Source organism: Prosopis cineraria, unplaced genomic scaffold, assembly GCF_029017545.1.
Source record: "Prosopis cineraria cultivar Desert tree isolate PC_DT_omini unplaced genomic scaffold, ASM2901754v1 PC6, whole genome shotgun sequence".
NCBI classification, from domain to species: Eukaryota; Viridiplantae; Streptophyta; class Magnoliopsida; order Fabales; family Fabaceae; genus Prosopis; species Prosopis cineraria.
Window position 1 is genome coordinate 21,369,151 of NW_026555337.1, and position 63,896 is coordinate 21,433,046.

General features: G+C 29.3%; 1 protein-coding gene and 2 long non-coding RNA genes across 3 annotated transcripts; 1 reads left to right on the plus strand and 2 right to left on the minus strand.

Moving 5' to 3' along the window:
- Nucleotides 1-39,111: 39,111 nt before the first annotated feature.
- Nucleotides 39,112-39,661, minus strand: LOC129312678 (uncharacterized). Its single transcript, XR_008593669.1, has 3 exons — nucleotides 39,627-39,661; nucleotides 39,442-39,541; nucleotides 39,112-39,352 (listed from the first exon to the last, which is right to left on the minus strand). It is a non-coding gene; the product is annotated as an uncharacterized LOC129312678 (long non-coding RNA).
- Nucleotides 39,662-39,972: 311 nt separating this feature from the next.
- LOC129312677 (uncharacterized) lies at nucleotides 39,973-41,630 on the minus strand. The gene is made up of 4 exons (XR_008593668.1): nucleotides 41,504-41,630; nucleotides 41,163-41,420; nucleotides 40,510-41,079; nucleotides 39,973-40,128 (listed from the first exon to the last, which is right to left on the minus strand). It is a non-coding gene; the product is annotated as an uncharacterized LOC129312677 (long non-coding RNA).
- A 10,174-nt stretch (nucleotides 41,631-51,804) lies between these two features.
- On the plus strand, nucleotides 51,805-60,526 carry LOC129313985 (receptor kinase-like protein Xa21). The gene is made up of 4 exons (XM_054957367.1): nucleotides 51,805-52,533; nucleotides 53,568-53,711; nucleotides 56,133-56,204; nucleotides 60,513-60,526. The coding sequence occupies exons 1-4, from the start codon at nucleotides 51,828-51,830 to the stop codon at nucleotides 60,524-60,526; spliced, it is 936 nt and encodes a 311-aa protein (XP_054813342.1). The 5' UTR covers nucleotides 51,805-51,827.
- Nucleotides 60,527-63,896: the final 3,370 nt, after the last annotated feature.

The window sequence follows — 63,896 nt, forward strand, 5'->3', positions numbered from 1 at the left end:
TGAGGGAAAAAAATAATGAGGGCCCAGAATAATTGAAAGTTTATCAATACATAACTGAATTGCTAAACCTGGACTTATGCATAAATGAACCTTAAGTTGCTATGGGCCGTCACTGCTTTCCCCCCCTCTAGAGGCCCTCACTGCCATTCTCCCTTTTTATTTGCTGGACCCATGATCTTGTCAGACACTGTATCTAGGTATATAGGATGCAATTTGATGGAGTTTTCCTCCCTCCGAGAGTCATAGGTTCAATTAACTTGTTTCTTCTTTCCTTGGACTAATATACATGGTCCCATTACAGTATTCACATATAAAGTATAAGCTAAGTATACAAAATAAAGATTTGGAAAAAAAAAAAAGAAGTGAATATTCTTGAACACAAGAGATGATAATAACATTACCTCATGGAATAAATATAAACATCTCAGGAAGGTAAGAATTCAAAGAAGATTAAAATGATCTTCTGAGAAAATTATCAATGCTAAAATAAGATCATATCCCATGCAGGATGAATATCACCAGAAACTAATCTTTGAAAAAAGTCCACATATATGAGTTATGCATTATTCTAGAAATTTAAGGCCTTCAACCGAAATTACTACTAATCACTAGAGATATATGAAAAATAATGAAATAAATAAATGGACCTATCATAAGATTAAATAAAAAACAACATATGGAAGTGTTTTCATTAACAAACACTCCCGATTAACATATGAGAGCGATTTCCTTCATGTGACAATATTTATTTATTTACGTAGGTGATTATAGATAGCTAAGAGGGAGTGAAGAGTTGCAATCATATTAATAACTTTTCGCCAAAAAAAAAAATAAAATAAAATACAGTGCAATAAAATCTAATATATAATTAATGACCTAAAACGGTAAAACCTTAGGAAATATGTAAGAATTAAATCACTGCCATAGTAATAAGAATAGAGCAATGAGATTTAGGAACAGAACAATGAAAACAAAGATGTTTCCTTGAGTAATTCTGCTCAAATTCACTTCACCACAATCTTATCAATTATGTATTGAAGCAACAGAATCTCTACATTAATTAGTTGTATATATTATGCTAGTTTTTTATGACAGTGCAATCTTGGTTTTCCTCTGAGCATTTGCATTGATATTGCCAAGCGAATTACATTTAGAGGACTGGAGATAGGATAAAACTACAAATATATGAAGGAAGGAAGAAGATTACTAATTTACAATCTTAAAAAATAGTGTAGCCTGAACTGATACTTGGTTTACAATAGTTGATGAGAAAAGTTCTTATGATGTTTTAGGTGTTACAATAGCTACCAGAACTTCATGAATTTAATCATAATTAATTTTATAATATTTGATTATTAATTACGTTTTATTTTAATTTGTGATTATAGATGTGTATTTATTTACTTCAATTTGAATATTAAGTCATGAATGATGGAAATATATTAATACAAGTTTCTTTTTGTTGATAATATTTTAATTAATGTACCATTAAAACTAAAAGGATATAATTTAATTATAACTGTTTCAATTATTTTGGTCTTTCAGTTTGTTTTTTAACAAAGGACTACACCTTGGGCCTTTTTTGGGTTTCACAACATATGGTGTTTAGTTCAATTAGTGGGTGGTCTTGCTTACCTAATCTTCAATTTGGACTTATATGCAAATCAACATCTACAAATCTCATATTACCAAAAAAAAAATCTACAAATCATATGAAGATAAAATTCCAAATATTTATTTATTTAATGGAAGCTATACATAGACTTAAAACGAAATCCCCATGAGTGATGCTAGAGCTTTCTATTCGATTGCCTAGAAACCTTCACATAAAGCTGAACCACTTCTTTGACAAAACTTCCAAAGGTCTTTTCTTTCTCCATTTGGGTATTAGTAATCTCAAGGTGTTATTCAAATAAGGTTTTAAGCTCATTATTGCAAATTAAAAATTATTGAACCATTTGATATAGATATACCCTTAGGACTCTTTTCTTTACCACATCATGAAAATTGTTCTCTATTCTTCTTTTCTATTGGCAACTTTTCCAAGAAAAAAACATATTAGATGGCCTTACAGATAAATGTCTATTTTTCCCCAAACATTGAAGATCTCTGAATAATGCTAAGAATAGGTTCACATGATGCTTAAAGGTTTCAGGGTGGGAGATCATATCTGGAAGAGTTTCATGGAGCCCTTAGAATATATATCTATGAATTGTTAAAGCAAAGAATGAGATTTAAGACACAGAGCAATGAGAATGAAGATGCTCCCTTGTTAAAAGAGTCTACAATTAAATCAAAACTTTCACACATCTCTCATGTTTATACTCACATCAAGTAAAATTAAGGTTAGATGTCCATCAAAGACAAGAAAAAAAAATTGTTTTGAAAAGGTTCTAAAAACTAATTATAGTAGCAACACAACAAATTCCTTTGGCATCTTTTGTCCTCTAGCATATATGTTCCTTTGAACCATGGAGGATTCTAGATGAATGAATCTAATCAACATGGAATATTTCAAAATGCATTATTATCTTTCGAGAAAGCAAGAGGGAGATATAATTGATTGAGGAATGTTTTAGTATCAAGCAGTGTGTTTAGTGATTTGCAATCCTAATCATGGACTGAAAATATGAAATTGATAAAATGAGGAAACTTTGATTCCTATGGGTTATGTTTTTGGGTTAAGGTTCATTTTTACCCCTCAATTTTTTTCAAGGAGCATTGGACACCCTATACTAGTAAGTTGCAATTTTTCTCTCAACCTTTTTTTTTAGAAGAAAAAAATTGAATGATGCAATATTTTGGAAGAAGACTGGTAGTCGACAAAAAAATTACAGAGAAGAACTAAAAAAAAATTTAAGGAACTAAATCAATATTAATTTTCTTGTAAGGTCAATATTTGTTAGTAATAACATTCAAATTATTAAACATTAAAATATTTACTATTTTAATAATATTTATTAAATTTATTTTAACAAGACTTTAGTTACAAAACGCTCCTTTAAAAAGAGCTCAGGGGCAAACTAGCACCAAAAGACATTGTTAGAATGTTGCTATTACATGTGGGCCCCACGCACATGCCGCGTTAATAAAAAATAGAAAAGTTAACAGATGTTTTACAAAAGGGGTTTCTTACTCCTTAAAAATATTGTTCAAGGAAAATTTCCCTACTTATTAGTACAAGGTACCCAACGTTCCTTGTAAAAAGATCAAGGGTAAAAATACCATTTGTTGATATGATATGTCCTTAAAATCTGACCTCTCTCACCCAAAACTCACTTGCTTAACTTGACATATAGCTTTTGATCTTGTAAAAATCTTAGGACAGTCCTTAAATGCCTAATGTATGTTGCTCTTCATATCTAGAGTAGATTAGTGTATCGTCAATAAAACTACCATAAACTAATCTAAGAAAGGTCGAAAGATGTGGTTCATATAGTTCATGAAAACCGCAAGCATATTCAACTTGAACGGCAGAACCAAGAATTCATAATGGCCATATCAAGACCTGAAAGCTATCTTTGCCACATCCTTCTCACTAACCCTCAGCTGGTGGTATCTTGAATGAAGATCAATCTTAGAGAAAGCTGAAGTACTAACCAACTGATCTAAGAGATCATCGATGTGAGGTAGTGGATACTTGTTCTTCATTGTAACCTCAGTCAATTGCCTGTAATCGATACACAATCTCAAATTATCATCCTTCTTTTGTACAAATAAGATAAGGGGCCCCCAAAGAGAAAAACTTAGTCTAATAAATCCCTTGTCTAATAGCTTCTCAAGTTGCTTCTTCAATTCAACTAGTTCTAAAGGAGCCATTTTGTATGGAGCCTTCTATCACACTTCGATACAAAGGGTATGATTAGCATGAAATATAAGGTGAACTCATATTCTATACGCCTTGATTAACCAAAAATTAGGCTAAAATATTAATACATGTAAGTTATATATATATATATATATAATATAACAATAAAGTTTGTAAGTTTTTAAATATTTTGTAAAAATTTCAACAGAGTCTCCCCTATAATTTAAATCTCACAAAATTTTCACAATAATAAAACTTGTCAACAAACCAGTAAGGGGACTAGCTCCATTCTAGTAATTTACATAATAACAAAACTATCTATGATATATGTGGAACACTAACTTACAATTCATAAAATACAGTAAAAGGTTTCACTAAAAAGGATAAGCACCAGGTGCTTTTTCTTTCCAAAATGTATTGGGTGCTTCAATGATCCACAGGAGGCACAGGACCAACTACAATATCTGAGACTAAAGAAATTTCTAGTGAGTAGTGTTTCGATCAAAATTATAATTTTATTGAAATTTTAAAGATAATAACTAATAAATCTAATTTAAAATGACTTAATGAAATGATGAAATATATACTCAATCTAACAATAAATAACAAGTTATCTCAATAATATAATTGTGAGATTAAACAATGCTATTAAAATCACATAAATGTTTAAAAATTTGTAAAATTCATAAAATATAAGCATTTTCAATAATAGTGCAATTCAATAAAATACTTTTAAAAAATTAACAAAAAATGATAAATTTAAATTTAAATTTAGGAGGGCTTAATCAAAACGAATAATGAGCGTGGACACATAGTCCACGAGGGTAAATAACAATCAAGCATGGACATACAGTCCATGAGAGTAAATAACTAACAAGCGCAGCTAGAAGCCACGAAACAAGCATGGCATAAGCCATAAAATAAGCATGAGTATAATGCTCATGAATATCCATCCCTCCATTTTACGTACGTTGGCCTGCACACGAGGCTAGCACCTCCTACAAACACCCTGCTAGCTAAGTATACCATGACACAATAAGGGCTAACGCAACTGCTGTTAGCATCCAGCATTTTGAACTCACTCCTCATTAAAATCAAGCTGTATTGAGGAAAAAGAAATAGTTTCAAAGTTTTCACTAGTAAATACTGTCTAACTAATATTTTCTATTATCCAAATATATTATCATTTCCTCTATACATGAATTATTGCAATAAAAATTTTATATCAATGTAGAATTAAATAATTAAGCTACTTATGAGAAATAATACGATCTGTTGTATATCTGTTTTAATCATTTTTTATCGACAATATAAATCCTTAGTAAAATCAACATGTGTTCATAAATAAAACAATTTTTAGAACAAGATAAACAAGAATATTTGTACAATTTATAAAGAAATAAAAGTAAAATTTAAATAAAGGGATTTTATAGAATTCTATCAAAAATTGATCTAGAACGAAGAGTTGAATTTCATGGAGATGATAGAGATGAAGAGGGAGGGCCCCATTCTAGTGGTATGAAAGTGTAGAGAGAAGGTCTCAATAAATAAATACTCCCTCCAATTTCATATATAAGTCACTTTCTAAAAAGAGTTAATAGTTTTTTTTTATAAGTCACTTTGTATCCAAAGATGGTTCATCAATGACATCCATCTAATTTTATCTTTTTGCAGTTTTCTATGGGTAGATTAATATTTAAGAGTTTAAATATGAGACATAACATTTTTTTTAACTATGATGCATTTAATAAGAGTAAACATGAGAATGTCTCTCTCTTTTTCAAATAAGGTGAATAATTTAACTATCTCTCATTAATTTTAATAAGATAATTAGATGTAACTTATTTAAAATTAAATTATTTGAAAAAAATAAGTCAATCAATATGTATTTTTCTTAAAATAAAAATACTAAACTTTAGTCATAACTTTACCATGGTAAATATTATATCATTATAAAATTGAAAAAGGTTATGTAGGTTGAAGCATATAAGCTATAATGCCCTCACTAATATTACTATACAACCTTCCACACAATTTACCGATCAATTTCAAATTATTTATTTTGAAAACTTTGGGATCCCATATAAAACATTTCTAAAATTATTTCATAAATTACTCGAATTATAAAAACCTTACACAATGGAAGCAGTATGTAATAGTGCATCAAAGAACAAGAAAACATGTGTGGATACATGCACTATGGAGCATGCACTTGATTCTACTATCACTTAGTAGTTTCTGGTGCGAACTTCAGATGTGTGTCATTTTCGCATCCGATTGAGATGGTTCAAGAGCCCACATGAAGTTTGTTTCAAAATCTAACTAATGACACTGGTTACATTTAAATTTGATATCCCATTTGAAAATTGGACACTCAAGTGCATGTTAACCATTTTAAGTCAAAATTTGTCACTTAAGCATCTCCAATCAAAATCAAAAGTCATTGGCCACTTCTAGAGCCCTGACCACGTCCAAAAGGATAATACACACCTAATTGACTAATCATATAAACAATATAACATGCATACACACAATTGGCTAGTAAATTGTCCATTACACATAACTTAGGCAACATTTTGACATTTTCATTTAACTCTTATCTAAGGCTAAATTTCCACATAAATATCGAGCATACCTCATATCCACACATATTCACATTCATCCACTAGCCCACTCTATCATTTTACATTCACACATATACACAAGTCTACGGAAACAAAAAATACCAAATACAATATTCACAACCTTATGCACATGTACTCAATTCCTATGACAACTTATACACAAGCTTATAATTAATAATATACAAATTCATTACATCAATTTTTATAAAAAGGTTTTAGTGAGAGGTGTCAACTCAGCCTATGCCTTTTTCCTTTGCACCACCACTACTAGAACTTAAAAAATGTAATAACCATGAGTGAGATAAAAATCTCAGCAATCAATATAGTTTATTTATTACCTATTACCATAGATAACCATGCCAAAGTAATAAAACTAGAATAACACCAATTTTATCTCAAAGTATGTAGGAATTTCCTCTTTTCAAAGCATTTTTCACATAAATACAAAATGGCATGATCATCTAGTCACCGAACCTCTAAGGCTTCCTGAAACAAAACCATAGACTCTACTGGATCAATCACTCATTCACCCAAGCACACTTTTGGTGATAGACACACTAGGCCAAAGGTAATCTATCCGACTTATGGACTATGGTTTTCCACTTTACACATAGATGATAGAGGCATCGTTAACTCCTAACCACACCCTAACGGGTGCTAGAGAATGGCTAGACTACCTAGATGGTCTATGGTAACAGTCCTATAATATGCTGTAGTGGATTACCTATGGTACTAGCCCATATAATGTCACACCGAATGTCCAATGGTGCTAGCTCGACCATATGAATTTTTCACTCCTATCTCCATGCACACACAACTCCACATGTCTTAAGTAAACTCTCATCCTCTATGATCATGCTTTTTCTCATAAGTTTCACTACCCATTCACATTTTTGCATTATACATTTTTATACATAAAGCACGTGCGCGCACACTCACACACATCAATTGAAACTAATAACCTTTCAAATTTCATTACACAAATTGATTTTCATGCTAAAATTATTTACAATGTCAAATCATGCATAAAACTTATAAAATAACAAATTCACCATTTTATATTTACTTCTACACAGTTATAATATTTAATAAACTTAATAAACTATATGGTTACCTCAACCCTTCTATTTAATAGAAAGGGTTACCCATGTCCCATAATCCTATTCAAGTTCCTCTTGCCATCCAACTCATAGTATTCAAGAATCTACACAAAATTGGCAAACCAAAGTCAATCTTACCATTGGCAAATGTTATTAGAAAACCCTGCCAGCCAATCTAACAAAGGAGACTAGCTTCATACCAACATATTATATATCAACAAAATAAAACTAGGACTTAATTACAGTATACATGGAGTGCCAAACTAAAATTTTCCTAATAGAAAATATATTTACATTCAAACCAACCAATGTATGCTTTCATTGTTTCAAAAAGTAATAGAGCCCCTCAATGTTCAGTCGGAGGTGCAAGGTCAAGTACAATATTTGAGATCAAAGAAAATTTTTTAGTGAGTAACATCTCAACTTATAGTTGAAGGAAACAATGAAAAATATATCAATGAATCAATTATAAATTTACTAAAATAATCAGTTGATAATATTAATGTAAACACACACCTCATATTTATCAACATCAATAACTAAGTAAATGCATAATCAATGAACATATAAATCCTAATAAAAGTTATTAGAAGTTCAAATTTCCTTTCCTTCTACTTTTTTTAATAAAATTCTATACATACTTAAACATTTTGGGATATATATATATATATATATCATTCAATATAAAATTTATATATAGTAAAAATAGCAATTGCCTTTTAGAGATCAAATTTAAAGAAAACTAGTTTCAAAATTCCTTCTTTAACGAGACTTAATTAAAATAACTAACAAGCGTGGACACACAGTCTATGAGGGTAAGTCACCAACAAGTGTGGCTTAAAACCATGAAATAATCAAGCTTGGTTAGAAACCATGAAATAAGCACAGGCATGAAGCCCACAAAATAAGTGTGAGTACGATGCTCACGAATATCCATCCTCTCGTTCCATGTGCATTGACCTGTATACGGGATTAGCACCTCCTACAAGCACCTTGCTAACTAGGTGTACCATGGCACGTCAAGAGCTAATAGAACTACCGTTAGCATCCAGCATTCTGAACTTAGTCCCCTTAATCAAAATCAAGCATATATGGATTCCAAATAAGATTCAACTATCAACTTTCCTTTTCAATATTTTTTTCACGAATCATCGTAAAAACATATTTCCAAATCAAATATAAAATTTAAACAATAGAATTATTTTGAATAAATAATGGAATTATTGCTTGTTAAATTTCAATAGCATAACTTCTTGATAAAATAGGATAATTTCAATAATAAATCAATTGAACAAAATAAGTAGAGAGGACTATATAAATCATAAAAAGAATAATAGCAAAGACTTTAAATAAAGTATTAAATAAAAACATTTTAAGAAAATTTAATTGGGACGCACTCACGCACCTGGGGGGTTTTCAAGGATTCTAAAGCTTGTTTTTCTTAACTTTTTACTTTAATTCTAGTGATGCCCTTAATTTCTTGACAAATAAATCATAATCTTAAAATCATTTATTAAGTAATTTCCAAGTCAAATCTAAGAACGGGCACTTTAATTTAAAACTAACCACCATAATTGTAATGACCTAGAAAAATAAAATAAAAATAAACACATAATAATTTGTTTAGAGTGTATTTTATTTCTGTTTGGAGCAATTATGACAACAATGAGTGTTGGCATAGTGGAAGTGCATGCATAAGTCATCCATTGGGTCCAGAGTTAGAATCTGCTGAAACAAAACGGGAGTTGATTTTTATGACTTTAGCTTTGTGAAATTACCAATATACCCCTCCCATATCAGATTTATTTTTCTTTCTTCTCTTCCTTATTTCCATCTCGGTTTGACAGAGGGGCAGGGAGAGAATGTTCTGAAACTCGTGCGATTTGGTCTTCGTTCTTCTGCCAATTCCGATCTCTTCTCTTCATCATTCACTCTTTGCTGTTGCTGATGAGAGAGCTGAGATGCTGTGCATTTTTGTTGCTGGTTCACCAATTTACAGCTCGTGTTTGCTCTGTTTCTTGTTCTTGACCATATTTCTTCCTCCATTTTTTCTATTCGTTGATGATGAAGCAAGTAAAGAGTTGATTTGAGGTTGTAAGAGAACTAATTTATGGGTTGGAGGTTGGAATTTTGTTGTCTTCTTCTTCCCCTGTTCAGTCGTAGGTTCTGCTCTTTTCTTCCCTACGCATGCGTCATCGACTCCCTAAGGTGAGAAGCTTCACTCTCTTTCTATTGTTGTGTGCGTGTAGTTTTGGAGGGGAATGGTGAAGCAAAGCTGAAAAAAAAGAAGAAATCTTCTGCCAGCCGTGAATGATATAGATTTCTTGTTCTTCTTTTCTGTCATTGTTGTTGGTTGCTGAGTTGAAATCTTCGAACCCCTTAATTTTTCGGTCAGCCGTTGGGAGTGTTGAGCTGTATAGTGTTTTAGTTCTCATCATTTTTCAAAGTTGGTTCTGTCTTGCTTCCTTCTTATACTATGATTTTGATGGCTGTGGGTGCAAGGTGGTGATGGAGACTCATGGTTTAGATAAGTTTCATATTGTATCTCTTCTTCCTCTAGTTTTTGGCATGCTCATCCTTGAAAGGGTATGAGATCTGAACTTTTGCTTCTTTGTTTCTGCTATATTGTATCTCTTCTTCCTCTAGTTTTTGGCATGCTCATCCTTGAAAGGGTATGAGATCTGAACTTTTGCTTCTTTGTTTCTGCTATGTGGCCGAGAATTTAGGGAATGTTGCTGAGATTGATAAAATAAAATCAATTCTTTTCCTATTGTTAGGTGCTGATTGGAAGTGTGAATTGGGAATTTTATTTATTCTAGGCTTGAAGATGGAAATTTGCTTGAAAGAAATACCTTATATTTATTTATTTAGACATGAGAAAAAATTTTAAATGAATGAGTTGTGGTGTATGGTGCTGTTATAATGCATTTTCTTGATGGTGTTGGGTTGTTGGTTTCAAGTCTAAATGGAACACTATTGTATAGATTGATACAATGTCATTATGGGAATTTTTAGGTGCTTCCAAGATGCTTGTGTAATTGTTAGAATGAAAGTGGAAGAGAAGAGCTTAAATGGGACACTTGGAGATTAGTGCTTATGAGAGGTTTGTTAAAATGCTTGTTAAAAGAATTGAACTTGATTTTGAAATTTCATTGATTTTTGTAGAAAGTAGAGTTAGCTTAGATGTTATTAATTTATAAACTTGACTTGAAAGTTGCAAAGAACATTTGACTATGAAATTAATAATACGTGCTTACTGGAATGCTTGGATCGATAGTTTGATGAGAAAATATTTAAATGCTAGATTTTTTTTTAGGGGATTGGAAAGAATGTATTTAGTATCTTGACAAAATGCTAATGAAGAACATCTTTTAAACAAAGCTTTGGTTTTAAAGTTTCAAATGTATTATAGTTGATTATCGATGAGAATGTTGAAATGGAATTATTGTACTGGCTGAGAGTTAAATAAAATTTTAATATGATTTATAAGGTGTTTGGAAGAGAAGAAGTTTGATTAAAGTTGAGAGGAGAAATTTGAATTCTAGAGAAATTTTAGGTAAGTGGATAGCGTTCCAACTAATTTATCAATTAATTTTTCTTGTTAATATTTATTTTGTTACTTTGATTATTTTAATAATAATTATGTTGATTAGTGGATATCTTGTTAATTAAATTTCTTCATTTTTAAGTTTTAAGATGGGGGTGAAAAACAATTCATCATAGCATATGAATGTTTTACCCCTTATGAGATATACTTTCAAGATTAATAAAATTTCTTTTTATTAGCATTGGTAATTTTGATTATTCAACAAATACGAGCATAAACATTGGATATGAAATTCTATTCTGGCAAGTTTTAATGTTGAAAAGTATTCATGTGAGTTTGATTTTGAGAATGAGAACTGTATGTTGAAAGTGATGATTTTCTTGCATGTTTCAAAATAGTTTTAAAAAGGGACTTTATACAGAACACTGGTTGCTAACGGTAGTTCCGTTAGCCCTTGGCGCGCCATGGTACACTTAGCTAGCAGGTTGTTCATAGGAGGTGCTAGCCCCGTACGATGGCCAACGCATATGGAACGGAGGGATGGTTATTCATGAGCATCGTATTCACGTTTGTTTTGTGGCTTCAAGCCGCGTTTGCTTAGCATTACCCTCGTTGATTGTGTATCCACATTTGTTTCTTGGCTTCGGTTGCGTTTGGTTATTTACCTTAGTGGACTATGTGTCCACGTTTGTTTTCGTGGCACAAGCCGCATATCCTCATAGACTTTGTGTCCACTGTTGTTAATTGTTCTGATATGTCCTCATAATTATAAATCCAATTATTTGACGATATATATTTCATTGGTTTTTATATGGTAATTTGCATGTAAAAAGATTTATTTCATTTATGTGTTTTCTTGAAATCAAGTGATATTATCATTTATCATGATAGTTCAATAATTTAAGATTTTATTTGAAATTTTATAGAGCCATTTTATTATGAAGTTTATTAAATTTTTATCGAAATTGTTGTCTCTTTAACTTACATAACTATTTCAAACTTTTTATTTTATTTATGTTCTATTATTTATTATTGAGACGTTATTCACTAAAAATTTATTTTAATCTCAGATTCATTAGTTGTCGCAGATCCTACTACTAACCTCTGGAGGGCATATAACTAGTCTGGGTGGAATTTTGCCTAGTATTATTATTATTATCATCATCATTATTGTAAATACTTGAATTCATATGTTATTTTAAAAGTAAGGTTAGGTGCTTCACGTTGCTTATAGCTAGGTTTACATTTTGATAGATGTTTTTTGCTAGCTGGAAGGAGTTAAACTCCTGAATGATACCATATTTTTATGTAAAATATTGTGTTGTATAAGTTTTGGAAGATCCTATTTACAAGGAAGGTTTCGTCAAAATTTCTACGAAAATATTGAAACTTTTATTATAATGATTTTTTTTATCATGTTATAATTTTCAATACAAATTCAGTTATATTTTAAAATGAAAAGATTTCTCAATCTAAGGCTTGAGGGATGTGTGATATGGTTCATATCCTATGCCGGTCACCCTCTGATTATGAGCGTGACAATAATATTATGTTCAAATGTAATTTCTTAGATCTTTTACATCAACAATACAAACTTTTAACCTAAAATATGAATTTCTCCTTTCCTATCTACAAACCCAAATTTAACTATATCAATTAACCAACCTTACCCTTCCCTTAAACATCCAAACAAACATCTTGGGAGCATTTCCATTTCCTCACTACATAATCAATTCCCATCCTTTCCCACTTCATATCATTGTTTAATTCTTATATCAAACTTTCATACACTACTTAAGCATTGTTAAGAATACAAAACGTCTTAAACAAAATCCTAATTAACCATTTAAATTACATTTGGCAAGAAACTAAAATCAACCACAAAAATTCTTAAGGTTTTCAATAGGTATTACATTTACACATGCTCCTTCAAGATAAACATGGACATTTAACAACATTCACTATCTAGATTCTTCTCTTAGACATTTTTATAAACACCTTGAGACATTCTTCATCAACTAAATTATAAAACCAGCATTCAAGCTTCCAACGACATCAAATATTTAATTCTAAACCCAAAGTTCAGCTCAACAACAAGATAAAGAAACGCCCAGGATAAACAAAACACCACCTCAATTTTTCAAAAAGTCATGACAGCAATAATAAGGAGCAGAGACGCATCATTCGGCCTGGAGAGGAAGAAGAAAGGACCATCGACTTACCACAAACTAAAATACAGTGACAACATTCACTCATCAGCTTACGGATGACATCAAAGGGGAGGAGAAAGGATTCGTCCCTGCTGTTCAAACAAGAAGGAGAAGGAGCAGAAAATCAACAACTCGAAAAAGAAAAAAATGACTTCAGCTCACCATACACGAGCCCGCAATGTCCAGCAACTGAGGAAGAAAAATGGAAGCTGAACGTGCATACGCTGCTGCTGTGAACCTAGAACAAATTGGAGCAGAGAACAGTGACCTCAACTCTCCCAATAGCAGAGACGCAGCAGTGACGATAGACGCAAACTGACAGTGAGAAACTGAAATTGATGAGAAGAACCAGAGGAGTGGGCCGACAATGAAGAGCTAGAAGAGGGCAATGGTGGTGAAGAATTAGAGGGGTCTATGTCGGCGAACAGAAGGAAAGAAATGAGATGAATAAATTCTTTGTTTCGCGAGTCTGACCGACAAAGAAGAAGAAGTGAAATTTGAATAAAAACCCATGGGAAAAATTACAAGAAATGGCACAAGAAAATATTACAACGAATGAGACAAAATTTTTCCATAATTAAAAATGAAATCAAGTTTTTGTTTTCCTTAGTAAAATTCAAAATTTAGATCTTTAAAAAAGTTACCAACATAAGTTCTAGTAAACCACCACCCTCCACTTGCTATAAAATTAATTTAAATAAAATATTAATTGGGAGACAAATTTAATTTAATTTAATTTAAAATTTAGGGTCATTACAACTTTTCTCTCCACGTCTAACCTCTCTTCACTTGATCTCCCTTCTATTTTCACGCTTAGACATGCTCTACTTAAACAAGTTTATGCACCATGAGCCGTAGTAGCTCGTGGCATACTGAGAAAAATTCTCACTATGCTCACATGCTCTGCATCAAGACCTCATTCTTTCAGTCATATCTATTCATATAACATTCCAATGAGTCAATACAATATTCTACTATCCAAGGCACTAATCTTATATAAAACTACAAATTCATTCTGCAATTAGTAATTAATGTAGGGTTAGAAATTCGGGATATTACATAAGCCCAAAAAGAAAAGACTATAAAAATATGCTACAAGGACCAAAAAGTCCAAATATTTGGACATAAGTTCCAAATATAGGTATAAAACTTGCAAAGGACCATGGTCTTTGATCGACAATATATTTTTAGATAAAACAAAAAAAAAAATCTTAATTTTTCCTGCATTGATCTGTTGAAGCCATTTAGGAATCTTTAATAATCTATACTTGGTATGAGTGTAGAAAAAAGGAAAGGTATTATTAATGATATCTTATAACTCAATGGTATCTTAAATTGGAATATTAGATTTAAAAAAATTTCTATCAAAATAATATAATATAATATATAAAATATATATAATGAAATATCTAACAAAATTATTTAAGCTTTTTGAGTCCTTATACCCAGTTTTCTCAAAAGACTACAAAGGAGAACAAAGACACACAAGCGAAATAATCAACACAATGACAGTATTCACTCAGAGTTAGTGGAAAAAAGACAAATACACCTCACATTGCAGTTTCCAATAAATGGAGAATGAGACTAATATGGAAGAGGAAGATGAAGAAAGTAACAAAAAGCAGGTTCTTCAACCACGTTCCAATAATTCAACTTGCTTTTCCTTCAACCTACGTCTAACATCAATGAGTATGGAAGGATAAGAACTAAATGTGAAAGAGAATACGAAAAATGAAGTTTTAGGTTGCAGACGGATGTGCATGTTGTAATGGATCTCAGCTACATCTTCTTGAAAAGAGATCTTGAATGTTTACGTATAGACTTTTGGAATTCATTATTTTTTATATTTTTTTAGTTTTAAACAATGTTACTTTTAATTTATTTTTTATATTTTTTTAGTTTTAAACAATGTTACTTTTAATTGAAGTCATTTTCTAGGGTAAGTCTTTAATATAAATTAAGACAATGTCAGTGCACCTAAAATTACTTTCAATAATATAAATATACACAAATTAATTGGAACTAAAGAGAAGCTTTGGGAAAAATTAATAAGATAGAAAAATTTAATTTCAGTATAGGAATCACAAAGGCAATTATAAGAATGTGCCTAGCTAATTCCTACAATTTTCACTTCGTCCAGCAACGTATCTTGGTTGGTGTTTACGGAAGTTTTTGCTTTTATTTTGATTCTTTTATATTTTAAACTAATTATCAAATACTTATTTATTTAATAAAACAATTATTGTTATATTTATCGTTACCAAATGTTTCTGTAATGTTTGTTTTATCATTTGCTTTTGTAGTTCATTGTGGTTTTTATCAAATTTTCCAAAAACTTTTCCTTTCTCCCTTGGGTATTAGTACCCTAAACTCTACTATGAAGGTTGTAAATAATCTCATCATCACCAAAAACGGTCATTTTTTTAACATTACATAGGACTTTTCTTTTCTTTTTATTTTATTTTTTAAAAGCAGATGATGAATTATAATAGTTGATATATTTTATATTTGTGCTATAGCCCAATGGTGTATGCCTTTCAAGGCGGCTAGTCCAGTAGTCCTATGTTATATACTTTGTTTAAAGGTTCAACAGATTGTACGTTGATGACCCTCATGGTTGCAATTCATCTCATCATTGCCAAAAATTTAAAAAAAAAAGAAATAGTCATCTTTTGGCCTTTTCCTTTCCCTTTTTTTTTATTTTATTTTCTAAAGCAATTGATGAATTATAAATGGTCAACATACATGTGCTATAATTCAATAGTCAAGGCCCATTATTAGAGTGGCTAGTACAATGGCTACGTGTATCCCTCCCTAGTGTAAGCATTCAACAATTGGCACAATGTAATATAAAGAGAGTGGAATCCAAGTTGGCTAATTGGAAAATATCTGGGGTTTCCTATTTCCAACCCAAGAAAACCAACAGAGGTTTAAGTATATAATATAGGGAGAATTACACTGAAATTTCATCCAAAGAAATTAATTACTACAAAGTCCATTGACAATTGAACTAAGGAGATTGATGACACATTATTACAAGGCCCAATGACAACTGAACTAAGAGTCAATATCCTTAGTTCAGTTGTCACTGGATCTTATAGTAATGTGTCGTCAATCTCTTTAGTTCAGTTGTTAATGGACCTTGTAGTAATTAATTTTCTTGTATGAGATTTCAGTGTAATTCTCCCTATAATATAAAGAGTGAAATCCAAGTTGGCTAATGAAACGCTAATCGCCTATCTACAAAGGGAGAGAAACTCTTGCAAAATCAATTTTAACCATTATATATTTGTCCAATGCAGGTTGCTAAATTATCTCTTAGCATGTGTAGTGCAGCAGAAAAATTACAAAGAGATTTTATCTGGCGAAGCAATTATGGCAGGAGACAATATCATCTTGTCAAATGGGACTGTATTAAGGATTCTGTAATTTAATCTCCCTCAACAAGGCCTGTGGTACAAAGCTTGCTTGGAATCTTATTTCTTGTTCAAAAGGCCTTTGGGATGAGGTGTTGTAGCAAAAATATGTTACATGATGAACAAAATCTCCTAATAGTTAATAAAGGTGACTCACCTCTATGGCATTTCATTTGTGAGCAGAGGGAGATTGTGGAAAGGGGAACCAGACATATTAGAAATGGTAATTCTGTCAACTTTTTTGATGATATTTGGCTCCTACAAGGGAGGAAAATTAAAGACTTTTGCGCAATGCCATCAACACCTAAAGTAGTAGAGTGGGTGAAGTATGGCACATGGAACTTTCCAAGGCTTGTGGGGGTCATCAATAACATGGTTTTGCAGCATTTGATTGCGACATTGCCACTAGCCCAATTCCTAGGGGAGGATTTAATGGCATGGAATTCAAGCCCCATGGGCAAGTAAGTTCACATTAAGGACTGCGTATGAGATGATTGAAAACATTGATAATGCCCAGTATAGCCCAATTTATAAGCTAATTTGAGAATGGTGAGGGGTGGAAACAATTAGATTTGTATGTGGATTTCTTTCCATCAACTAGTGTATGGAGGAGTCAATGAGCACAAAATGGGAAGGAAGATATTTTTCATATTCTTGGAGACTGCCATTTTGCAAAACAAATCTAGTGTTAACTTGTTCATCTACATTACCGTTTTGGAATTCTTCTCCGCATCACTTCATGAATGGTTTTCTTTGAATCTGAAAAGAAAATTGTGCTCCTATTTCTTTGCTACTTGGGATTTAGTTTGGGGAGTAACATTATGGGAGTTATGGAATTGGAGGAACGAATTCATTTTCAAACTAAACTTCCAAAAACCAATCCCACTTCTATTATTACCAATGCACGGAAACATTTTGTGGTGGATTCTGCTTTTGATTCTTGTGATGAAGAACATAGTGTCATCAAAAGCTGGTCCGCACCTCCAGCACAATGGTATAAATTTAATGTTGATGGGGCAATGTCAGGTGTTGATAACAAAGCTATCTATGGTGGTTTATTAGGTGATGCAAAGGGTGAATGGATAGTAGGTGTAATGACCCTAAAAAAAAACTCGTAATTAATATTTTATTTAAATTAGTTTTATAGTTAGTGAAAAGTAGTAATTTATTGAAAATTATGCTTGTAAATTTTCTTGAAAGTCCAGAGTTTGAATTCTACAGAGCAAAAGTTTGGTTTTATTTTGTTTTAAATTATGAGAAAATTTTGTGCCCTTTTTTGTAATTTTCCTTACACTCTTTCTTGTAATTTTTCCATTTTTTCTTTAGATCAGATTTTATTTTTGTTTGAAAAGAAAACAGAGCATCTGTGTCCCCCCCCCCCCCCCCCGGGCGCCACTGACAGTGTGCTCCTCTTCTCTACACTGCCAGATTTTTCCTCTCACAGTAAGACTTCTCTCCTCCCATCAGCCTTCTCTCCTCTTCTCGCTGAAGCTGTGCCGCCATTAGGAGTTTATTTTTCATTGAAACTATAAGGTCCTCAAGTTTATTTTTCCCTTCCTCCATTTTTACTAGTCGCAGCTATAACTATTCTAGTTTGTATATGAATAACGGGAACGATAGGCTTGTATATTATCAAATGTTATGTCACATAAGATTTTCCTTAAAAGAGATTTTGAATATCCAAGTCTAAATTGTTTTCTAAATTCATTATTTTTATATTTTTCATCTTTAAACAACTTGATTTTAATTGAAGTCTTTGTTCAGGGTAAATCTTTAATATAGATTAAGATAATGTAAGTGAACCTAATGTTGTTTTCAATAATATAAACATAGACAAATTAATTGGGATAGAAAATGCATTGGAAAAAAAAATGGTGAGATAGAAAAACATAATTTCAATATGGTAATCACAGGTACAATCATTAGAATAAAACATTTAAATATTTATCATATTTTAGTTAGGAATTAATATTAGATATATACTCTTACCAATTGAGATAGAATCCAGCCTTTATCATTTGAGAAAATAGGTCTGGGGAAAGAGTTTTTTTCTCTCTAACTTATGAGGCTTTCCTCATTTTCTTTCTTTTCTTGCCCTCCTTGGTTGTCTTGTGGTCTCTTTCATCCTGCTTCACTGACCTTTCCTTTCTTCTTTTTGGGCTTTCCTACGCATCTTCATGGATTCATTTAAGGATTATAGTGTCACGCCCCAAAAATAAAAGGTGACCAACACAGGCACGAATCATTTCACACCTTCCCGTAAGCCTCAAAATGAAAATGCAATCCATTTTTTTTAAAGAATCAATCAGATTATGTGAAAATTCTAATAGCTCGATACGAATTGTGATAAGAAAATTTTAACATTTTTGTAAAAATTTTGGCAGAGCCTTCCTTGTAAATAGGATCTCCTGAAAATTATACAACAAATTTTTTTTACAGATTATAGTATAAATTAGGAGCGTAGCTCCTTCCATCTAGCAACCAGTATACAAATCAAAATAAAATCTATCAACAATCAAAATATATAAGGTTTAAATATTGGCATCAAAATAACAGTACCAAACAAAAAATTCCACCCTATATAGCTGTATTGCCCTTTCAAAGGTAGGTGGGATCAACGTCAGCTAGTAAATTTGAGACCAAAATAAATTTTTCTAGTAAATATCATTCCCGGAGTAAAATTTAAAATAATCAAAATAATAAACTCAAATAATAATGTAAACTAGTAAAAAAATGATAATTCATCATAATAAACTTATAATTCTGTAAATCATGATCATAACCGTAAAATGAGAATAAATTGAAAGTAGTTTATTTTATCGTGCTTAAAGAAAAAAATTTATTCATAAACAAATCAAAGTGATATAATTGTTAACCAAAACCATGGAAACTTCAAAAACACATATTAGTCAACATTTAGAATTTTGAGAACTCAACAAAATAGATAATAAACATGGACACACAGTCTACGAGGCCAAATAACAAAACGTAGCTTATGCCACAAAAACAAACGTAGATACACAGTCCACAAGGTAACTAACCAAATGCAATCGAAGCTATGAAAACAAATGTGGTCACATAGTCCACGAGGGTAATAATAACTAAACGTGGCTTAGACCACGAAATTAAACACAGGTACAAATCTCATGAATATCAAACGTGAGAATAAAGCCCACCAAACAAATTCGCTAGTTTTTAATTACAGTGATGGGCTAACAGAATTGTTGTTAGTAGCAGTGTTCTATTAGAGTCCTCTAAAATCACATTTCAAACATGCGAGAAAATAATCATTTCTGAAATACAATTTATATTTTCAATATCTGACTCGCATGAATCATTTTAAATTCCAATCTAATACTAGTCAAAACTATTATGTCATAAAAACTATTCAAGATTGCGTTAATTGAATAGCCAGACATTTCCAGAGTTTAATAAACAAAATAATTTCATAACTCTTCAAAATATATTTATTTAGAAAATAAATGCACATATCATCATCAAACTATCCTTCATCAATGTTCCATAATTTCCAAAACTAATGTAATTCATAAGAGTAAAATATTTTAATAAAAGTCTATGACAATAAAATAAATTAAAGGGAATGCTATTTACTTACTTGTTGCAATTTCAAATCTCCAAAATATTCTTTCTTCAGTTTCTATCAGGATTCTCTTCTTCCACATGTCCTATAAAGACATAAAATTTCATGGTTACATTTCTTTGAAGTGTACAAGTTCATTCATAATTCAATATCTTCCATATTCATACTTCTCCTACTAGACACTCTTTCGAACACTTTATGGTTATAATTTTCCCAAGCTTAGACTAATCTTTCCACTCTAGAATTATCCAAAAAAAGAAGAAGGAAGAGTTTAAAAGATTTGATAAGTATAAGGGTAGTTTGGTAATTTCTGAAAGCAAGAAAATAAAAAAAAAAATCTCCTCCTTTTTGCCTCAGCCATATTCGAACCTTAGACGTATGGGGAGAATGTTTGCTCAATTGCCACTACAACAACTTTCCTTCTTGACATATATATATATCCCAAGAATTAATACAATTATTATTAAAACACAAACTTATATATTTATTTATTACATTATATACATATATATATATATCTTTGCTAGGGTTATTACATATAGATTCATGGATCAAGATTATTGATGTCTTACTCATTATCTCTTCGCTAAAGTTCATGACTCTAGGAGATTTCGTCCTTCAAAATTTCAGGCTTACATCCCAAGCAGGTTTTGGGATCTAAGAGACGAAGTTCAAGTCATTCAATCTTCTTATAACTGTTTCTCATTATTCTTCAGATGTATGTTTGATTTAATCTTCAGGCGGAATGGTGGTCCATGGGTTTTCAATGGAAGTTTGGTAATTTTACAAAGATCGAAGCAGTGCCAGTGATGGGCACAGAAAAATTCATCAGGGAGCAATATTTAAACTAAACATACATATGGTATAATTTATTAAAAAGCCCAAATATTTGGACACAAGTTCTAAATGAAGAAATAAAACTTACAGGGAACCATGTTGAAGTCATCTATAATTCTTCAATAATCTATATTCTGAATGAATGCAAATAAAGGAACGGTATTTTGATATTTTTACTGAAAAAATATTATCCCTCAAGAATCAAAGTCCCTTGCAAACTTTATTTAAGTATTTGTACTTATGCCCAAATATTTAAATTTTTTGTTCTTGTGGCCAATTGTCCTAAAAGACTACACAAGAAAACAAAGATCCACGTGAAAAGACAACACAATAATGACATCGGGTTCATTTGGATGTCCTCATGAAAAATTGGTTATAAATAAATTGATTAATATGATTAATTCAATATAAATGAATATGTTATATGGTATAATTTATTAAGATTAACCATAACTGGAAAGTATAATTGAAAAGCATAAATAAAAATCAAGTAAATCCATGATTTTGTAAAAAAATATTCACTCAGGTTCCGTGGAAGAAGAGAAATACACTTCACATTGCTGTTTCCAATAAATTGACGAAGAAATTAACAAGGAAGACAAATAGCAAGAAAGTACCAAAAAGCAGGTTCTTTAACCACAATCTAATAATTCAACTTGTCTTCATCAATGAGTATGGAAGGATAAGAACTAAATACGAGAAAGAATATGAAAAATGAAGAAAAATAAAGTGTTAGGCAATAGAGGGATGTCTGTGCTGTAATGCATCTCAGCTACTTCTTGAACTTAGAAGAGATCTTGAACGTCCAAGTCGAGATGTTTTTAATACATTTTTATATTTTTTTTTTAGCTTTAAACAATGTTACTTTTAATTAAAATCATTTTCTAGGGTAAGTATTTAATATAAATTAAGACAATTTAAGTTCACCTAAAGTTACTTTCAATAATACAAATATACACAAATTAATTGGAATGAAAGAAAAGTTTAGGGAAAAATTAATAAGATAGAAAAATGTAATGTTAGTATAGGAATCACAAATACAGTTACAAGAATGTGCCTAGCTAGATAATTCCTACAATTTTCACTTGATCCAGCGAGGTATCTTGATCGGTGTTTACAGAAGTTTTGCTTCTATTTTGATTCTTCTATATTTTTAACTAATTATCAAATAATTATTTCTTTATTAAAACAATTATTGTTATTTTTATCATTGCCAAACGTTTTTGTAATGTTTGTTTTATCCTATGCCTCTATAATTCATTGTGTTTTTATCACATTTTCCAAAAACTTTTTCTTTCTTTCTCCCTTGAGTATTAGTACCCTCAGCCCTAGCCTGAAGGTTGTAATCAATCTCATCATTGCCAAAAACTCCCATTTTTTAACATATATAGGACTTTTCTTTTCTTTTAATTTTATTTTTTAAAAGCAAATTAAATGATAAATTATAAAATTGTGAACATATTTTATATTCATGCTATAGCCCAATGGTCTAGGCCTTTCAAAGTAGTTAGTCTAGTAACTTTGTGTTATGTACCTTGTTTAAATCACTACAAAAAAAAAACTTTTGGTTGCTAAAGATTTTTAGTGGTGATTTTTCGCCGCTAAAGGATCACTACCAAAAATCTTGTCACTAATAGTTTTTGGTTTGCCATGTGTGCACCACATCATGCTACATCACTTGACAACTTGTGCCATGTCACGCCACGTCACCACCACGTGTCACATCACATATTCATGGTAAAATATGCTCTAAGTTAGGATTTGAGCTATTGACCTGCACCTTCCAAGCCTTAAGTCCTTTTTTTTTTTTGCCAGTTCAATTGAAATGCACTTACAGTTATTATATACAAAATTAAATATGTATTATTTAACTACATACATATATCAAATAATATATTATTAAAAATATATACATAAATATTTTATTTTGTTTCATTTATTAATATGTTAAAATAATTTTTGAGTATATATATATATACTATTTTTTAACAAAATTATTTTGTTAGGAAAATGAACTTAAAATGAAATGATTTTTAAGTATTAAATAATTTTCTTATAAACATTTTCACCAATTTTTAAATTTTATTTTTATTTTTAAATAAAAATAATTAATTATATAATTTATTTATAAGTATGTATTATATTAGTTTATATTAAATATCTTTTACCTTTTTCTATAATTTTCTCAAAAGTTAATAAATAAATTATTAAACTTTTATCTTCTCCAAGTTAAATACCTCCCCTTCTTTTATTTAAAATAAATTTTATTTAAAACTTTTCAATTATCTTAAAAAATATTTTAATAAAAAAATTATTTTAATCATATAAATTTTGTTAATAGTCATTTTGAACAATTTTTTTTATTATATTTAAGATAGGAAATGGGTGGATATGTAATAAACTAAAAGTAGATGCTAAAGAAAAAAAAAATTTCGCATTAAAACTTAAATAAATATTTCATAATTAAAATAGAAGAAATATTGTCTTTGATCGATCTAAATTAGTTTAGACTTTTATTGAAGTCTTTTTAACATAGCCAATCTAAAGATAATTGAGAATAATTCCCAATAACTTTACAATTTAAAATAAATAAACTTTAATAAGTTTATACATAATTTCATCCATAATTTAAAAAACTGTCAATTATTCTCCACCTATTTTATTTGTTGCTTATCTTAAATAACTGTTAAATATGAAGCATCTTATTTTAAATAATCATGTGGCAGTGAAAAGTAGAGCTTAACAAACAGATTAGAGACCATGTGTATACCAAGCCAAGTATCAAGTGCGCTACGTGTCAAGTAGCCTGCCATGCTATTTACATCTTACAATATCTATAAAACTTTTTACATTCTAATGCTATTTATGTATATGTATGTAAGTAAGTAAGTATTTATATATAACTTTAACATTTCAATATTATTTATTTATAATTCTATATATAAATACCTTTAGTAGCAACAAATTTTGCTGCCAAAAGTAATTATATAAATTAATTTTTATAAAAAAAATTCAATTGTTGAAATATTTTTTTTATGAAAATACTTTTGGTTGTGACAAACTATGGCCATGAAAAGTAATTGTCTAAATTATTTTTAATTTCTTAATTTTTTTATGAAAATACTTTTGGTGGTGATAGTTTGTCACTGCTAAAAGTAATTACATAAATTATTTTAATTTTTAATTTTTTATGAAAATAATAAAAAATAATTACATATATAATTTTTAGTTTTTAATTATTTTTTTATAAAAATACTTTTCACGGCGACAAAATGTTGCCGATAAAAGTAATTTCACTGTCACCATTAAAAAGTAATTACATTAATTATTTTAGCATTTTTAATTATTTTTTTAAGAAAATATTTTTGGCAACTGTGTTTGGCACTACCGAAAGTAATTACATAAATAATTTTTATTTTTTATTATTTTTTACAAAAATACTTTTGGAGAAGACTATTTGTTACCACTAGAAGTGATTACATAAATTATTTTTAAGTGATTACATAAATTATTTTTAATTTTTTATTATTTTTTATGAAAATACTTTTGCCAGCAACAATTTATCACCACTAAAAAGTAATTTTATAAATTATTTTAATTGTTTTATGAAAATACTTTTGGGGACGACGGATTGTCGCTGCCAAAAGTAATTACATAAATTATTTTTAATTTTTTAATTATTTTTGGCTAAAATATACTTTTACTCCTCTAACTTTATCTAAGGTTTTAATTTAATTATTTAATTTTATAAAATATTTTTAGTCCTTTAAACCTAACATCATTAGTTTTAAATTATTATTTTTTGTGTTAATCAATGTTATTTTATAGAATTAAACTTAATATGTCAATATTTGAAAATATTTGTCAATATTTAAAAGTTTAATATAAAAATTTGTTGAAATAAAATTAACATTACTAGGGCTGAAGGACTAAAAAGACATTTTATAATATTAAGGGACTAAAATAAAATATTGTATAAAGTTAAAAGACTAAATATATAGTAAATACTTTTGACAATGACAATTTATCGTTGCTAAAAGTGATTTTTAGCAACAACAATTAAAAATCGCACCTAAAAGGTGGCCTTTGGCTATAGCATTTAAAAGTCACTGTTAAAAATCTACTTTTGGTAGTCATTTTTAGTAGTGACATTGGTTCACTTTTAGTGGTGAATTCTAATGATTGCCATCAAAAGTAAACCTTTGGTGGTGACTTTTTTTCTCACCACTAAAAGTCACTACCAAAAATCTTTTTTTTTATAGTGAATGTTCAACAAACTATACATTAATGACCTTGAAAGATTTTTTGGCCTTTTCCTTTCCTGTATTTTTATTTTTATTTTATTTTCTAAAAAAATAAAATAGGACAATATCAAGCAATCAAAAGAGTTTGGGGGCCTTGAATTCCATAATTTAATCTCCCTCAATGAGGCATGTGGTACAAAGCTTGCTCAGAATATTATTTCTAGTTCAAAAGGTCTTTGGGCTGAGGTGTGCAGCAAAAATATATGTTGCATGATGAACAAAATCTCTTAGTTGCTAATAAAGGTGACTCACCTTTATGGCATTTCATTTGTGAGTAGATAGCAGGTTAGAAATGGTAATTCTGTCAATTTTTTTTTTTATGATGTTTGGCTTCTACAAGGGAGGAAAATCAAAGATTTTTGCATAATAATGCCATTAACACCCGTAGAAGAGTCTAGTAAAGTATGGCACATTGGACTTTCCATGGCTTTTGGGGATCGTCAATAACACTATTTTGCAGTATTTGATTGCGACATTACCACCAGTCCAGTGCCTAGGGTAGGTTTTAATGGCATGGAATGCAAGCCCCACAAGTAAGTTCGTACTAAGGAGTGTGTGTGAGATGATTGAAATCACTAATAATGCTCAGTATAGCCCAATTTATAAGCTGATTTGGAAATGGCAAGGGGCAAAAAGGATTAAATTTTTTATGAGTGCTGCTTTCCACAATAAACTCCCACCTAATGCATGGAGGAGTCAATGGGCACAATCATCTTCGCAATGTGACTGGTGCCAGAGTGGGAAGGTATTTTTCATATTCCTAGAGAATGCCATTTTGCAAAACACTAATCTAGTGTAAACTTGTTAATCCATGGTTCCTTTTTAGAATTCTTCTTTGCATCACTTCATGATTCTAGTTTTCTATGAATCTGAAAAGGAAATTGGGCTCCTCTTTCTTTATTATTTGGAATTTAGTTTGGGGAGTAACATTATGGAAGTTATAGAACTCGAGGAATGAAATTATTTTCAAACCAGATTTCCAAAAACCGTTGGATCCCACTTCTATTATTATCAATACATGGAAACATGATGTGATGGATTTTTCTTTTGATTCCTGTGATAAAGAACATATTGTTATTAAGGACTAGTCCCCACCTCCACCACAATGGTATAAATTTAACGTTGATGAGGCAATGTCAAGTGTTGATAACAAATCTGTCTTTGGTGGATTACTACATGATGGGAAGGGTGAATGTATAGTAGGTTTCTCTTGTAATATTAGTTCTTGTACTGTATTGGAGACAGAACAATGGGCCTTATTGAGAGGTCTTCAAATTCTTTCGATATAGGCTACACCAGGATCATCTTTGAATCTGATTCAAAGTTACTTGTTGAGACTCTTGAAGGTGAAGTTTAAAACCATGGCAGAGTCAGTATAGTGTTCATGGAGATTAGAGACATTCTAAGGTCTCAGAGGAATTTCCAGTTGAAATATCTTCCAAGACATGGCAACGGAGCTGCAGATTCACTGGCAAAACATGGTTTCACTGATTCTAAAATTTTTTACATAGCCCATACTTTCTCAGGGGCTGTGATGCTGAATGATGTCATGCTTGGGGATTGAATTCCCATTCTCTTTGATTTGTTTGTAATATGGGGCTAGTTCCCCCTTTTGATATTAAAAAAAAAAAAAGAAAAGAACAATCGGCATAAAGTAGATCTTTTTTTTTTGTTAGAATTCGAATATGCCATAAATTTCTTCACAATAATTATAAATTCCATTTTATAAATAGATAGAAATAAGTGTTGTGTTACTTAAAAAATTAGTTAAGAATTATCAATGATTTAATTTTAGGCATAAGGAAATATCAATAGAAAATAAATTGGGCAAAAAACAAACAAGAAAAAAGTATCAAAAACTAGACTAATCATTAAATCATTAAACCAATTGAGCTATACTAGTTTATGATCTAGTGGTCAAATAATAATCAAACTATACTAGTAAATTTTATAGTCTTAATTTTTATTTGTACACTGTTAAATAAAGAAGAGTAAAAGTGATAACAAAAATATAAGAAAATAGTAAAATAAAAATAAAACAAAATGAATGAAGATGTGAAGAGACAGTGATTGATAACACATAATTATATTTTTGTTATATGATCAAACCGTATGTATGTTGATGATCCTTCTTCTCCAATTAAATTATGAATGTTATTACTACCTACTTCTTGTTTCATAACAAAAATAGTGGATACAAATTTATGTAGATACTAGATTTCATTTTGTATTGGTTAGTTTTAATATATAAAAGGTCACTTGTCATTATATTGTTTGAGTTTTGCCTCACCTTCTGTATAAAATGAGGCGGCCCTCCCCTCATGCATGCAACTCATGCTAAGAGCAATACAGAGTAAAATCGGATGGTGATCAAACTTAAAACTTGGAAAATTAGAAATAGTGACATTTTTGAATTTCTACATCCATTGGCTGTTAGGGGAGAAAAAAAAAACCACCGATGAGCTTCCATGCCTTCCCTCATCCAAGTAAACGCAAGTCCTACAAAGCCCAAATCTGTGATATCCATATCCTCGTCCCATTTTTCAAAAGCTTATTATATCACATTGGGTCTTCAAAATAGCTACTGAATTCACAATCAAGGAGGACTTAGCTCATACCAAGCACCTTGGGTACTTAACTATCTTAGTCCATTCCAGGAGGACTTGGCTTTTCTACTTTGAAGCCTCCCTCATCCTCCCCTCGGCTGCAACCGCAGCAAAATTTGGACCCTCTACATTAAACTTGGAGGGTCCAAATTTAATATTTTATTTTTTATTAAACTTGGAGGGTCCATAACACTATCGCAATGACCTGGGCCTTTTTCGGTATTGATCATTTCATTATAATAAATTCTTATAGATTCGTCACTTATTATTATTATTATTAATTATATTCCTTAGACTTGGCATTGATATCAATATGTGAGCATGATATATTTGGTTTCTAAATTCAACCAAAGTTGACATGTTCATTATATTATAATTCCTATTTGTTGTTATATTTCAATTTATCTATTTAAAATATACTAATGAATAATCTCCTATCTATTTTGTTTTAATTACAAAGATTTCTTAATATAACATGACCACTTATGCTAGTAAGATAACTAAAAATTAACAAAAAGGGGGTTTGTGGTAAACAAAAAAAAGTTAGGAAGGTTAATTTTGAACTTTTAAAGGTGAATAGGATTTTGTCAACTGCCTCAAAGTTAAGGAGAATTTTGTATATTTTAGTTTTTTTTAATCAATAGTTCCAGTGTAGTTTGATCAACTGAGTAATTGTCAAAATAATTTCCACACGTTCACATGCGTTACATTTTCTTTTGTTTTTTTTTTTTGTTTTTTTGCTTTTTTTAACCCAAAGGATCAAATAAAATTAAAATGTAGAAACATATTAGCCTGCACATTCCTTTTGGGTTATATTGAATAGGACGATCGACCATTTAACTTCTCATTGTCAAATCCTTGTCATATTTTTAATAATATATAATCTAATGGTGGGAAGTTCTAAATATTAAAGAAAATAATTCACAAAGAAGTGTTGGCCAAAAGAATAACACACAAAAGAGTATTGTGTGTGTGTGTGTGTGTGACCACAAAGGATTGTATTCTCATTAGATGAGTTGATGTTTTATCAGTAAGATGAGGAGATGAGTACTATATATTTCATGGATGACTGGCAAAGCATTATTCATTTCTCCCGTTTCGGTTTATATTTAGTACGGATGCTCACGCTGATTGGAACTTTACAGAGGCTTGATATATAAGACGATTTTCTGGATTAAGAATTAAAATCACGGTCCATTTATGCTTCAACATTGATGTAAAACATAGACCAAAGAGATTATGTAATGTGAGCCCACCGTTGGACTGATTGGGTTACTATATTTTTAGGAAGAATTTCAACCAGAGCCCTCAGAAGCAAATTAATAACGTACAAGGCCCAAAATTTTTGAAACACATCTGTAGGCCTAAGGGCCTCAATTGTAATTAATTTTTTTGTCCAATTATTAAAATACTCTTGATTTATGAAAAAAAAAAAATCCTCACATTCATTAGAGCCATTGCTGGCCGCTGGAGCTCCCTGATGACCAACAAGTAGTCAACAGCTAATCAGTTCAAGAAAGAGGCCAAAACAGGGTTTGATCCTTTGAGTGTATGAAAATATGTTGCCATTGAACCAACAAACATTTTTAGTTATACATAGCAAAATATATATATATATATATATAAGCTATTTTCAAACATTTATGTGACTTGTCATAAGTCATGGACGTGTTGTTTTTTATATCTAAATAATTACTTATAAATATTCAAATATGAATTGTTCATGCATAAAAAATTTACAAATTTTTTTAAACACATGCTTGTTTTTTTTTTTTTGTTTTAACAATTTGCTCCTTAAGTGTTGACATATTATCGACATTATACTAAATACAAAATATATGTGTTGTAAATTTATTTTTTAAGCATTTTCATGAGTTTTGATTAATTTGCTTCAGAATTTTTATTGGGCCTTACATGTGATTAATTTGCTTCTGAGGGCCTTGGTTGAGATTCTCCCTAATTTTTAATTGTATGATCGATTTGACAACATAAGCTTGTTTAATTTTTTACACCAAATAAAAAAATAAGCTTGATTAATTTTTTTTTTTTTGGTTGGGCTCTGATAGGATTCTGGGAGCAAACATGTTTAGTATTACAGGCATATTTTAATGCATATTTCTTTTTGATTTTTTGTGCGGGAAGTTCAGGAGAGTATAAAACCAGTTCTTAGTGCTTTCATCAAGACTGCTGCAAATTTACACTCTAGCTTTTATAGCTCACAATGTTAGCCTATATATTCTAGAATGAAATGAGATAAATGGAAGTTTTTATCCAAAAAGAAAAACAAAAAACGAAATGAAACAAAATTGAGGAAAGTGAACATACATCTGTTTTTTTTTTTCCTTCTCTAATAATAATATTATTACTGTACTCATTGTGCGGCCAAAATGGCACAATGATATAATGTAAATGATGTAAGAAAATTTACGTATATTTATTTTAACAATGCCATAGATAATATTGAGGTTTTATAAATTGGGATGTTTTCATGTTTCAACTTACTAATTAAAAAAGGTCGCTAATTTTCACCCAAAAAAAAAAAAGGTCCAGCTAATGGTGGGTGGAGGTAGATGAAAATCTATCTCTTATTACTGTTCATAATTTTCTTATTAATGGGTAGCCTATTTTTGTATCTTACTGGTTGCTTCGGATTGTTTTATTTCATCTTTTGGTTTCTGATTTTGTATTTGGGCCTTGGGTCCCCATTATACTGGAAGGAAAAAAAAAAAAAAGAAAAGAAAAGAAATCATTGATCTTTCACAAAAATAAATTAAAAAAACAAAGCAGCTTATGTACCTAGTATTGAACAAATAACACGATAATGATGTGGACTGTTTGTTCGAATTTGAATATGCTGCACATTCACTGACCATTATTTTTTTTAATAATTTGATGAAAATAAGTGTTGTTACTTAAAAAATTAGCCGAAATTAAATTAAGAATAATCAATGAAATACTTTTACATCAAAATAACTTTTCAATTCAATGTTTTTTAGCTATATTATACTGTCATTTTAAATGATAACCAAATCTATTGATATTTTATAAATGAGAAAATTTCCTATATGTGACATAGCGTATTGATATTATGGTTAAAGAAAAAGACTTTTATATCATCTTTCTACCCACATGTCAAGTTAAGTCAGATTATATACAGTTACTAGTTAGAGAAAGGGGCACAACAATATGGTCCTTCTTAAAAATAAAATAGTCCTTCTCAATTATTTTACTAAAAGAATTCACATTTATATTTTGTAATTATTAAGGTGAGATGAATATTAATTATTTTACATAAAAATTAGTCAAAAGTAAATTATTCTATATTTTATAAAAAATTTCAGGTAATTAACAAATCATTTAAACTAATATAATACTCAGAAAAAGCATAATAACACAAACATAAAACGTATTGTCATTATCATTATTTTGAAAAAAAAAAAACATTCTGACTAAAGGGAGGCAAATACATATTTGTTGAGATACTAGAATTATTACTTAATAATATTCTGAAAATACTTCGGCCAAAATAATTCTTCTTGTTAACAGGGAATGGATCCCATGCAGTCGATTTTGTACAATGGCTAAGAAGTGGGGCAATATTCACTATGTGTTTTATCCAGTAGCTGGGAAGAGAGGTATATATAAAAAGGCTTCTTATCTGCAAAGCATACAGTCATGTTTATATGCTTTTTAAAGCATATAATCATGTTTATCTAAATTTAAAGTTTTTTATTTTTAATTTTATTTTATATTTATTAAAATAAAATTTATAAAAATTATAAATTTTTTAATAGATCTATTAATCACTAATCTGGATAATACATATTTAATTTAGATTATCCAATTTAATATTAATTTTTAAAATTTTTTATAAATTGACTATTTAGATATACTTTGGATAGACTAGATATAATATTAAATTTTCTAATAATTTTTAGGTTAAAGTATACTTTTAGTTCTTTAATTTTGCATAAGGTTTCACTTTGGTCCCCTTAATTTCATAAAATTTTTTAACCCTAACATTATTAGTTTCATCCAAAAAAATCTTTACATTTAACTTCTAAAAATTGATAAAACATAATCAAATGTTGACATATTAAATTTAATTTTTTAAAATAATAATAACTGATACAAAAGATAATTTTTAAAACTAACGGCGTTAGGGCTAAATGATAGAAAGGATATTTCATAAAATTAAGGGACTGACTTAAAACCTTATATAAAGTTAGAAAACCAAAAGTAAACTTTAGCCTAATTTTATAAAATTTTAATTTGATAAATACAATATAAAATTTGTAAGTCTAGGAGTAAATTTGGGATAGTAAATTTATAAAAATTTTAATATTAATTCTGAACAATCCAAATTAAGTCTAGATTGTCCATATGGTAATAAAGTAGATTTATTAAAAAATTTATATTTATATTTTTTAAAAAAATTATTTCATCCAAGAAACAAAAAAAAATACAAGACAATGGCAGCAAGAATTGAATTAATCATGGAGTTTAAAAGAGTCAAAATCATAGTGGATAAAACATGATGGTGTGATTTGCAAATGAGAGGCCATTTTACGCACCTCTATCTTCCTAACCACTGGATAAAACGCAAAACGAGAATGCAAAAGCCACTGCATGGGATCTATTCCCCTTGTTAGCATGTTCAATTGATTATCTTTCCTAACCAAATAATTAATTATCCTTTTCACATTCATCAATTAATTATCATTAATTAATGAGGTATGGATTGGATGCTAAGCACCGCCATATTTGCTTTTAAACTCAATCAAAGTTGATCCACGCTATAATATTCTAAGTCCTATTTGTTATTATATTTGCATTTATCTTTAAAATAACCTATGACCAACCTAGCTCCTCACTATCTTGTTTTAAGGAAAAAATTTAGATACCTAGTTTTACATACTTAAGGTGTTTTTTTTTTCCAATAAAATCAAGACATGTTGATCTTTCATAGATTAATTATTTTATAATAAACATTTATTATTAAAATTAAATTTCCAATAAAACCAAATGATACAATGATGTTGACTTTTTGTTAAAATTTAAATATGTTGCACATTCACTAACAATTATTATTATATACATATATATATATATAATTTTTTTATAATTAGAAGAAAATAAGTGTTGTTACTTAAAAAATAAACCAAAATTAAATTAACAACGAAACACCATTACATCAAAACAGTTTTTCAATTCAATGTTTTATAGGTATCATTTTAAATGATAACCAAATCTATTGAGGTTAAATAAGTGAGGAAATTCCCTGCACATTACAATGCTTATTGATGGTGTGAACAAAGAAAAAAGAATCTTATATCATTTTTCTACTCACATACCAAGTCAAGTCAACTCATATATCATTACTAGCATACAAAAAGGGGCACAATGATATAGTCCTCCTTGAAAATAATATTTATGTTATTAATGTTGAAATAAGATGAATGTTAATTATTTTACATACAAATTAGTCAAAAATAAATTATTCTATGATCGGCAGAAATAAATTTCAGGTAACTAACAAACCATTTAAAATAAAACAAAACTTCAAAAAACTAACTTGAGTTGGGTTTAGGAGAAGGTACTAGTCTCTTATAATGTAGCAAATCAAGATTCAAATTTTCACTAGAAGAGGTGCCCACATTTACTATTTGACCATGCCTTGAATAAGATTGCCTCCAATAGGAGGATGCCTACAAGCACTAAAAAAACATAAAGACACGAACATAAAATGTATTGTAATTATCTATTCAGAAAATAAAACACACGTTTACTATAGGGAGGCAAATACATGTTTTTGGGATTCTATAATTATTAGCTTATTATGAATATTATATGATTATATGACTAGATGCCCATAACTCCTAATGCTTAGGATTCTTCATCTCTCATAACCTCCCAATGAATGATTTAGAAGGAGCTTTTCAAGGTAAATGCTTTATAACCTCTAAAGGTTACACACTATGCCATTATGTCCTTCTTTATTCATTTATAAAATTAAGGTTAGGCTTAAATAGTTGAAGGCCTATAAATAGAGGCCACATACAAAGCATTGGGTACCCAAGTGAATGAACTATACTCTTCTTGCCTTGCTAGTCTCTTCCCTGCTTTCTTCTTATTTTCATAACATGTTTTCAGTATGACCAAAAAATTCTGAAAATATGTTTTATTAGCAGGTTCAATTAATTATCTTTTCCCGACCAGATAATTAATTTTCCCTTTCACATTCATCCATTAATTATCATTAATTCATAGTTAACTAGTTATTGATTCAACGTCACAGACCAAGTTTATATTTTCCATTTTTTATTTTTATTATTAGTATTATTATTATTATTACTAATTCAATTCATGGGACTTATCATTGATATCAATATGTTAGCGCTATTATATTTGCTTTCAAATTCAATCAAAGTTGTTCCACACTATATTGTAAATTCTATTTATTATTATATTTGAATTTATCTTTAAAATATACTAATGACCGACCTCCAATCTATTTTGTTTTAAGGAAAAAAGTTACAAATGGTAGCTATCTTTTTTTTTTTTGTATTCATATACTCATTCCATAAACAAAATTACACAATTATAGGTCTGTTGAATAAAAATAAGTTATGTATATTTGTTTTAGTCATTGTCATTGATAATATGGAATTTTATGAATTGGGATATCTTCTTGTCTTTTTACACAACTTATTAATATAGTCAAAGAGAAATAGAAGTCATGAATGGTGACAGTTCATATTTTATAATAATTTTCTTAGTCAAGACAATCAATATACTTATGTTATGGAAAAACAATACACAATAATGTAGATTGTCTTTTGTTAGAATAATCCAACTAGGGCACACATTAGTCTCTAACAGTTCTTAGAATAAATTTGATTTTATAATTAATGAAATTGTGTTGTATTTCCAGGTCATTTGTCCTTGGCGTGGACGAAGTGGGGCAATAATTATGTGGCCTTTGTATCTTTCTAACAAGTTGATAAAGTGCGCCAATATCTTCTCCAACATTGTAAATGCAAAGAGTTTCCTGTACTCTTCATCATTACATTCATGCAATGTCAATTAACCTAGTTTCTATCACTTTCTTAGGTGGTATTTATTGGTCTGTTGAATCAAAGCTCTCATAATAACAAAAAGAATAAATGGTATGTATTTGATCAGTTGGAATTGGTCAAAATGTAGTTTTGATCAAAATAATGAGAGTATAATTATTATTATTTAAAATATTTCACATACCATTTTACAAGTCAATTTTTTAGTTAATAATTAATTTTTGTGCAAGAAAAAGAAAATACTGATGCACTTTTTGCACTTTAAGGGTCTAACATATTTGGGCACAGCTTTCAGGGAGTCATTCTAAAAGTAGAAACTATAGAGACCTACCTATTCAATAACTTCGGTAAAAAATTGAAACCAAAGACTTAATTTTTTTCCTATGATTTTGTTGGAAGGGGTAAAAGCACTGGGTGGGTTGGGGAGATGCATATCAAAGTAATTAAGTTGACAGAAGAGAGGATAGTTGACGTAAGTCAAAATGTTCATGTATTTTTTTCATCATAACTTGTTCCCAATTTTTTTAACAATTTCTCATGGAATTTACTCCATAGAACTTGCACTTGAAAATATGGTTCTAGTTTCATGCGGTAATTATGCACATTAAGCTTCATATGATCTAATCGATAATAAATATAAAAGGAAAAATCTCTACATCCCTGAGAGTGAAAAGATTATTGTGTCTAACGATAAGTCTAACTATTATTTTTTGAATTACATTTTTCGTATACTTAAATATTTTTTATTTATGATGGGAAAATTAAATAAATTTTTAAATTCCTTTTTAAGCTTTGTAATTCTTTTGGGCTATGTTTTATGGAATTCTTTTTGTAATTAAATTTCTATATCAATATATATAAATATATATATTATAAAATAAAATATCATTTTCTTTCATTAATAGCTCTATATCAAATTTAATTTTTTATTGGGTTAAATGATATTTTTAACTCTCAACTATTCACATAAGAGGTATGATGATATCCCAACTTTTTTATGGCATAATGTCCCATTCAACACTTAAAAAATGGTGCATGGAAAATATTCAAAAAATTATAAAACAGGACATCAAAAATTGCAGAAAAAGATTCAAAAAAACTATAAATATATATCCTACAATAAAATTAATATCAATTAAATTTTCTAAAATATAAATAAACCACGAAAGACTAATTTTATTTCTTACCCATGTAAAAGACAAAAAAATCATTTTAACCAGCTACTAGGTAATTATTGAATAATCATTGCAGGTAAAAACACTAGTAAGTAATTAAAAATATTATATTTTTAATAATATCTTGTTAATTAAAATATTAATACTTTAATATTTAATAATATAAATATTACTCTTATTATTATTTAATAATCTTCACATACACTTTACAAGTCAAATTTTGATATTTATATATTCTCCATAAATTTACAACTTAACTAATGTTTTTGTGATTTATAAATAAATAAATTTTTTAACAAAAGCTGAAAATTTTTTAAGGATGACTTACAAGATTATCAAATATATCACTACTTGGAAATTGTTTTCCTTCACAAATTAACTAGAAGAAGATCACTAGAAATGATTATAAGTTTGATAAGTTTTTCTTTTATAAATTTATCAAATTTCACATACAATTTATTGTTTTGATGGTTGTAAATCTTTTCGTCCTTGTTTAAGCTTAATTCAATCTTTTGGTTTTCTAATGTCATTTACCCATCTTATTTCTCTTGCAAATAAACTATAGTTGATTTGAAAATGAATGATAGATTTTTTTTTTTTGACTAAACATGATTTTATATAGCTTAAAGATAAGTATGCAATACATATTAAAATTATTTCCTTAATGGAAAAATTATTATGTTCTATCAATGAGATTGTGTTGATTATTTTCACAACTCACAGATGTGGTGAAATTTTTTAAGTGAATCAATCCATACGTGTGTTAAAATGGCACAATAATGAAGCGTTGATGAAATATAAATAGTATTCAGAAATATTGAGATTCAGTAAATGCAGAATTTTTTAAGTCATATGGATTATGACAGTTTTTTCATTTGTTTATATATATATATATTTTTTTTTTTGGTCAAGCCAGGTTAACTCAACCACATCATGGAAAAATGGCACAACAATTATTCTTTGTTAGAATTTGACTAGTTGGCGCATTATTTTTCCCAATTAATACTTAAAATATTATCTTTAAATGGAGTAAAATATGTATTATTTTAGAAAAAACAACATCAAAATAAGAATTAATTTTCCAATTCCAATTACTGTTTGTTAAGCCTGCAAAACTCATTGATGGGAAATTGCCTAGTCATTTTACAACTCATTGTTGTGACCACAAGGAAAAAATTATCGTAACGTTAATACAGTGGCACAATGCAGTCTTTCATAGAATTTATTTCATTCATATTTCCATTAAAGAACTCACAGTTTTATTTTGTTAAAGAGTAAAATATATGTTATTTCGCATGTAAATTAACCAAAGCTAATTCAAAAGCTATTATTGACTTATATATTCACTTTTTTCTGGGCCAATTACTGACTTATTTGTTCACACCAAACACTATTCTATAATTTTATTTGAGATCGGTAGGAGAAATTCATAATAAATTTCTGTATTTGAACATGCAATTAAATATGAAAAGATAAGATATAAAATCAAGTGAAAATGTGTGAAATATTTCAATTAATCTCAAAATCACAACCATTTAAATGAATAAAATATATTTATCAAGATGTTTCTCCATTTGTATGTTAATAATGAAAGATTTTAAAATTATTACATGTCTTTTTAATGAAGATATTTGGGAATAAATCTTTTTCAGGTGACCTGGGTGTGAAGAAATCTTGTGGCTCTCATTAGATCGACTTCCTTTTATTTTATGAATGAGACTTCTCTTCGTGTTTCATTTTTATAATGCACAGAAGAATTATATAGTTTATAATATGTGCGTGTGGGTTTTTTTAATTATAATACGTATGATACACAATATTGGAAAAGTAAGGAGTAGGTCATTGTTGGATGGGGGACTAAACCAAAGTGGCAATTAATGTGAAAGAGGTGTAAGGGCCAATTACATTCAACATGATTCTTCCCCTGGCATAAAGAAATGGAAAAATAATAGGTTAATGGAATAAAAATAATTTATGAATATTTATTTTAGTCATTTCATTGGTAATGTGGATGTTCTATGAATTGGGGTGTTTTCTTGTCTTTTTACACACCTCATTAGTAAGGCCACAGAGAAACAAAAGTCATGAATAGTGAAAATTCATACTTTATATATAGTTTTCCTAGTCAAGATGAACCAAATACTTGTGTTGTGGAAAAACGATGCACAATAGTATGTTGATTCCTTTTTGTTAGAATAATTTGACTATGGCACACACTGATCTCTAACAATTCTTAGAATAAATTTGATTTTATAATTAAAGAGTGTTGTATTTCAAAGTCAAGTAAACTCATGTCCATGACATAGAAGAAGTGGGACAATAATGTGCTTTTGTATCTTCTCCAACAAGTTGATAAATGCACCAACATCTTCTCCAACATTGTAAATGCGAGCGAAGACTTTCTTGTGTGCTTCATCATTACATTCACATAATGTTATTTAACCTAATTCCAATAACTTTCTTTGGCGATATCATAGCTAACCCCATTTATTTGTTTGTTGAATCAAAGGCTCTCATCATAACAAAGAAATGAAATGAGATTTTTCACCACAGGTCCGAGACCACTTGTGGCGAAAAACACAGTGGCGAAAAATATAGTTTTTCGCCACAGGTGGTCTCGGACCTGTGGTGAAAGATGAGATCTTTCACCACAGATCCGAGACGATCTTTTGTCACAAGTCCGAGACCACCTATGGCGAAAAATTATTCTATAGCTCATTTATGGCCACAGTTCTATCAATAACTGTTGCCATAAATGGCTTTTTACCATAGTTAGTGTAACAACTGTGGCCGTAAATATAATTTTTTTTTACTCGTACACTTATATCTATATACATTCCCTTACTTACAAAACCTATATTAATTAAGAAATAGCAGCTCCAAAGACCAATACAAATATGTCCGGTACATGAACTAAACTTATATTTCCAATACAAAATATCTAGAAAGTTTCTACTCCAATCCTGTTAATTCTAAGAAAAAACTAGACCACAAATTGTGTATATGTCTCAACTTTTGCTTAGAATATGGCTCTAAACTTTGGAAGTGCTGCAAATTCAATAACAATATATGTATGAATCATAACTCAAGTATATGGAAAACTTCATAATTATAAATCATTATTTATAAATTATTACCTGATTAAATGAGTGAACAATACCTTGAGTGATGATTTCATACATAAAAATCATCACATAATAACCACATTCTACACTTCCTAGTTGTTGAGGACGTACACTATAAAGAAAATAGAAATAATTAAATTCATTAAACCAATATTATAATGTTCATTCTAATTAAGGAATAAATTTGAAATACTTACTTGCATTGGTACAAATTTGATTTCATTTTTTTCTTGTCAACCATTCTCGCTAATTTCCAATATGTCGCTAAAGATCTATTTATTAAATATACACACTTAGAAAATATTAAATATATATTATTAATAACATAATGGAATTATTTAAAAACTTACAATTCAATCAAAGACTTCATGTCGTCACTTACTTTCCTTTTCAGTGAACAAAACCAGTATATAGTATTTTCATACGGGCAAATGACAGGAAGCATCCAATGATAACTATAATATATTAATTTATATTAATATCACATTATTAAGCAAATATTTTTATAAATTGAACAACGAATTTAAAATTTGATACCTCTCAATAATTGGTAAAAACCAGCATGTCTTCTTTTGCTTACACATCGTCTTTCCAATATAAGAAGCTCTTTGATTCACTTTGCCAATGGAGGTTAAAAGTAGAGATAAGAACCCATAATTCTCATCGACACCGAGTTCAGTGCATATCTTGTGAAGGTACCTTTGATAATTAGACATATGTCAGTAATAAAATAAAAATATCAAATATTAATTTAGAAATAAAAAAGAATACTTACATGATAAAAACTTGAACTATTGACAAGTCCAACCACTCAAAAATAATGAGGTCACTAATATCTTTTTTGGTAACTCTAAAAGTAATAGGCTTCCCAACAATCTTTTTGATCACGTTAATTTCATCAGAAAATTCATTCACATCAACCACCACTGAAGCCAATCATTTCAAATCATCTTGCATTGGTTGGGAATTGGAACCCAAAAATTCTTTTGATTGTAAGAGTTTCTATAATTAACATATAATAAAAATTAGAAATACCTATGTTATTAATTAAAAAATTAAAAAATTATAATATTTTCATACCTCTTCAGTAACTTGTCGAACTAGCTTTTTCAACCAAATAATGAAATTATGTTGAGCTTGTCCTATTGTTTCCACCTCCTCAGTAGGAAATAGTACAGGAGCATTAGCATCCACAACCTCTTCAACCATCACCTTTACTTGGTTATGTTGTATATGTTGATGGTGGACTGTAGTTGCATGGTTACACACCTTTCCATATGCAACTACTCGTTTTCCATGATCCTTCACATAAAGTATGCATGGCATTCCTTGATTTGATAAACTAAGATCACACACTGGCTCTGTAGCACCACCATAATTCGATGTTTATTGTGGTTGCATTTGCAAATTACTAATCATTGATTGAATTTCCATTGTCATGCTTGACTTGCATTCTGCTATCATCATTTGCACTTGCTGGATTGGTACAAGATTAGAAGGTGGAGGTCTAAAATATTGTCTTATACCCATACCTTTAGGAACCCCCCTAACACGACTAGAGTGCTCTTCACTCCCTAAGGTCATGGTCAATTTGTCCTTTCTACCAATAGACACAAAGGTCCCCTCGGATGATGCTTCTGTAAGAGCATCCTGGAACATGCAAGTAAGTAGAAATTAGTGTAAATAATAAATTTCAATTATATAATTAAGATATTGACTGTAAAAATACTTACAATTTTCTCAGCTACTTCTCTAGCCTCCGAGGAAATAAACTTTCCCTTTTTATTCATCCGTCCTCTCTTCCATGCTTGAGCACGATTAACAGGAGATGGAGGAGAAACTTCTTCAATATTATCAACTCCCGCTGCTTGTCTTTTAGCTTCCCACTTCTCTTGATTCATTATATCATAAATATATGCGTACCCTCCTCGAGACACAGTATGGTTGTATAGATTTTTCTTTCGACGCTCTTGACCTTTTTGACTTTTTTCCTATTAAAAAATAATGAAAAGAATTTGTTAAAAATAAATCTTCACTAACATTAAATAAATTGTCATATTCTTCCTTTACTTACTAAAAACTTGGGATCGTGTCTACTGTGAACAAATTTTATCCACATGTCATAATCAATAAATGGATATTTCTCCCAAGGTTTTTCTATGTTGGCATCATTGTCACTATCATCATTTTCGTTGCCATTCTTAGGAAAGACATATTTTCTAGTAAGCTTGGATTTAAAGTCCCTCCATTGGTCCCCAACATACTTTAACCACTTGTCTTTTAAAAATGGAGTTTTCTTGATGTCATAAGTAATCTACAAAATAAACATATCAATAATGAATTTAATAACAATATATATTTAAAAAAATAGATATAACGTATAGCAATAGGAAATACCAGTATAGATTCCCAAACATCATTTCTGTCACTTTCATTGACATCATCCCACTCTTCCTCCAAGATGCTGATTTTTTGACATGCCACCAAACCCACAAAACTTTTAAATATGTTTCCTTGTTTCTTATCAATTGGTTGGCCATTATCATCAAAATCAAGATGAATTTTTTCATGAATTTGAGCCAACTTAGTAAGTCGTGTGGCCCCTCTTTTAACTCTTTTAGAATTTTTTTTATCAGTTATTGGATTCTCCATAATTTTCCTAAAACAAATAAGATGAATAAAGTCAGTGGCAAGAAATATAATAAATTTAAAATAATGTAAAAATGAAAGTATAAAAAATAAAATCAAATATATCAGAAAAGTCCTATTATATTCTATTACCATTATAAAAATATTTTAGTTCCCCCATGAAACTTCGTCATGATTAGTTCTAACATCATATATGTCATCTTCATCTTCCACATCCAATAGGGGCGAGGTTGGCATAAAAGGAGGAATCTCTTCAATATCAAAACTCGTTTTATCATTCTCACCATGACTAAGGAGACTTTTTCCTAATAGAACCACAGATAACCTCTTATCAGTTGGATCAATGACATAAAAAACTTATTTTGCATGAGTTGCCATTATAAAAGGCTCATCCTTATATTTTGCCTTATTAAGATCCACTAAAGTAAAATCCAACTTGTCTTCTTGAACACCATTCTTAATATCAACCCATCTACACTTGAAAATAGGCACCTTAAATTTGAAGTAGTCAACTTCCCATATCTCTTCAATGACCCTAAAATATGATGAGGATGTCAATGTTGGATTTTTATCTTTTGCACTAGAAAAATGAGTTGCTTCAGCTACTACCATTACCCTAATATTTTGCATGGTGCTATTGTCATCCTATATTTTTGTGTAGAATGAATATCCGTTAATGTCATATGCACTCCAAATAGTAACATCAAAGCTAGGCCCACTAGCTAACCATCTTATTGCTTCTTAAACATTAGACTTCTTACGATCTTCCTTTACCTTCGTCTTAAACCAGAGTAAAAAATGTCTATTGTGCTCACTTAGCAACCATTTATCAACCTTTTTAGCATACTGATCTCGTAATTCCTTTTTGTGTGTATCCAAATAATCTTGCACATTATTTGTGTTATTCAAGATGTACAAGTGTGCTTGTTGCATTTCTTCATGAGTCATGCGCTTTACTTTCATGCCTCGTGTCCCTTGCCCTTTAACTCTCACTCCTTCATGGCAAGATTCGGGAACACTAATAGATTTGACTTCAGATAGGTATTCAGTGCAAAACTCAATAACCTCCTCAGCAACATATCTTTCAACAATAGAGGCTTCTAGATGATGGGGATTCTTCACATAGCCTTTAAGAATTTTCATGTACCGCTCAAATGGATACATCCAACGTAGATAGACAGGACTACAAAACTTTACCTCCCTCACTAAATGTACAATTAAATGTACCATGATTTCAAAAAAGGAGGGAACATAATACATTTCTAATTGACACAAGGTAATGACAACATCATTTTGCAACTTATCTAATTTCTCAGGATCAATTACTTTATTGCAAATTGTGTTGAAAAAGACACATAGTCTAATGATTGATTTTCTCACCTTTTCCTCTAAAATATCTCGAATAGCTACTGGTAATAATTATTGCATTAGTACATGGCAATCGTGAGACTTCAAACCAACCAAGTTTAAATCTTTCATTGATGCAAGGTTCTTGACATTTGAAGAATATCCTTGTGGCACTTTAACACCATGTAGACACTAGCAAAATCTTCTTTTCTCTCTTTTAGACAAAGTATAAGGAGCTGGGCTCATATAAGTCTTCTTTCCTTCTACTCTTGGACCCAAGTTTGTTCGTATTCCCATGTCAAGTAAGTCTAGTCTTGCTTTGACTTCATCCTTGGTCTTCCCCTTTATATCTAACAGTGTTCCAATGAGACTGTCACATATATTTTTTTTCTACATGCATCACATCAATATTGTGTCTCACCTCAAGGGTGCTCCAATAAGGGAGATAAAAAAAAATTGACCTCTTCTTCCATGGATTCTTTTGAGCTTCCTTTTTCTGGCTTTTACCGAATACTACATTAATGTCTTTGACCCGTTCATAAACCAAGCTTGTAGTTAATCGCTTTAGAGCTTCATCATACTCTTGATAGCCATTGAATGATTTCTTCTGCCTACGATAAGGATGGTCTCGTCTCAAGAATCTTTGATGACCAAGATAAACTGTCTTCTTCCCATATTTTAGTTGTTAATGGGATGTATTTTCTTCACAGATAAGGCATGCTTTATGCCCTTCACACTATATCCAGACAGATTTCCATATGCAGGAAAATCATTTATTATGTAAAAAATCATAGCTCGTAACTTGAAAGACTCATTTCGATATAAATCAAACACATCCACACCTACCTCCCACATCATCTTCAAATCTTCAATCAATGGTGCTAAGTAAACATCTATATCATTTCTTGATTGTTTAGTGCCTGAAATCATCAAAGACAGCATGATATATTTACGTTTCATGCACAACCATGGAGGAAGATTATAAATCACTAACAGAATAGGCCACGAGCTATGTTGACTACTAAGATTGTCATAAGGATTCATGCCATCTGTACATAGTCTAAGCCTAAGATTTCCAGGCTCATTGCCAAATTCAGGAAATGTTTGATCAATTCCTTTTCATTGTGGAGAATCGGCTAGATGCCAGAGCATGCCATCAATTTTTCTCTCATCAACATGCCATCGCAAGTTCTTGGCCTCATTTGGATTGGTGAACAAGCACTTAAACCTCGGTATTATAGGAAGATACCACAATACCTTCGCTGGACGCCTCTTAGTAATGGAATCATCACTACCGTCTATTTCTTTTACTTTGTAACATGATGCCCTACAAACTAGGCACACATCCAACACTTCAAAATCATTTCTGTACAATATACAGTCATTAGGGCAAACATGTATCTTTTGGTATCCTAAACCCATTAGACATAATATTTTTTTGGCTTTATAGTAACTACTTGAAAGTGTGTTACCCTTGGGAAGCATCTCTTTCAATAATTTAAGCAACTCTATGAAACTTTTATTGCTCCACCCATATCTGGCTTTCAAGTTGAACAACTTTAGCATCGCTGTCAGTCATGCATATTTTGTACACCCTGGATACAAAGGAGTTTCTGAATCAGTGCACAAGCTATCATATTTGTGCACCTTTTCAACAGCTTCAATGCCAATGTCACATAACATATCCTTTATTTGATCACCAAAATCCATATCATCATTCTCAACTTGTGGTGTACTACATTTTCTAGATTCACCATGCAATACCCACTGTCTATATGCTTTGTAAAACCCAAAACAAATTAGGTGATCCTTAATCTCTATAGAACTTCGTTGCAACCTATTCAAGCACTTAACACAAGGACAATAGAACAATCCTTTGTTATTAGGAACATTGTTCTTTGTAAATTCCAAAAATTGATCTACCCCTTTCTCATATTCATCACTTGTTCGCAAAGCATCTATCTAACTACGGTTCATCATTACCTATTCTAAAAAAGCAAGATCTTATCCAACTATGGCATCATAACAATTTATAAAGCGAGATCTTTGAGATACTAAATCCTTCAATTCTATCAATTTAATGTTACTAAAATGCCAATTTCAAGAAATTTTAAAAATATCAATTATTCAACTACAAATTAATTATACTAAACATAAAGAAATTAATATCATGAAAATTTAAAAAAAAAATCGACAGCATAACAACTTGTAAATTGAGATTTTCTCGGGCACTGAACCTTCAATTTGATCAATTTAACTAAATCATGATTGATATTTTGATAATTATCAACTCTAATCAATAATCAATATTATAATTTATGATAATGCGGTTCACAATTCATCCCAACAAACAAACTTAAAAAGAAATTAATTATACTAAACCTAAAGAAATTAATATCATGAAAATTTAAAAAAAAATTGGCAGCATAACAACTTGTAAATTGAGATTTTCCCGAGCACTAAACCCTCAATTTGATCAATTTAAGTAAACCATGATTTATATTTTGATAATTATCAACTCTAATCAATAATCAATAGTATAATTTCTGATATGGGGTTCACAATTCATCCCAACAAACAAACTTAAAAAGAAATTAATTATACTAAACATAAAGAAATTAATATCATGAAAATTTAAAAAAAAATTGACAGCATAACAACTTATAAATTGAGATTTCCCAAGCACCAAACTCTCAATTTGATTAATTTAAGTAAATTTTAATTGAAATTTTAATAACTATTAACTCTAATCAACAATCAATAGTATAATTCTTTGAAGAAAAAAATTTAAAAAAACTTAAAAAATAACAAGAGGCAAGCTGTAATAAAAAAAACTAATTAAGTAATAAATAATAATTAGTAACAATCAAAATTTAACCCAACAAATAAACTTAAAAAGAAAAAAAAGAATAGTAGGAAAAGAAAATAAAAAAATTGTAAAAAAATTAGAAGCTAAAAATAATTAAGTACAAAAAAGTAGCTAAAAAATTGCCCAAAAAAAAAACCTTATAGATGAAATTCGGAAGAGATAGCAGCTGGCAGCGGCGGCTAGAGAGGCGGAGAGATGAGCTGTGGGAAATGCAGCTGGAGGCAAGCTGTGGGAAAGGCAACTGGACGGCGAAGTTGCGAAGCTAGAGAAGAAGACGAGCTAAAGGGAAATGAGTTGAGGGGAAAGAGCTAAGGATGACGATAGCGACGACAGCTGAGGGAAACGAGTTGAAGGAAATGAGTTGAGGGAAAGGGAGATCTGGACGAAACGTGCGACGCTGTGGCTGTCTCTGATGAACATGTCTGAATTTCAGACATATGATATGTCTGAAATTTAGACATACATTCGGCGATAGGCACCCGAGCTCCTGTCGCTGAAGATGTCTGAAATTCAGATATATTAACCTAAAATAAGATAAATTAATTTCAAAAATACTTAATTAATTTAATTTATTTAACAAAAATTAATTTACCTAAAATAAGAAATACTTAATGAACATAATTTATTATAATTATATTATTAATTACTAAATTTTATTTTAATTTATTAAAATTAAAATTTTTAAATAAATAATTTACGTATTTATGTCTTAATTAATTTAATTTATTATAGTTATTTTTAAAATTAATTATATTTAGGTAATAAACAATTGAGTAATAATTTACTTTAACAAATTAATTAAATTAAATGATTTAATTTTTTAAAATTAATTAAATTAATTTACTTTAACTAATTTCATTTATGGCGACAGTTAATCTTAGGACTGTGGCTATAAATGGAATATATAAGCATTTAATTATGAAAAAGTCACTTGTGCATATATTGCCATAGGTTTTTGAGAAACTGTGGCGAAAAATGGGTCATTAAAATTCTATTTTGCACTAGTGATTTAAACATGCATGGAAGTTTTATAACCATATTTCATAAATTTTATTATAGATTCCATGCGTGACTTATGAGATAAAATTCATTTAAACTTATATAGATTACTAATCGATCCAACATAACACAATGGAGCAACCCAAAATAAAATAATTTATTTTATTAAAATTCAAATAAAGGAACATCCAATGAGAAATATAATTTACCAACAATATATAATATAATAAATTGGAAATAATGATTTTTTTTAAAAGAAATTTCTATTGGTAATTTAATTTGGGGTTATCCACTTATAAAATTCCCAAGCATATAAAATACTTCCAAAATAGTTTCCTACTGACAATGCTTTGTCCTTAAATTCCTCTATACAGCAATGGTATTAAGGAGATGGAGACTAGACACAACCCAAACCACAGCAAGAATAGAAGAGGGAAAAGAAGATCACGAGCTGCATAGGGGAGAGGGAATCTGATATGCACACGCTGCCAAATCGGAGGAGGAAGATTCTGATGCTTCCATGTTCACCAACCATGGAGCGTCAAGGATGAACGTGAATGGAGAGGAAAGCTTGAACCCTTGCAAGCTCTCATGAAAGGAGGAATGGAGATCTTGGTGGTTTTTAAGCAGGAAAGAAAGAAGTTGTAAGTTTAGCAGAACAAGAATGGTACAGCTCCACTCTGGCGATAGTGGCAAGCACGAACATTGGAGATATCATAGATTAGAGCACAGTGGGTGAAGTTTTTGGACAGCTCTCTTGCTGTCTGAACTTATGCACAAAAACTTGAAAATATGAGGAAGAAGGAAGAGAAAAATCTGATCAAGTTAAGGACAAATGGTTAATTTCACATAAAGATTGAAAAGTGAGAGCGAAAGAAAAAAAGTTATTCTGACTCTTGCTTCCAAAGAGATCCAACCAGGAACCTTGGATTTGAAGTCAATAATACTCACCACTAAGCCATCAATTTACTTTGGAAAATTAACCCCTAAATATATAAAAAATATAATTAACATATCTTAACACAAATTTTAAATTGATTTTATTTTTTAATTGGATTATTATAGCGGGGAGGGGGTGTGGGTGGGTGGGTGTGCGTGCATGCACGGAGGAATGTTTAAGTTATATGGCAATGTATTCCATGTTTCACAATACTAATCATGCACTGAAAATACAAAATTGATCAAAACAAGCGAATTTTGATTCCTATAGATTATGTTTTAAGGCTTAAAGATATAATGGACGAAATAAGGTGTGAAAATACTTAGAAACTTTTTCTCTAAAATTTTTCTAGTATCCTTAAGTCAATAATGGTATATGGGTTGGGGAAGGTTATATTAAGTTATATTAATGGATTGGTGAAGGTTATAGCTGGCAATTTGGATCAAACATGTATAGGCTAGCTTGAATAAGCTCAAAAAATCTTGTGGATTCTTTTTTGTTAGAAAAATCTGACTATGATGGCACACATTAGTCTCTAACAATTCTTAGAATACATTTGATTTGATAATCAAAGAATGTTATATCTCCAAATCAAGTAAACTCATACGTCCTTTGCATAAAGGAAGTAGGGCAATAATATGTGGTTTTGGTATCTTCAACAAGTTGATAAGTGTGAAAATATCATCTCCAACATTGTAAATGCGGGTGAAGAATTTCTTGTATGCTTCATCATTACATTCATGTAATGTTAATTAACCTAATTACAATCACTTTCTCTGGCAACATCACAGCCAAGCCCATGTATTGGTTTGTTGAATCAAAGGCTTTCATAATAACAAATGAAATGGTATGTGTTTCATCAGTTGGATTATTTGATCAAAATAGTAAGGTGAGAGTTGTAAGTTGTAAAATCACTTTATGCATAGAAAACAATGGGGAAAAATTAATTTTGTTTGTGTGTAAAATAAAAAATAAACCAGAAAAACATAAAAACATATAAAAACCAGCATTTAACGTAAAAAGAAAAGAAAAGAAAATTATATTTAACTTCTTATTATTACAAATACCTAAGAAAATTATATTCAGAGCAGTTTTGGCAATTCAATTTTTAACTCTCCTATTATATGAATAGATATATATATATATATATATCCCTTTCTTGTGGCTATGATGGAAAGGCATGGAACATATGGTAAAAAGATACCTCAAGCAATTTCCTCTTCAAGAAATATAATACCAAGGGTCCTTGACGTGATTAGAATTTAAAAGTAAGATTGTCTAAATGCCTTTGGCTTTAAAGTTAATTTTCATGCTTCCCACTTAAAATTTGAAAGGTAGGTTGCAAATTATTTTTCAACAAGTTACAATTTGCAAGAAAAATCCGCAGGTTGGCAGCTGTATTTGAACCATATTCTTATGGAAAATAGAACAACTCTTTATTAATTGGATCACCTTAATTTGTCGACCTCAATCACCTATTAGAGGCTAATAGAATTGATGCTCGTGATGTTGGCTGATTTTGATTTTTTTTTTTTTTTTTTTGTTCTTCCATTGTTTGTTTCGGGCTGAGTCTATTGGGACTTGTTTTTATGGTCCATCGATATGAATGGTTATTTCTTTGGCCAAAAAAAAAAAAAGAGCCAACATGTTATTTTTCAAAATTTTATATTAGAACCACAAACAATCAAGCCCTTTCCCTGTTGTCCATCTTTGGTCCTTCTTCAATTCTTTTACGACAATTGCTTTCTTTCATTAATAATATAAATATGCATTTATCTTGAGTCTATATAATAAAAAGAGTTAAAGTTTTAAAATGCTATAAGTCCTGACTGATCATGACATTTTGTAAAAAAAGACCATGAAATCCCTGCTTCAAATGTCCTACAAATTTTATAAAAAAGACCATAGTGTTTTTGCTTTTTAGATAAGTTCGCATAAAGAAATACAAATTTTATTTTAAAAAAGACCATAATGGTTGTCTTATTTTTCTATGCCGATGCATAATTTCTAAGTCTAGTCAATTCATATGCGTAGAGAAAGTGGCACAATAATAGTGGGGGAATAAAAAGAATTTATATATATTTAATTCATTCCATTCCATTCTAAACATTAAGGTCGTGTAGAAAAAATTTCACAATTGTAGATGTTTTCCCATTACTGAAGTCAACAAGGAAAAAAAGCTACTTATTAATCATGACATTCCACCTTTTGAGTCGGTGTCCACATTTTTCTTTGATCAAGCCAACTCAAGTAGGTACTCATATCTTTTGGGGGGAGGGGGAGGGAAGAGACAATAATGGAGAATCTGTTTTTGGTCATCTAAAGCAATAGGTTGCATGTTGGAAATTGAATAGTTGGTATATTATTTTTTGTCGAGTTCAAATATTTGAAATATGATTTTACAAATTGAGTAAAATACGTGTTATTTAGAAAATAACCATAGCTGAAATAATAATTATAATAATAATAATAATTACTATTATTATTATTATTATTCTCAAATTCCAATGCATGTGTGCATTTATTAAGCAGTGCGAACACTTTATTCTATTCCTACCATCTAAGCTATCCTAGGATGATTTATTTGTTGTATCACATTTAATATGATAGTAAAGATTTTTGCTTAATTCCTTGGATATTTCTATTTCTTTAACATATTGGCTCTTGGAAGCAATTTTTAACCACCAATGCTTCCGAGTCATGATTGTACTCCAACGAGTTAATAAATACACTATTATAATTAATACTCCCAATGTCCCTATTAAAGGGCGCCTATAAAAAAGGATTCTTTGGTCCTTAATATAAGGATAATGGATGGTTATTTTTTATTATTTTTCAATTTTACCCATGTTATAAATTTAATTTTATGGTTCATCATATATTATATATTTCCCTCTTCCTATTTTTAATAGGGTGAATTTGAATTTTTTTCAGTTTAATAGCTATTTAATGACTTAATTATCATTCTTTGGTTCCAATGAAGTATTTGAAAACGTCTTATAATGGAACATATATTGTCAAGTTTGCACAAGGCTACAATTTGTATGGGGATTATTTAATTTTTTTACTGTGTCTAATAAATCTAGCTATTGTTTTTTGAACTATATTTTTGGGGTTCTTAAATATTTTTTTATTTAATGTTTACTATTTAAATCAATTTTATGAAAATCTTTTTAAGCTTCGTAATTTTTTTGGGCGTGGACTTTTTGTAGTTATGTAAGGTTTTATATATATATATGTTATGTAAAATAAAATAAAAACCATTTCCGTCCATTGATATCTCCGTGTTAAATTCAATTTTTATTTCTAGTATCAAATTGTCCTTATTTCCAACAAACTGAAGAATATGCCAATACAGTCTAATTTCCAAACTTCAGTGCAGGCCCCACCATCCCAAGATTATGACTAGTGGTGGCTACTGGTTAATACAGAGGTAGGGAATGTCACCTGTTGAGAAATTTCAACCATTGATCCACAGTTTTAAATGCATATGTAATCATCAATCCTCTTTAAAATGTGTGCTTATGAATTTCTAAGCGCGCATATATATAGTACAACCTTCTTCTCCTAACCACTTCATCGATCTAAGAAGCCATGAACCTATCCAACATGGCAAATCTTTGTTTTCATTTCCCCTTGCTCATGTTCTCCCTACTTTGTCTCAAGGTTTGTTTCACTTTATGCCACACCAATCTTACTATGAATGATGAATTGGCACTACTTGCTTTCAAGTTTTCTGTGAAGGACCCTTACAATCACTTGGCTAATTGGTCCAACTCTTCTTCCATTTGCAATTGGGTTGGGGTTATGTGTGATGCTCACCATGTGAGAGTAATAGCCTTGAATCTTGGTGAGATGGGTCTCAAGGGAACTTTGCCCTCAAAAATTGGGAATTTGTCTTTCCTAGTTGAACTTGACCTTCATAGTAATAACCTTTATGGTGAGTTGCCAAAGGAATTGACCCAATTACACAAGCTGCAAATTCTCAATTTGAGCTACAATGAATTCAATGGAGAAATCCCAACTTGGATTGGAAGCTTATTTATGCTTCAACACTTCCATCTCCATAATAATAGTTTTGGAGGTTTTATTCCTAAAAGCATATCCAACTTGTCAAAGTTAGAGACTTTGGATTGGAATTATAACTTTATTGAAGGAGTTATTCCATCTGAGATTGGAAAACTTCAAAGTTTGAAGATTTTACGGATTGCAGGAAACAAGCTTTCAGGAAGAATACCCCTAACTATTTCTAACTTATCCTCACTTGAGTTATTGTCTTTGTCTTTCAACTCCTTAACAGGTATGTCTTAATAATTAATGTGTTCTTAGCATTTCTTTCATTTTACAATGATATAAATTAATTTTCTATTTGGAAATGATTTTGCTTAATTTTAATGTATATTTCTGCTTTCCTTAAGATAATATGCCTTATTATCAAGTGTAATTAATCTTCTTGGACGTAAATTTTTCACTTATGTTGGTCAGAATAAATTTCATAAAATCAGCTTTGCAGATGTATCCTTCCCTATTCAAGTTAACTTCACCTGAGCAAATTAATATATTTGATAATTCTTTAATTGTTATTTTTAATTATATATTATTGGTGATAATAAAATGTTCTTACTTGAGAAAGATATATTGTCAAATGTTCTTTTAAATCCTTTAACTGCTAACAATTTTTTTACGTTACACATTTTACAGAGTTCCTTCTGTAGTTTTATAAATTATTACTAATATGTTTTTTTATAACATTAAAAGGTTGCGTCAGGAATTTGCATATTGTTAGGACATGTCTCACGCATTCTTTATCAAGATACATCGATTTTCTTTTTTATTTTCCCCCCTATTGGGTTCAAGAGCTCTATTTTTTTCTTTTTTTTTCCTTAGGCTTTCTTTTCAGTACAAATTCAAGAGTTATAACTTGTTTAGAATAACTTCAAAAGAAGCCATTCAAAAAATGCAGGAAAAACACAACAAAACAGTGCACTTTTTATTTTTATCTAATCATTTATGCACCATGACAAATGAGTGCAATTTCAAAATTTGTATATTTGTGCTAATGAATTGTTTTGTCCAATAATATTTGGTTGATAATTGATATTGAAAAGAGCTCAAATTAGCGGTTGCATATAAAACATTTTTGTTTGGTTTCAAGCTTTTATTATTTTCTGGTTTCTTTTAAATACAAATTCAATATTTATTATATCATAATCAAAATAACTTCAAAAAATGCATTCATAAAATTATATTTATTATTTATTTTTATTTTTCCATAATTGTCTTATACAAGAGAACTCATAATAATGTTGCTTTTTCTTTATTATCATATCGTAGGAGATATTCCCAAAGCAATTGGTGCTCTCACAAACCTGAAAATACTATATCTAGGTGCTAACAAGTTGTCTGGCCAAATACCAAGGAATATTGGAAACTTGACAAAACTTCAACATCTACAACTGGGTGAAAATAACATAAAAGGTATACTTTCAACTAATCATAATGTGACACTTTTCATCAATTTTGTGTTAATTTTTATTATCCAAGGGTGTAGATGTGATGAGAAGAACAAAAGAAGAAAAGGGATTATAAGAGAATCCGAACCCCAGAATTATATAAAAAGTTAGTTTATAATTTTTAAAATTTGAAATTGATAATACTATTGTCATGTTTGTGGTCTTACCATTGTTTCCCCTTAAAAAGACTCTATTTCAGCCTCATAAATCTCAATGACATAATATATTTAGATTAAATATTTTAAATTATATCAAATTTTATAATTAAAATTTTGGTTAAATATTTGATTAAATATTTTAAAGTATATCACATTTTCACGTATCCAAACTATTTCACTCTTTCTGATTGTTTTCACTTAGTTAATTACAAGAATTTCAAGAGATTAAAAATTCAAAAAATCTATAATGTTAATATGTGAATAGAAAGAAAAATTTGGACGGTCTAACATCTTATCCAAAGTTGATTTTTCCAATTTTGTTACTTATCAACCGTAGTCAATTCTGCTCATTATTTCACATATAGGAATTAGCAAATAGGAGCGAAGGGAGGATCCACCGATGAATTAAAAAAAAAGGGTTATATAAAAATCAGGGAAAACGAGGAAACATGTCTCAAGTGATTATGATAAGCACATGTATCAAGTGTCTTAATATATATGTACTTTTTTTGTTCTAAATTATAAGACACTTTTAGACAAAATCTTACATGCCAATAAACCTCGTTAAATATACTTAATAATCTTATCCTTCTGAAATAAAATTATAAACTTTCAAAAATACCAATCATTTAGTATATTTAAAATCAGGAAACATTTAATAAGTTGGTATAGGACCAACTTCTGATTGGAGTTGGCCTAATATTGTTTGAGTTGAGAGCATCTAGTTTTGAGTTTTACAATTATTGTTGTGTGTTCGTGAGCTTTACAGAATTATTAGAGTTGCAGTATGACATATATTGGGCTTTATATGAACAAGAATTAATCTTCACCAAAAGAACAAGCTCAAGCTATATCATATATATATGCCAATCACTGAAATAGATCAAACATATGATGCATATAAATTAACTAATTAAACTATTGATATTTTTAACAATAATTTACTAATTTTATGATTTCAGAGGAACGCTATTAGATAATTGGTAGTACATAATAATATAAAACTTAAAACTGCAAATACATATAAAAATAAAACATATTAACTTTACAAAACTACGTACTTCAATTAAAAAAATTGTAAATAAATATTAAAACAACTGACATTTTAATGATTTAGGAGTGACCATGATATAAATCCAACGAAGTTAATACTTTATTCGTATTTTTATATAATAGTATATATATATTATATACCATTTTCACCCATTTTTCATATAATAATTATTGTTAGCAGTTGTAAATTTATTTATATATGTAAGTTTTTATCAAAAAATTTTTGTGATTATATATATTTAGAAAATTTTTCATATTATTTATGATTCATTTTTAGTGTAAAAATATTCATTTATCTTTAATTTTATTAATATTACTGAGCCACGCTGTAATTTTAAAAATATACACCTTAATTTTAATTTTAACTATGTAGAAATAGTTCATCAAAAATTCTAAGATACTTTTATTGATTAAGAAGGGCAGCATAACCATTTTTTACTGGAAACTTGACAAAACTTCATGTGCTTAGACCTTAGTAAAACTAAGTTTTGACTTAAAATTGTTCAAACAATTAGTGCTGAATATGTTACTTATAATTTTGCATGTGTTAGGGTTTTGACTGATTGTATCCTTATTTGCGGCTTAGATGTAATTCTTTCAATATCTTACTCTCTTAATATATGGTATTTTTGGTAGTTGTTCACAGACTTGTATAAGATGTCATTTTAGAGTCTTAACCTTCATCTCATTCGTTTACTTACTTGTAGGTTCAAAGTATTTTGTGAAATTTTGGTTTTAAATTTAAATGATTATCTAAAAGTAACCATTAATTATTTTTCTTGTAAGTGACGGTGGTAAGGACATGTCTAAAGTGTAAAATTTTTTCCCCTTAATTAATGCATAAGAGGAACTAGCAGCTTTGGATCTTGTAATTGTTTTTGCAGGTTTGTGGGCCGTATAGATTGATTAATGTGGCAGTATGTATCGGCTTTTATATGAAACATAACTTTTGATGCAAAATACAAATAAGGAAGGAGAATTTCATTCAATTGCTATCTCATCATATATATAAATATACATGGGCCGGCAACTAGAAATAAGGGTCCACAAGTTAGATTTGGAAAAAATGATTCATCATATATGGACACTTGTAGGATTAAGCCATCTTTCTCAATACATATATCCGTGACCAATTTGAATTCTATATTGCTAAGTGTTAAATTTTTTTTTTGTAGGTGATATACCAGAAGGTATTGGAAAACTGGATTTGCTTCAAGAGCTATATCTTTCTTTTAATAATTTACGAGGTAATTTTTCATCAAATCATGATATTCTAGCTACTATAGTTTTTTTCACACTTCAGTTGTTTTCTTAGTATTACTGTGAACAACAACGCATTTTCTTTTCAAACTTTTTTTGTTTATAAATTTGTGTTTGAGTGAAAATTTCTTTTTAACAATTCTTGAAACATAAAAATAATTCTTTAGTTTTGGTTGCCCAAATGTTTTTTTTTCTTTTCTAATAATTTTAGAAATGCTGTTTAGGATGTTGTGTGAAGTATTTTGTTTTTTTTGGAATAGATGAAGCTCCATTTGGAGCAATGAAAATGGATTTGCATGTATAGTCTAAATGTAGTTAATTAATATATTACAGTTAAAACGTATTTACAGAGTGAAAATATTAATATCCACATCTATATTAAAATATGAAGTCTCCATCTACTGTTTAAAAAATAGAAAAATATAGAACTTCAATATCTACTGTTTTACCAAATTTAATTAAATGCTGTTGTTGTATATTGGTGACTTGGAGTATTGTGTAAAACTTTATTTCTTTATAATCATTTTGCATGCGATTAATTCTTTAGTTCATATTTCAATCTATGTAAAATGTCTTGAAAAGGTTCAGCACATGTGAAAATATTTTTTTTTTCATATGCTTTTTTATGCATCATGGCAAAAAGTTCTAATAACTCTACAAATAAATTATTACGTTATGAGATCATGATTTACTTAATATTTGTGATATTTAAGTATTTTTAAACAAAATATATGTTCTTTGATTAATTCATTCCCGCCCAAAATATCCCTCACTGTCCATGTAGGATGACTATAATGTGAATTGCATCCGGACGATTTATAGTGCACTATCGCTCTTAATGATGTGTTTTTATGTTGTCATGTACGGAGGAGATATTCCCAAAACAATTTGTGATCTTACGAGTACGAAAATAATGGCCTTAGATTTTAATTAATATTTTCTAGCTTTTTAAATAAATTTGTCAGCACCTTTATTAGAAACATTTGTTTTTTCTTTGTGTCCTTCTACATTTGGATTTTTTAATCATATCCCAAGCAATAATGCTAAGGAAATGTGTGATCTGATAAATTTAAAAATATGAACCCAGTCACAGCAGTGCTCATGGTTTTCTTTGTCTTGCTTTTCTACCTGTTGGAGTTTTGGTGCTCTTGAAAGCAATATGGAAACCATTATGTTCATTTATATCTTCATTATCTTTGATCTTTATACTTTAGATCCCTACTACATATTCAGATTTGTGGTTCACATGCACAATAATTGTGTTGTGAAATTTGCTACACTTTGATGCCCATCAAATAGAGAAGTGTTACTCTGTTTACCTTTGGTTTTTGGGCAATAAAACAGAGGTAAGAAAATAATATTATTCTTAATTCTATAAAGACTTGCCCTTCCAACCCCATGCGTGCTCTTTTCTTTTGAGTCTCTTGATAGCTTTTTAATTTTCTTCTTTATTTGGCACTTATTTTGATGAATGTTTTTTCTTTTAATTCTTTCATAGAGAGATTAGAGCTATTGAACTAATCGATTATGAGTTGTTTTGTCTTTGTTCTTGTAAGCAATTCCCTTTTTGTTTTCCATATCATCACTTTTTTTTAATACCAGACTTCTCTTTCCCTCATTGCTTGTTTAGAATGCTAAATTTTGGGGCAAATCAAAGAAGAATTGTGTGATAATGTTGAATATATAATTTTTTTTTATAAAGGTTGTCTGAAGTGAAATTTTTTTGTTGACTTGTAGAATCTTTTTGTTTGTTTCAAACATTGTTATAATTTTAACTTGGACTCCTTAAAATGACTCTAGCCTATGCCCTACAAACAAGTTAATTATTCAACGTGTTTATTAAATTTATGATTCTGATTTGTTTTATGGTAGATTTAAATTTAAATATGCGACTTTGATGATAGTTATATTTTACATAAATATTATATAGACCCTCATTAGAATTTCATATTGGAGAGATAATATTGAAAACGTGTTTACACACACACACAAACATTAATGTTGAAGTCTGTTAGTGTCACCATCTTGAGAAATTCCATTAATCTAAAATAGAGTATGTGATTTAAAAAAATTAATATGTGAATTTCAATGCTGATTTTGGTTGACAATGAAGGATTTCTGTATATAAAAAGAAATAATCAAAATTTAAATATACATATGACATATATATTTTGATTATGAAATACATCTCTAACTGCCATTGTACTGGGAAAATTATTTCAGTCTTTTCATATATTATTTTCAGTTTAATATACATAGCCTCTACCTTTCATTTGCCAACACTACGTACTGCACGGACCGAAAGTTGTTATAATTTTATTTGAAACTTGGGCTCCAAGAATGTTTGTTTTAACATTTTCTCTTTTTATTTTTTAACTTTCTTTTACATAAACTTATTTTAGTTAAAATATTAAATTCATTATTAGAAAAGGCCAATATTGAGGGCAAATTTATTAATAGGAGAGCCAAAAAAGGGTCTCAAATTAGCTTTATACTTTCTTTACAATATCCTAATTCTAAAATTAAAGAATAAGTTATTAATAATTTACATTGGAATATTAGAATATTGAGTGACTAGTGTTAACCATTTAGTTGTTGATGACCCTAAAATTTATATAAAAGGCACCACACTTCAATAGAAGTTAGGAAGGTTGATTCCTTTCTCAAGAGGGAGGTTACCTTGGTCCTCACCTTATTGTTTCACCTCAAAGTGGTTTTGAAGTTTGGTGTAAATCCTTCAAGTGAGGGATTATCATCACTACAAAAAAGGAAAAAAAAAAACAAAGAAAGACTTTGGTGGCAACAAAAAATTGCCACCAAAATTCCAAAAGTTGCCTCTAAAAACCTTTAGCGATGACTCTTCACTACCAAAGGATCGCTATCAAAACTTTGGTTACTAATAGTTTTTGACGACAACAAGCATAGTCGCCACCAAAAGTTTACCTTTAGCACCACCAACATTTTTTCATCACTAAAGGTATAATTTTGGTGGTGACTATGTTTGTTGTAAAAAACTATTAGCGACTAACCTTTTGGTGATGGTCCTTTGATAGCGAAAAATCACCACCAAAAACCTTTAGTGGAGACAAAAGTCATTAAAAAAAATAGAGGCATCTCATGCCACATCAACGCCTCCTCATGCCAAATCAATTGACACCTTATGCTACATCACTTGGCACATGTGCACCTCCTCATGCCACAGCACATGCCGTGTCACCCCGCCATGTATGCACCACATTATGCTACATTCCTTGATAAATTGTGCCACATTAGGCCACATCATCACCACATGTCACATCACATATTCATTGTGAAATATGCTTAAGCTAGGATTTGAGTACTTGACATCCACCTCTTAAGCATTAAGTCCTCCTTTTTGCTAGTTGAACTGAAATGTATCTGCAGTTATTATATGCAAAAATAAATATATATCATTTAACTACATACACACATATCAAAAAATATATTATTAAAAAAATATATATATGTTTTATTTTATTTTCATTTATTAATATGTTAAAATAATTTCTATGAATGTATATATTATATTTGAATAAAATATTATTTTTTAGGAAAATGAACTTACAATAAAATAATTTTTAAATATTAAATAATTTTCTTATAAACAATTTTAACAATTTTTAAATTTGATTTTAAATTTTAAATAAAAATAATTACGTATATAATTTATTCATAAGTATGTCTAATATTAGTTTATGTTAAATATCTTCTACTTCTTTTCCATATTTTTCACAAAAATTAACAAATAAATTATTTAACTTTTATCTTCTCTCAAGTTAAAATCCTTCCCCTTGTTTTATCAAAAAAATTTATCTACAATTTTTCAATTATCTAAAAAAATTTTAATAAAAATTTATTTTAATCATATAAATTTGGCAATAGTCATTTTGAACAATTATTCTTTATTATCCTTAAGATAGAAAATGGGTGGACATGTGATAAACTAAAAGTGGATCCTAAACAAAAAAACTCCAAATTAAAATCTAAGTGGCTATTTGATAATCAAAATGAAAGAAATCTTGTCTTGACTTAATCTAAATTAGTTTGGACTTCTACTAAATTCTCTTTAATAGAGTCAATCTAAAGATAATAGGGAATACTTTCCAATAACTTTAGAAATTAAAATAAATAAATTTTAATAAGTTTATACATAATTTCATCTATAGTTCAAAAAACCTTCAAGTACTCTCCACCTATTTCATTTGTTTCTTATTTTAAATGAGCATCAAATATGGAGTGTCTTATTTAAATAATTATGTGATAGTAAAAAGTAGAGCTCAGCAAATAGAGTAAACATCATGTGTAGACCAAGTCAAGCATCAAGTGCATAATGTGTCAAGTAGTCTATCATGCCATTTGAATTTTACAGTATCTATACAACCTTAACATTCTAATGCTATTTGTGTGGTGTGTGTGTGTGTGTGTGTGTGTATAGTAAGTAAGTAAGTATTTATATATAATGTTAACATTCCATATTATTTATTTCTTATTTTATATTTAAATACCTTTAGCAGTAACAAATTTTTCTGCTAAAAGTAATTATGTAACTTAATGTTTATAAAAATATTTTTTTAAATTTTTTATTTTTTAATTATTTTTATGAAAAAAATTTTAGTGGTGACAAATTGTAGCTATGAAAAGTAGTTAAATAAAATTTTTTAATTTTTTAATTATTTTTATGAAAATTGTTTTGGCGGCGACTATTTTCACCACTAAAAGTAATTACATAATTATTTTTAATTTTTTATATATTTTTATTCAAAATAAAAGTCAATGCTAAAAATATACTTTGAAGGTCTACTTTTAGTGGCAACTTCTAATTGTCGTCACTAAAGTAGACCTTTGAGTTGCTGTCAAAAGTCTTTTTTTTTTTTGTAGTGCTTGTTTGATTTTTCAATCATAATCTTCTTCATTTTCTTCTCTTTGTTAAACCACTATTCTCTCTATTCAATTCTTTACTAGTCTTAACAATTTCAAAAGCTATTTTATAATCATTTATATGTTTATTTGATAAATATAAACAGTTTTCAATTTTTAATTAAATATTCTTTTATTAATTCCTTATTCATTATATTGGTTTTAAACCCTTTACCTCTAGCTACTCATACTCCACCTATCCTTACCAGTTACCATTTAAGCTAACTTTAGGTTTTTCATCGATGCATATTAGTTTTAAAACCTTTATAAATTAATTTTTTTGAATAAATTTATATTTTTTACAGAAATTTAAATAGATGTTGGCTAGTTTGTTGCATTAAATTTAATAGTCACACCATCCAAAGCTAAATAAATGGCTTTCCAAAATAATTTATATTCGCCAAAAATATATTTTTATCAGAAAAAATTTACCATAAAAATATTTGCAGATCAATTCACCCAGTTAAAAAATGCTAGAATAATTGTTTGAATGAATTACATAGGATATGGGGGTAAAAAGTTTTATGCATTCCTTCAAACAGCCAAAAAAAAAAAGAGCCAAATTTTAAAACATTTCCATTTTCGTTCAAGATTTACATCTTGATTAAAATAATTTACAAGGTAATTTTTCTTCAATTTATAATGTTCTAGCTATAGTTGATTGTTTTTTATATTTAATCCTCATTATTGGTATGAAAGACAATGTATTTTCTATTCCTATTTTTCCTTTTGTTTATAAATTTGTCTGCGTTAAATTTTCTTTTCCCACAATTCTTTATGCATAAAAATAAGTATTTAGTTATTTTTAATTTAGGGATGCTAGTTAGGAGGTCTTGTGGAACATTGTGTTTTGTTTGGAACAGAGAAAGAAAGCTCCACTTGGAGCCAGAAAAAAAGGATTTGCTACCAAATTTTATTCTTTAATACCATGAATAACATTGTCTTTCTGGTCAAAATACAATTAATTAACATATTAGAGTTGTTTATGGTGGTGATAGTATTAAATATCAACATCAATATAAAAATATGAGGTCTCCAACTCACTTGTTCCCTTTAAATGGTAAATGAATATTAAAAAATGGAAAATATAGAACTTTATTCCCTATAATTTTACCAATTTTAATGTTGATATAGCAATAAGTGCTATAATCATATATTAGTGCCATGCATAAAATTTTGTTTCAAATTTTGTTTCTATATAATCATTTTGTGTGAGATGAATTCTTGAGTTCACATTCATTCTATATACATTTCGACGCAAGTGTGGAGTGTTACAGACGCACGTTTTTTTTTCACAAAGTTTAATGAAAATCATCACAATCAATTTTCTGATAACTAATCTACTAGATATTACATTATGAATTCATGATTTTAGTTATTGCTAATTTTAATGATGTTGGTGGTTGGGATGTCTTCTCTTTTGAAGTATTTAAGTTCATTTTTCTTCAAATCATGATGTTCTAAGTAGAATTTTTTTTATTTAGATTATTTTCTTATAATTACTATGAACAAGATGCAATTTATTTTTCATTTTTACCTTTAATTTTATAAAAGTTTTTGTGTATTCATGAATTTCTTATTTCAATAATTCTTTATGCATCAAAATAACGCTTTAGTTATTTCTATTCTGAGTGATGCTAGAGGGCACACCTCTTCTTATTTGGGGAACCAATTTTTTGGAAGAATTTTTTATGAAAAAATATATGTTTTGGTTTTATTTATAGATTCATTTTCTTTGCTACAAACATCTTTATAATTTAACTTGGGCTCCTTAAAATGAGTCTAGCCAATGCCCTATAAGTTAATTCTTCAACTTGTTACTAATTTATGATTTTGATTTGTTTTATGGCAGATGTAAATTATATAGGTGAATTTGTTTGAAAATTACGCTTTACATAATTATTATATAGACCGTCCTTAGAAATTCATATTGGAGATAATATCCGAAAGGCGCTCACACACACACACACACACACACACACACCACACACACATTCATATTAATGTTGAAGTACTATAAGCGTCCCGTCATTATCATATATCATACTTGTTTAATCGAGATAAAAATGGTTTTTTTTTTTTTGGCAAGACGTAAAAGCAAGTTTAGTGGACTACTTAACTCCATAGTCTTTTGTTTGCCAAATAATGAATAATACCACATTGAAAAACTCCTTTTATATAAAATTGAATATGTGATTTGACCCAAAAGAAATTAAATACGTGAATTTCAATGCCTATCTTCCTTGACAATGTAGGATTTATATATTCCAAATCCAATAATCAAAATCTATAAATACAAGTGATATATATGCTGACTATGCAATTAGTTATTATATATAAAATGAGTTACCTTTAATATTACCACTTTGATCGTAATTGTGCTAATAAAATATTGTGGTCTATTAGCTTTAATTGCCATTTGCACGGAACAAAAATTGTTAAGATATAATTTTATTTGAAACAACATTATAACAAATTTGCAACTTCATATTGGGGTCCATGAGCATTATAAGCTTTCTCTTTCTTATTTTGAAACGTCAACTTTTTAGTTAAAATATTTAATTCAATATGGGCAAATGGCCAATCTCGGGGTTGAACTAATGAGAGATCCAAGGGTAGCAAATTGGCTTATACTTCGTGTACGTTATCCTAATTCTGAAATTAAGGAAGAATAAGTTATCAATCGTTTCATTAGCACATTATCATTTTCCTTCCCTCTTTTGTTTCCAACTTCAAGGGCT

Bases quoted from the DNA above. Each gene is read 5' to 3' on its own strand.
- LOC129313985 (XM_054957367.1), top strand. From the start codon at position 51,828: ATGAACCTATCCAACATGGCAAATCTTTGTTTTCATTTCCCCTTGCTC. The intron at 52,534-53,567 runs GTATGTCTTAAT...ATCATATCGTAG, and splicing joins GTCTTTCAACTCCTTAACAG to GAGATATTCCCAAAGCAATT. The intron at 53,712-56,132 runs GTATACTTTCAA...TTTTTTTTGTAG, and splicing joins GGGTGAAAATAACATAAAAG to GTGATATACCAGAAGGTATT.